This window comes from Ruditapes philippinarum, unplaced genomic scaffold, assembly GCF_026571515.1.
Source record: "Ruditapes philippinarum isolate M1 unplaced genomic scaffold, ASM2657151v2 ctg7578_1_1_1_1, whole genome shotgun sequence".
Classification (NCBI taxonomy): Eukaryota; Metazoa; Mollusca; class Bivalvia; order Venerida; family Veneridae; genus Ruditapes; species Ruditapes philippinarum.
The window spans coordinates 1-72,089 of record NW_026865536.1 but is presented as its reverse complement, the minus strand read 5'-3'; the positions used below and the strand labels follow the sequence as shown (position 1 = coordinate 72,089).

General features: G+C 32.3%; 4 protein-coding genes across 4 annotated transcripts; 3 read left to right on the top strand and 1 right to left on the bottom strand.

The window, feature by feature from the left end:
* The first annotated feature begins 29,512 nt into the window (after positions 1–29,512).
* On the top strand, positions 29,513–40,458 carry LOC132729458 (histone deacetylase complex subunit SAP30L-like). Its single transcript, XM_060715228.1, has 5 exons — positions 29,513–29,661; positions 34,431–34,608; positions 36,207–36,329; positions 36,927–37,025; positions 37,893–40,458. Exons 2-5 carry the CDS (start codon positions 34,438–34,440, stop codon positions 38,016–38,018), a joined length of 519 nt encoding a protein of 172 aa, XP_060571211.1. The 5' UTR covers positions 29,513–29,661; positions 34,431–34,437; the 3' UTR covers positions 38,019–40,458.
* Positions 40,459–41,708: 1,250 nt separating this feature from the next.
* Positions 41,709–45,135, top strand: LOC132729460 (protein adenylyltransferase SelO-like). Its single transcript, XM_060715230.1, has 3 exons — positions 41,709–42,168; positions 43,128–43,339; positions 43,829–45,135. The coding sequence occupies exons 1-3, from the start codon at positions 41,735–41,737 to the stop codon at positions 44,929–44,931; spliced, it is 1,749 nt and encodes a 582-aa protein (XP_060571213.1). The 5' UTR covers positions 41,709–41,734; the 3' UTR covers positions 44,932–45,135.
* A 2,166-nt stretch (positions 45,136–47,301) lies between these two features.
* LOC132729459 (eukaryotic translation initiation factor 3 subunit F-like) lies at positions 47,302–63,173 on the bottom strand. The gene is made up of 8 exons (XM_060715229.1): positions 63,017–63,173; positions 56,819–56,889; positions 56,014–56,093; positions 53,122–53,259; positions 52,085–52,176; positions 51,024–51,160; positions 50,097–50,210; positions 47,302–47,614 (listed from the first exon to the last, which is right to left on the bottom strand). Exons 1-8 carry the CDS (start codon positions 63,123–63,125, stop codon positions 47,534–47,536), a joined length of 822 nt encoding a protein of 273 aa, XP_060571212.1. The 5' UTR covers positions 63,126–63,173; the 3' UTR covers positions 47,302–47,533.
* A 132-nt stretch (positions 63,174–63,305) lies between these two features.
* Positions 63,306–72,082, top strand: LOC132729461 (nuclear factor related to kappa-B-binding protein-like; the record flags this gene model as incomplete). Its single annotated transcript, XM_060715231.1, has 8 exons — positions 63,306–63,446; positions 66,928–67,049; positions 67,503–67,580; positions 68,143–68,198; positions 69,157–69,224; positions 70,122–70,249; positions 71,452–71,570; positions 72,049–72,082. Coding segments are annotated over exons 2-8 (591 nt in total), but the record flags the coding sequence as incomplete, so codon positions are not given.
* Between the last annotated feature and the right edge of the window lie 7 nt (positions 72,083–72,089).

Sequence of the window (72,089 nt, the reverse complement as noted above, 5' to 3'; positions counted from 1 at the left end):
TCTAAAGTTATTTTTTAAACATCCCTGTTATCAAAATATAACATTTTTAAAATCCTTCCATGATTGAAGAAGTTTGAGTAAAAATTACCAATTTCTCAAAAAAAAGTCTAAGTTCAAAAGGGGCATAATTCTGGAAATAGTCTTGCTAGAGTATTGAACACTCACAAATGTTGAGTGACAATAAAAAACATTTATATGAAGTTTGAAGTAGATACATTCAGAAAAAGAAGTTATTAAAAAAAACAATGTTTTTTTCATGAAAATTTTAAGTTCAAGGGAGGTAATTCTGATAAATTTTGTACTAGAGTTGTAAACCTTGTCACATATGATGTGGTTGATGACAAGCAACTTATATTTAAAGTTTGAAGAAAATACCTTAAGAAATAAAGAACTTATAGTGAAAAAACTTAAAAACTAGAATAACAAATCTTGAAATTCAGTCTATTTGTTGCCATAGCAACCAGAATTTTCAACATAGGAAGATAAGAAAAGGATGTGCATAATTTCCATACTGCCATCTACCCATATGTCAAGTTTCATAAACATATTTTCAGTACTTTTGTGTTATCACTGGATCCAGGTTATGTGTAAAATTTGCCATATTTTCAGTCTACTTGTTGCCATAGCAACCAGAATTTTCAACATAGAGAGAAAAGAAAAAGACGTGCATAATCTCCATACTGCCATCTATCCATATATCAAGTTTCATAAAAATATTTTCAGTACTTTTTGCGTTATCGCGGGATCCAGTTTATGTGTAAAATTTGTCATATTTTCAGTCTATTTGTTGCCATAGCAACCAGAATTTTCAACATAGGAAGAAAAGAAAAAGACGTGCATAATCTCCATACTGCCATCTATCCATATATCAAGTTTCATAAAAATATTTTCAGTACTTTTTGCGTTATTGCGGGATCCAGTTTATGTGTAAAATTTGTCATATTTTCAGTCTATTTGTTGCCATAGCAACCAGAATTTTCAACATAGGAAGAAAAGAAAAAGACGTGCATAATCTCCATACTGCCATCTATCCATATATCAAGTTTCATTAAAATATTTTCAGTACTTTTTGCGTTATCGCGGGATCCAGTTTTGTGGACGGACGGACTGACGGACGGACAGACGGACGGACGGACAGACGGACGGAGGGTAAACCTAAAGTCCCCTCCGGTAAACCGGTAGGGGACTAATAAATAATACCTGTTTTAACACCCAAAGGGCCAAAATAATTAAGTCCAATTATTATCAAGTAGCCAGTACACTTCAAACAACCTCTACACAACTCGGCATCAATTACACAGTTTACATGTATATACAGGTATCAAGTGACGTAGCGTCTACTGCCAAATATGGTAAGCATGATGCAATCCATGTGTGTTAACAAATTGATGTGTGAAGTACATAATGACCTGAGCAAACCGGATTAAGATTTGTGTCAGATTTTTTTTACTGCTTATGGAATGCCAAAGAAAGATTTTTAAGGCAGCATTTTTTTTTCACCTTTCTATGGCTACATAAATTCTCCGTGAAAATGTTGATAGACATTTCATTTAAAGAGAAAAAACTTTGACTGTTAAAAGTATGATATTTATTTTAAGGATTTTGAATGCATCAAATTCAAGTTTATTTGTACAAAAATGATTCAATATAAATCTAATACAAAAATAATAAAGTTTCCTTTTAAAAGGAAAGGCTTGCTCAGTTGTGCCTTCATCCCAACCCTTTAAAATTGTTTTTTTTTGTTTCAATTTATTATCACAATTTTTTTGAATTATGGTTTTTGTATATCATAAAGGGTTTATTTAGTTTTTTTTTGTAAAAACGTATATTTTTTGTCAAAACGATTTTAAATCTATTCTCTATTGTATAAAACTAATAAAGAAAATAATCAATTGTAAAAATACTAACGTGGAGATCTATCTATCATACTGAAGGGAAACAAGTGTGCACATTTCATTTCCACTTTTTTCGCAGAGAAATCATTCGGCAGTTGCTAATTTCATTTATATAGCAGCTTTATAGACAAGTAAATGCACTAAAATACTTTGTTACGTGGTACCAATTAATAAGCATGTATCAACTTTGTTACACGATCACAGATACGATGCGCTATCTGTAGATCAGCACGTGGTAAGGTTAATGATATGCATGGGCTGTCTTTAGATTACCTCACCAAGACGTTGAATTGCGTTCATTAGATCTAAATATAACTCGATCATGCACTAGTATTCTATGTGATTTTGGTAAGCAGGACCACCCTTTGGAGACGGAATACTACTACAGTAACCATTCTCTATTGTATAAAACTAATACAGACAAAAAACAATTATAAAAGAAACTAACTTTTGCGTCTTGAAAAGGAATTGAAACCGAACAAATTCGTTTATAATTTATTACGGTTTAAACCGATAAATCAAGTAAAAATAGAAAACAAACTGGGATTACCGAAGTAACTAAAATAGCTTAGATTTCCGTAATATTACTTCGTCTGATTCCGCAGTATGACGGAATCGCCCGAATTGTCACGATTTCAATCGGAACTACATCGGCTATTATCATTAATCCGAAGAGTGACGGAAAGGGCCGAAAAGTTGCGATTGGCACGATTGCAGCTGGTTTCCCGTTCAATCATGCACTAACAAATGTAAACAGGAAACCACCTAACCGGAACAACTTTTCCAAAACAGATGGCTGAATGCAATATTGCAACAAGAGCTGTCGGTAGGACAGCACGCTCGACTATTCTAAGTGCTTGATAGTAAAAGAGCCTTGATAATGTTAAATTTTTTAAGTTCACAAAAGGGCTAATTTTTTTTATAAATTCTTGTTATAGGCCTTAGAGAGAGTCTAATTAAACAGTATTGGCTGGACTATTCAGAAGGTAATGTCACAAGGGTGTTTTATCGAGTATAATAATACTAATTACCTATGAATACATAAATTTGACAGAAAAGGTACAAAGGCTTGTTATTAAGATGTTTTATCAAGTAAATCACTGCTTTATTACTATGAATGCATAAAATTGTCCCAAAAAAGGCACAAACCCTTCAGTAGTTATTGAGATAACAGCTTACAAGCAAAACTTTACCATGAATTTCTAAGTTGAAAAAGGGGAGAAAAATCAGCCTAAATGCAAGATAGAATTATGGATCTTTGTCAGTGACCCTAAATGCATATGTGAAGTTTTAAATAAATATCTTTAATAGTTATTGAGATATGTAAAACTTGCATGTAAACATTAACCAAGAGACTTAAAGTAGAAAAGGGGATATGAATCAGCCTTAATGCAGGATAGAGTTATGGAACTTGGTCAGTGACATACAATTATGACCCTCCAATTATGACCCTAAGTGCATGTGTAAAGTTTCCAGTAACTACCTTTGAAGACCTTTAACCTTTAACCAAAATTTCTAAGTTTCAAATTGGCAAATTTGACTTTACAAAAAAACTTTAACCAAAATTTCTAAGTTCCAAAGGGGCAAAATTCTGTCAATATTGTAGGCAGAGTTATCCAACTTGTCAATCTGATGTACCTTGTTACTGTAAATAAGTATTGTAAGTTTCAATTGAATATCTCAAGCAATAATTGAGATATTTGACTTTACAAAAAACTTTAACCAAAATTTCTAAGTTAAAAAGGGGCATAATTCTGTCAATATTGAGATATTTGACTTTACAAAAAAAATTTAACCAAAATTTCTAAGTTCCAAAGGGGCAAAATTCTGTCAATATTGTAGGCAGAGTTATCCAACTTGTCAATCTGATGTACCTTGTTACTATAAATAAGTATTGTAAGTTTCAATTGAATATCTCAAGCAAAAATTGAGATATTTGATTTTACAAAAAAAATTTAACCAAAATTTCTAAGTTCCAAAGGGGCAAAATTCTGTCAATATTGTAGGCAGAGTTATCCAACTTGTCAATCTGATGTACCTTGTTACTATAAATAAGTATTGTAAGTTTCAATTGAATATCTCAAGCAATATTTGAGATATTTGACTTTACAAAAAACTTTAACCAAAATTTCTAAGTTAAAAAGGGGCATAATTCTGTCAATATTGTAGGCAGAGTTATCCAACTTGTCAATCTGATGTACCTTGTTACTATAAATAAGTATTGTAAGTTTCAATTGAATATCTCAAGCAATAATTGAGATATTTGACTTTACAAAAAACTTTAACCAAAATTGCTAAGTTAAAAAGGGGCATCATTCTGTCAACATTGTGGGCAGAGTTATCAAACTTGTCAATCTGATGTACCTTGTTACTATAAATAAGTATTGTAAGTTTCAATTGAATATCTCAAGTAATAATTGAGATATTTGACTTTACAAAAAACTTTAACCAACGCAGACGCCGACGCGGACGCTGACGCCGACGCCGGGGCGACTACAATAGCTCTCATATTCTTCGAATAGTCGAGCTAAAAATGCAATTTTACATGACACACATGCAATTAATTATATTTGTTTTACACGGATTATTATTTTAATTTACATCAAATATTTTTAAGTACCTATGTTTCTTTGCAATTGATTACATATTATTCCTTCACACAGTTATGTATGTTAGGTCACAATGGTATAAAGATGGTATTTTAATTTTCTTTAAGACTGTATTAAGAGACTCCCTGTCATATGTGACCTTTTTGAAGGTCCCTTGGAAAGTCACATATGACAGTCTCTATATACTGTATATTGCTGAAAGAATCAACAATGTCATGTACTATGAAAAAGTATGTGATTTCGGATGTACCACATTTCAAATACATGTTTCACAATGTAGTTATTTATTTTTGTTTAAAACTTGAAAATATCAAATGATGTTGTAGAAATGCTCATTTTTGTGTCGCCTCTACGGAGTAGTGGCGAAATATAGGGATCACTTCTCCGTCGTCTGTCTGTCCGTCCGTCTGTCTGTCTGTCTGTCCGTCCGTCACAAAACTTGTCCGGACTACTGCTCATAAACTACTGGTGCAATTTCATCCAAACTTTACAGGAATGATCAGTACCAAGTCTAGTTGTGCATATTGTCAGCATTTTCCGGTTCAATGATTTTTGTCAGAGTTATGGCCCTTTAATAATTTTTAATTTTAAAGTTTGTCCGGACTACTTCTCTTATACCACTAATGCAATTTCAATGAAACTTTACAGGATTGATCTGTAGCTCAAGTCCTTGCGCATATTGCACGGGTTTTCCGGTTGAATGATTTTTGGCCGAGTTATGGCCCTTTGACAAAAAGGTGTTTTTTTCTGTCATTGCCAGATACACAAAAGCTTGTTCGGACTACTCTTCATAAACTACTGGTGCAATTTTATCCAAACTTTACAGGAATGATCAGTACCAAGTCTAGTTGTGCACTGTCCGTCTGTCTGTCTGTCACAAAATTTGTCCCAACATGAAATTGGCCATCATGAGGCGACACATGTGATTACTGATCGCTCTTGTCATAATAAAATGGGGGAAATTAAATTATATGTTTGCAGCGTTTTAAGATTAAGACTGGTTTGTGCTTGCTTAAAAATCCCCCTACTTTTGGTCCAAATCCCCTGCTTTTTAAAACCAAATCCCTCTATCTGGGTGGCTGGAAATATGGCATGTATGTTAGTTGTATAAGAGGAGTAGTCCGTACAAATTGTAAAAAATAATAATTATTAAAGGGCCATAATTCTGAAAAATATCATTGAACATCATATGCCAATATTATGCACAACTATACTTGGTAACAGGGTCTTTCAAATATTTCTATTTTAAAGACCCTGTTGGTAATGATCATTCCTGTAAAGTTTGGATGAAATTGCACCGGAGTAGTCCAGACAAGCTTCTATGTAGCTGGCAACAGAAAAGAACAAAAGCCGTGTGGGGGCAACATTCAACTTTTTTTACTTTTTCTAAATGCAAACAAATAAACGGTTCAAGCAGATCTTAAGATAGAAAATTAAAATAAAAAAATTACCTTGAATCTCAAAAGTTCTATCCCTAATTGTATGTTATTCATTTTGGGAAGTTTAACCAATTTCTGTTGCTGATAAGGTAAGGCCTAAAATATCAAACAAGAGGGCCAAGATGGCCCTAGATCGCTCATCTCACCCATCGAACACATCCGAACAATTACATGCATTCTTACCAAGTTTCATGACAGGTGAGTCGAAAATGTTAACAAGGATTATCCATATTTGAGCAGTCTGACCTAGTTTTTTCCCGAGGTGACCCATATTCGAACTTGACCTAGAAATCATCAAAACAAACTTTCAGACTAATTTCCAGGATACTTGGATCAAAACAGTAGCCACTAAAGTGTTAACAAGATTTTTCTATTTTTAGCTCCTGTGACCCAGTTTTTCATCTGAGATGACCCGTGTCGAACTCATCCGCACAATTACCTACACAAGCATCCTGACCAAGTTTGATGATAATTGAGTCAAAAATGTGACCACTAGAATGTTAACAAGGTTTTTCCATATTTGGGCAGTGTGACCTAGTTTTTGACCCCAGGTGACCCATATTCGAACTTGACCTAGAAATCATCAAAACAATCTTTCAGACCAATTTCCAGTATATTTGGATCAAAAATGTTGCCACTATAGTGTTAAAGACATTTTCGGAAGTTTTCATATATGGACATATAGGCAAAATTAAAACTGTTCAATAGAATTTTTTTAAACTTGGCATGTTGTTAGAAAATGATAACAGAAACATTTTAAGTGAAAAAAAAAATTGCGGTCACCATTCTCATTTTTTGAGTTATCTGCCCTTGAATTTGACTTTTTTGTTAAAACAAATTTAGAGTGGGTAGTTTTTATTTTAACCTGTGCATATTTTTTTTAAAAAATGGCCCATTTTTTAAGAATTTAAAGTACCTTTAGGATAAATTGATGCCGCCTGGTGGCCATTGTCATTTGTGACTTAGTCATTAGTACAATAATGTTAGATCACTTAACAATTGTATCAGCAAAGCAAATTTAACCAAGGACTTTACTTGACAATTAATTTAATTTATTAATTTATTTAACAGTTTGTAATATTTGAATGTGTACCCTTTGATTTTGATTCAACAGTTTGAAATATCATTTTTGTATTGAAATGAAATATAACATACCATCATGATCAAAGGAACTGTGTAAAATAATGAAAGTAACTATACTAATGTATCACTATCAAACTTTAGTAAATACTCTGTTTTGTTCTTTTCTTACAAGATCAAAATCATATGAATTGAACAAATAATTTGTAAGTGTGGGGTTATGTCCACTATAAAATTAAAGGTGTGGGGTTTTGATGTGTGAGGGTTTGTCCACTCTATGTGTATGTTAGTGTTCATCCGTGCTGTTCTACAGAAATTAGAATCTTCGACGGGAGCGATAGCGACAGGAGAATGTTTCTAATTTCTGTAGAACAGCACAGATGAATACTAACATATTTAGTGTCAAACTTAATTTGGCCTCATGATTATCCACTTTATTACGTCACTACGCGGTTCTATGAAGTACTATGAAAAATAGATAGCGACTATGAACGGAATTCGATATAGTATCGACTTTTGTACTTCTATGAAAATTAACGCACATAATTTTTAAGAAATACAGCGTTTTCATTGGATGACAAATAAAGTTGGACACTAAAAAATCTTGAGGTCTGGCCCGGCTTTCACTAACGTTCTCAAAGTAAAAATCTCAGCTCAAATCTGAGATTTTTCTCAAATCAGAAATTGAGATTGAGATTTTTCTCAGTTTGGCTTTCACTAAAAAATATTGAGAAAAATCTCAACTTAAGATTTGAGATTTTTCTCAGATATATTGAGACAAGGTTTGGCTGTCTCAGATTATGTCTCAGTGAAGCTAAATTATTATTCTCAGGGGTATTTTTACTTTTTGCATGGTTATTTTGATAAATAAACATAATTTGACCTTTTTGGCAATTAAATTCCTATAATTTTTATATATTTAGTAATATATTGACTGATTATTGTGGCTGACATCATGCGCTCTAATTCATGACGTCATGAAATTATGACGTCACAATAATCATACTAAAAATGATTTTGTTTTCTTTTGATGTACATTCATTCTTGATAACTCATTTTCATAAGCATTCAAATATTCACACATTTGCAATTGTTTTTGTTTTTTTTGTCATTGTTTCTTGTTGTTGTTCTTTTTAAATAAAACAAAAAAATATAGATCTTCTTAATGTTATAAATATACAAAACATTTCCCTGTTGCGTCATCTTACATCAAAACAGCAACTATATTAATATATATACATGATATACTACGTAACAAAAAGGAACACTCTATGTTTTAGTCATAGAAGCCCATCAACAATGTACATTAAGATAGCCGCTTATGTCTTGAGAAAAAAAAAACAACAGTCTCAGTTGAGAAAATTCTCAAATGTTGAAAAAAAGTTTAGTGAAAGCCAACTTGAGATTTTTCTCAGGTGAGTAAGAATCTCAGTCAATATTGAGACAATCTTAAATTGAGATATATCTCAGTTTGAGAACGTTAGTGAAAGCCGGGCCTGGTGTTTTGACATGTGGGGGTTTGTCCTACGTTTGATGTGTGGGGGTTTGTCCACTCTATAAAATTTTCAGGTCTGGTGTTTTGATGTGTGGGGATTTGTTCACTCTATAAAATCTTGAGGTCTGGTATTTTGATGTGTGGGGGTTTGTCCACTCTATAAAATCTTGAGGTCTGGTATTTTGATGTGTGGGGGTTTGTCCACTCTATAAAATCTTGAGGTCTGGTGTTTTGATGTGTGGGGGTTTGTCCACTCTATAAAATTTTAAGGTCTGGGGTTTTGATATATTTTGAGGTCTGGTGTTTTGACGTGTGGGGGTTTGTCCACTCTATAAAATCTTGAGGTCTGGTGTTTTGATGTGTGGGGGTTTGTTCACTATAAAATTTTAAGGTCTGGTGTTTAGATGTGTGGGGGTTTGTTCACTCTATAAATGTTGAGGTCTGGTGTTTTGGCGTGTGGGGTTTTGTCCTACATTCATAATATACGTGTCAATGAAAATAACCTACCTATGCACGGCACTTCCACAACAACAACAAAATGCACGAATTTCAGATACTTGTGACATCCGTAGAAACTGTAAATAAAGAGGTTATAAATACATTGTCAAGATATGAAACTGTAGATAAAGAGGTTATAAATACTTTGTCAAGATATTAAAGATATAGAGTGATATTCAGATTTTTATTTGGATTAGTCTTTTACCGCCATTTTGTATGTATTTCTTTTATGACTCTATACAGCCAAACGTTAATGAAATCATAACGAATGAACTACAAATGAATTGCTGCCAAAAGTTAATCAAAAACATACCTTATTACAAATATTTAATCCATAAACAATTTGATGAACAAACAGAAAAAGTAATATCAACGCACTTAGAACCCCTCCAAATTAAAACGAGCACAGCCAAGCGTAGCAGTGCCTCAACCAATGAAAAACAAGAATTTAAAAAAACATCAATTCAGAATGAGACAGAATCAGATTCCGAAGTAATATATAATAACTTCTTCCGTTTGAAATACAAATTAGAAGGAAATTATTTTCCTTAAGGTAATGGTGTCATCGTCAAGCTATTTAGTAAAGCGTGACATGAGTGCACGATATTTTCGTGCAGTATATCGGACTGGCAGTGTAGTCATTTTTTCATTTTCAAGTTGAGCTGACTTGAATCTAAGATTGACTGATATAATGAATTTGGTGATCGACCAAAAGTTGATCTTGTTAATGGTCAAGATAATAAAATCTACAAAAAGATTGTCCTATTACTACTTAAAATAAATTGAACGTTACAGGTACACGGGGGAGGAACTGTTACACGAAGGATGGAGTTCTTATGATAACTTGTCAAGGAGTTCTTGTGATAACTGTCACGGAGTCCGTCGGAAAACTATTGTATATACTGCAAAAACACACGTAAAAATGGTAATTTTCGTCTTTAAAAGTGAGTTTTAGGCGCTAAAGAAAAATTCAATTATTAAGCTTGCCTAACATTGTATAATGTGTAAAAATCAAATTCATAGGCCATTTTTCATCGCCTCTTGTTTAAAATCTGGTAGTTTTGAGTAAAATTTTCAAATTATTTGCCAATTCGCAAATATTGGCCTGTTTATTTCGAGTCTTCATCCTTGCCATACATAATTACCTAATTATCATGCAAAAGTGCAAACATAAAGCCCCGACTTACCCATTTATACCTGATTTTTCAAATGTCCCGGAGTTCTTGTGATAACTCAAAATATGTCCTGGAGTCCTTATGATAACTTTAGTACTGCCAATGTGTTTCTTGTACTAAATTACGGCACGTTTTAGAGTGTTTTTTTTATTATTCAATAAGGTTGTTAATCATTATGAAATGTAGTACGCTCATTTTTTGCACTATAATGAGGATATATAATGTTCTTTTTAAGTATATTTTAGTTAAAGAGATATTACTGAGATATCCTATCCCCGTTTCTTTTTTACGTTTTTTTTTTGCTGACGCAGATTTCGTAGACTGAAAAAAGATTGATGTAGAGCATTGACTTTCATGATAAAATGCGCTCAAGTATGGTGTCTTTATGTATATATTTCTGCCGATGTTTGATGGGTATTTCCCCTTTGTAATCTTAGTGGAGGAAACTGTAATTGATAACAAAAATATATTTTAGTCAAACTTATTTCGCTCGAACCCAGAGGGACCGAGAGATCGGTAGTTATAGAACCAACCGCAGTTGATGAGTTTTTTTATCATATTGTCGTACTTTTTGGAAACATAGGTTTGAAGAAATTATCCTGGTTTTATACATGTACTTGTTTATTATGGTATAAAATATGATACAAATTACTTAGCCCTTACGTAAACGATGCACAACTATATATTATCTGCTTAAGAAATATGGTTGAGAACAACGTGTTAGTTTGGGACATTATTGTTTTGTGGTTTAGGCCATGATACTGTCGCTGTTTCAATCTTTACTGTAGATGATAGCCTATCACCTGTTTATCCTTAGCAGACACTCAAGACCAACATTTTATCCATATTTTTTGTGCAAAGGATGAGCGTATTATAGATTTTAGATTTTATTCAAGTAAATTCCAGAAGGTCATAGACCCATGAGGACAATATATTTACAAGTAATCAACATATTAACATAAAATGAATACATGCATAAAGAAATCAGCAGTTAAGTACATGATGAATATTTAACATTATTATCTGCTTCAATACATCCGAAGTAAATGTTAGCATACAAATATTTTATTTCTATATAAAGCAATGCACATTATTATAAATTTTCTTAATACAATATATAACATGTGATAATTTTATATATTCACTAGCACAAATAGAATAGTAGCAAAATGTGTGATCGTCGTATCTAAGTATAATTTCGGTAACTACTACTAGATGAGCTTGTCAAAATATAATAATTAAGGAGTCTCTATAAAATCAATCCATAGATCCTAGTTACCTCTATCTTGACGTTCGAAAGTATCAAGATAAAATGTGAAAGATCCATAGAAAACATATTACAAAGTATACTCAATATCAAAATTTAAAATGATTTATGTGAAGGAAAATGAAGTCTTGTTACAAAAACGAAACACAAGACTTCTGATAGCAAATATGATGATCGTTAAATACAAAAAACGGTTTGATAGTTAATTAATAAACCTTTGTATGTGAGATTCAAATAATAATAACAATGATTTAATGCATGATACAATTCATGTCTGAATATTAAAAAGTATGCTTGTTCTTATTTCGAAAGCTTTATTGACAAAAATACTCAGATTTCTTATTATTTTCAAGTTCTCAGAATTAAATAGTTCTGTTAATTTTAACATATTTGGACGTCGCCAATAATAACAAGATATATACTTCTTTCGTATGAGATTATACATTGCACATTCTAAAACAAAATGATATTCATCTTCTATGACATTGCAATTATAACATATTCTTTCATTCAAAGGAGTGCATGTAGGTTTCGTCCATCTTCCCATTTCTATATTCAATCTATGAGACGATACCCTTAATTTTGAAAATACATATGCGATACTTTCTAATGTTAATTAAGCTTAAGTATGGCTGTAGTTGAAAATTTGAAATGCACCTATAAAAAATAGCTCTACTAGAAATTTGAAGTCTACTATCCCAATTCTGTAAAAATTGATCTTTAATTCTTTGCTGCACTAGAATTCAAAAATACGTTTTGTGTTTCCAACAGTTTGAAAAAAGCCATGCATCATAAAAAACAAGATTACTAAGTAAATTTCTTACAAGAGAACACCAGTTTTTGTGATTAGGATTATTGTCTATATCTTCTTTTAACATAAGGTACACTTTTCTAACATATTTATTATCATTTAGATTCACAATTTTTAACCAGAATTTAATTATGTTGAAATATCTTATATTTTGAAAAGAAAGCCTACCCAGTTCACCATAAATGAAATCGTTTTGAGTCGTTTTCTTAACCCATTACTTCATATACACGCCTTTTTGTTAAAAAAAGTGACCAGTTTTTCGGCGCGGCCCCCCAACCAAAAGATACATCAGGGGGTTGCCAGAAGGGGGATGTGCCCCCTTCTGTTTCGGGGGTTTGAAGGGGGGCGGAGTCCCCCTCATCGCCAAGAAAATTTTGGACTTGTGAGAGGCTATAAATGACCCCAGATTGATCATAAGGTAACGTGTAACCAACGCTGAAAAGCATTTGACTCTATCTCAATCCATTGAGAAGTTGCAGCACTTTGAAATCAATTATGATGGAAAAAATCAACGCAAAATAGTGATTTTTGGCAATTTTGAGATGTCCCCTCGTTGCCATGGTAACAGAAAATTTAAGCCTGAGCATGTTGTTGCAAGGGCAATGGTCCAGTCAACATTTGTGCCAAGTTTAATTAGTGTTGTATCAGTTTTTATAGTATTATAGCAATTTGAACTTGTAACGGGAGACTTTTCAATGAAACAGCCATTTTTCACAAAATGCTCATGAAGTAATGGGTTAACACCTAACATATTTTTACAGAACTGCATGTGCAACCTTTCAATAGATTTCCCAGGTATAAAACCCCAAACCTCGGAACTATAATTAAGAATAGGAGAAACAAGTTTGTCAAAAAGTTCTAACCTATGTTTAACAGATATATCTGTAAATTTAAATAAATACTTATTCATTCTAAATATTGCCTTTGTGGCCTGTCCAGCAAGCGTACTTTGAGCTTCAGAGAAAGAACCACCGGTTGTAAAAACAATACCCAAGTAAGTGAACTTACTAACAATTTCAACAGGATTACCATTATAACTAAACGAAATATTACTTTGTAAACGGCCACCTTTGCGGAAAATCATGACTTTAGTTTTTTCTGAATTAACAACAAGTTTCCACTTGCAACAATATTCGTATAATGTATCTAAACTATTTTGTAATTCAATACAACTATTTGCAAATATAACAATATCATCTGCATATAAGATTAAAAACATTTTAAACACGGAACGTCGATGCCTTCAAAACCTTTATCAATAAATATATCTTCTAAATCATTAAGAAACATTGCGAAAAGAAAGGGAGACAAACACTCGCCTTGTCGTACACCTAACATACATTGAAATTGCTCACTTATTTGGTTATAATACTTAACTCTAGATTTAACAGCTGAATACATAGATATAATGATGTTTAACATGTTTCCACGAATACCTAACTTAATCATTTTCAACCATAAATTATCTCTGACAACATAATCAAAGGCTTTACTAAAATCAATAAATGCACAAAAAAGTTGTTTCCCGTTATTTAACATATGACTAATAAGACCATGAAGTACAAAAATATTATCTGTAGTACCCATTTTTGACCTAAACCCCGATTGCGCCTCAACATAAACACCATATTTTCCGCCCATTCTGTTAACCTATTATTCAATATCCGCGTAAATAATTTCCCTTGGGTACTTAACAGTGTTATTCCTCTATAATTGCTTTCATCGTTTATATTGCCTTTTTTGTGTAATGGGACAACATTACCCCCATGACCAACTTTCAGGAAAATACCCCGAAGTAAATATTTTATTAAATAACGACAATAAGAAAGGTAATAATATATGTTTGCCATGTATAAAGAATTCATTAATATATTTATCTGGTCCACTACTTTTATTTGATTGAAGTTGATTAATTGCTTTTAAAATACAACCCTCCTGTATTTGGCCATTTAATTCTTGAAACATTATCTTAAATTCATTTTGCTCATATCTTTCAATAAAAAACAGTACATCTTCATCAGGTTGGAAAAAATGATCATCGGGGTTATTAACTGATTCAAAATATTTCTTAAAAACATCAACAGGTATATTCGATTGTCTTACGCCAGCACATTTTTTCAACATATTCCAATATAACTTAACATTATTATGTTTGGCCTTGTTTAATTTTTCAGTCTCTCTTTTTGTCATATTCGAGTTTTACATTTTCTAACACAAGCCTTATATTGAGATCTGCCTGCGACCATAGCTTTCCGGTTAAAATCTGACTTGTCCTTTCTAAAGAAAATTAACAAATTTGTAAAAATTTAATCTTTTTTCATAACATTCTTCAGTATACCATTTACAACAAAAATTACTGTTCACACCAAAAACAGAACCAGATTCGCATTTTTACCTCTTTCTTAACAAAGGGAGATGCAACCTCAGAAATAATATTCGAAAATTCATCGATACATAAATTTATCTCATTTGCCGAGACAGAAGTATTTACATGTTCATTAAAACTGTGTAATTTTTTGACATAATATCAGCGGATGATAATCGTTTTAATATAATCTTCTTTTTTGTCACAATGCCACACATATTTAAAATTATCGCTTGCGGGTGACTCATTATTTACAATATGTACATCATTTAAAGCACTAGTGTCGAAGAATGCAAGTGAAAAATCAATAAGGCAATGATCAGATAAAATATTGGGTTCTAAGATCTCAAACTTATCAATACAATGGAACAAATTTTGTGTAGATAAAACATAATCCACAACACTCGATCCCCTACTACCTACAAATGTGTAACTACCAACATTTCTATCAGCTCCAAAACGACCATTTAATATACGGAGACCTGTTTGTTTACATATATCGAGAAGAAATAAACCATTGTCATTCATATGGCCTTTATCCTTAGAAAAACGTTTAATCTCTAAGTCTGCAACATAGTCATCCGGTAAAACGTGCATGTGTAAAAAATTATCATCTTGTACAAAATCCGGGTAGTCTGATGTACGGGCATTCATGTCTCCGCAGACAAGTAAATTTAAATCATTTTCATACTTAGAATATAAAGTTGTAATAAAGTCAATTAATCGATCAAATGTATGCGTTTCAATCATTGACTGTCGACTGCTATTTTCAGGTACAACGTAACAAAGACAAATAAATAAGTCATTTTGTAAAAATAATTTTTGAGCGTTGATTTTGATACAAATGATATCATCCTTACTTTGAAATACTAAAGTGTCATTTGTAACAAATTGATTTCTAATATATATAATAATACCTCCTGACGCTCTTTTGCTATTTTTCTTAATTTCATTTCTATTTAATACAAAATGTTCAAAATTCTCTACACACAAGTCCGATTGCTCGGATGTCCAGGTTTCTGTGAATAAAACAATATCATGATTAAGAAAAATGTCTTTTAAATCTTTTGAATTCAGTTTATCAGTTCGTCTTGTTTTCAGACCTTGAACATTTAACAATGCTAATCGTAACGAGACCTTCTGGTTTGTTTCCTATACAGAAGAATTATCGCTGTTTGCACGAGAAACCCGCTCATCTGTCGATTGACCTTGTTTCGGTTGTAGTGAGTCATTCCTATTTATAGCATCTGGTAAAACCCGATCTTTTTTCCGTGTAACACTTACACTTTGTCGCCTATATGGTATAGCGGAACTTGACCGCTTTTCTGACCTTGTGTTTGCACGTGCATTTCGAGACCGTCCACGCAACGGTGAACACTGTTCTTTCACTGCAGTATTATCGTTCAATATTTGTTTACATGCCGTATTTTCTGTGCAATCTACTACAGTTTTTAAATGGGTATTTTCAGACAAGTCGTGATATGGAATTTTGTTCATATTTAAAACTGTGTGTAGCAACGCTATATGTCGCAACGCCGCTATATGTCGCAACTAACGCTAAATGTCGCAACGCTGACGCTATATGTCGCAATCAACGCTATATGTCGCAATCGCCTACTGCTAAATGTCGCAACGTTGCCGCTATATGTCGCACAAAAATCGATTGCCGCTAAATGGCGCAACCCCTTGACGCTAAATGTCGCACTTGGTAGGAAAGTAACAGATGGAACTGAAACAAAAAGTAAGTGTTAAAACATTTAAAGTTTATACCATTTACACATGAAAACATATCCTAGTAAGCAAACTAAAGTTGTATTTCGCGGTCTATGGCAAAAACCTTGTATGGCCATAGTAAAAGGGATGGATTTGGTTCTCAACCACGGCCCAGGTGTGAGATCAAACTTTCTCTTTGAGGATGTCTTTCTCACAAAAATGCATCAACAAAAACATATGGATATACATGTATATTTGTTATATTATTTGACATAACTGAGCAAACCGCTTGTTAATGCTAAGGGGGAACTATATCTTAATATATATTTTATATTATACCTGTTCATAACCTGACTAGATAGGCTTTACTACATGTAAGTATTAAATAATACCCAATTGATCTGTTGATCGATATTCGTAACTATGCGGTGTATTGATTTAGGTTTATGACAGAATTGTTATACTTTCATAACTTTTTATATTTATCTCAATATTTCTTTGGGAACATTAATGAATCAATATACTATGGAATTGCCAAATGTTGACTGCCTACTGCTTACTGTCAACTGCTTACTGTCAACTGCTTACGGCTTACTACTTATTATTCACTGCTTATAGCATTAAAATAAAAATGGACGACCTATTACAACTATATTGGTCAAAAAATTATTCAGTTCTGATAATAGTGAACTGCCTGTGAATAATGATTTGCTTACGTTACGATCCCTTGTTGAAAATATTCGACGTCGAGGGCATAGAAACATTCGGAATTCATTTATTTTTAATGATTTACCACTTCTTGTTCAGGTTAAAATTATACGATACTGTTTGAATGACAATCCTGCATCAAGATACGTCCTTAATCGGTGTCATCTAAGCAATGTTGTTAGTCTGTGTGATGCACAAATGCCGCGCATTTACATTTCTCCGGATATGATGAGTAATGTGCCGAATGTTGTTAGTGTAAGGAGACTGCTTATGTTAGTGGCCTAATTCTCGAAATAAGACGTATAATTAGAGAATCTCTTTGGGCAAATTCCTGGTTACACCTTCGCCTTTGCGTTGATGTCATATGTTGGTTTGAAATTGTAGATATATGGTATAGAAGGCCATGATCGCTTGTAGGTCATGTAATAATGTTTAAAATATATGAGATAGGTGAAAGCTGAAACTGATATAACATTGGATTTCATTTTATTTAAATATCACAATTAGTACTAAGAATTTGTTTTCGTCGTTGTATTTCGTTTATATTTGAAAGTTTGCTTTCCAAAAGTTTTGTTTTATTTCTTTGATTACAAATGGGAGATTTGTACATAATTTTTATCATAACATTTACATTAAGTTTATAATTTACTATTCTTAAAATGATAACACACAAACTGCACTAAAACTCTAGTGCCATATCATGTTTTATGTAGTTTTACGGTTACACTAGTCGTTTATGAATATTATTGTTCACTTAATCATTACAATATCAATTAGCATTATTTGATTTCAATATACTTGTTTTTGTTGGAAAATATGGATTAAAATGATTTGCACAAACTTGAGTTTATTTTTTTTTATTTGACTGGTTCAAAGTCGTTTATGCGGTGATTTTCTCCGCATTAAATAAATACTTTTTATGCGGCACAAAGGTACCCTGTCACCGCATAAAAACAATTAAAATGTTTAAGACTTTTTTGTATTAGTGACGGGGTGTTTTTGACGTTAAAAAATAAAATAAATATAAAAAAACATTTATCTCCTGCTAAGGTTATGTAAATGTGCAACGTGTTTATGTGTCAATCAAAATTGAATCGGCGTATGACATATTTTTTTACCATTTATTGGACTGACGGACATTTATGATCATTCGTAATACGCAAGTTTGCTCGGTTCTGTACTAAATTTTTATAATGTCGTGAAATTGATTTCGCTAAATCGTGAAAATTTGCCGCCGCATTTGTCGGAACAGGCGCGCAAGTTTTAGAGGCATATCTAACCAGTAACTCGATTTTGTAAATGAAAGAAAATTATAAAATAAGATTCTTTTACTTTAATGTGTTAGAACCGTTCTACGGTAGTCTACAATGGAATCCCTGTTTAAGGGATAAATTATAATCGAAAGTTGTTGAAATATTAATACTTTGTTTGGCTTGAAAATATATAAACTCAGGTTCAACCTCTTTATGTGGCAAAAAGGCACTGTTGCGCCGCATAAAAGCAATTTTCGCTTTATGCATTGCGCCTAGCCGCATAAACGTGTTCACTACTATTATGAGAGGAAAATCACCGCATCAATGACTTTGAACCCGTTTATGCGGCAGGGCTTCTATGCGGCGTCACAGTGCCCTTTTTCGGCTGCGAAGCATCCAAGTCTTATATGATTTTATATAACACACATGATTTACTGCGGCACTACACGATTTATTTTGCGAGTTCCCAATAAAAACACAAGTAAATAAAAAATGTCTCGTACATAATTTTAACACTTTTGGGCACATTTTAAATTTCTCGCATTGTTGCAAAACATTTTTATTTTTCATTTTTGTCAAATGAAAAGAAAGTATTTTCTCATGTCCGTAAACATCTAATGGACTGGACGATTTCAGATCTCGTGTATAGGGGGTAGGTAATCGAGACTAAATATCATGGAACTAGACAATAAAGCTCAGGAAATGATGACGCATAGAATCTTGTTACCTGACCTGTCTGGATCTAAAGGGGCACTGTTTTGTATTGCACAAACACGCAAAATGTGTTGCATTCTCATGATACAAAATGTATATCTGAAACTATCCATCTATTTTTTTGCCTTAAAACTAGAAAACAAGTTCGTTATGAAGAAATGTATATTTTTTATATTTCGCATTAAAGTTTTTGATCAGACCCGTCAAATAAACCGTGATAAGGAAATATTTTACTATTATAATTATACTAAAGTAGCGATTCCCCTTTAACCCAGTAAAATGTTAAGATCAGATTGTAATTTATAACTTCGTGGTGTAACATAGTAATACATTTTTTTTTTTTTTTTACATGCTGTTAAGCAATTTGGTAAAACTCAACAGCTGCCTTTTAAATAACAGTTTTTCATGCCTTTCCATCAAACGTGTGTGCTTTTCATTGGTCAGAAAACTGTTTGTGGTGCTAAGGACAATGCTTCAAATAGACCGAAGGTGCGGAATTCCTGGGTTACATACAAGTTGTTTGAAATTTGTTCAAATTCGCATAATAAATGATAAAGTTATGGAGCGGACAAGAATTTGACCTTCAAGTGTGACCTTGACATTGACGCGGTAGGGACCTTGATGCTGCATGGGACACACTATCAAATGCCGGTGAACATTTGTGTGAAGTTTGATCAAATTAGCATCATAAATGAAAAAGTTATGGAGCGGACACGAATTTAACCTTTGACCTTCAAGTGTCCCGCTACCAACTATTTTGATGTTTGTTGTCCGTTCCACTGTATTAAATAGTAATACGACACATCACGCAGTAACGATATGAATTCACGCGGCTTATATTTAGTTTCATTTTGTTACCGATATAACCTCTGTTAATGCGATATATGTATTTGTGAAAGGTAGTTTTGTTACAAATATAAATGGAAACCAATCGGCCAATGTGCCTGATCTGATTTGACTTTTCCACCAAGTGCGACATTTAGCGTCAAGTGGGGCGACATTTAGCGGCAATCGATTTTTGTGAGACATATAGCGACAACGTTGCGACATTTAGCGGTAGGCGATTGCGACATATAGCGTTGATTGCGACATATAGCGTCAGCGTTGCGACATTTAGCGTTAGTTGCGACATATAGCGGCGTTGCGACATATAGCGTTGCTACACTGTGTTTGTGTCGTTATCTGGATGAAAAGAATTCGAAGATTCATGATCATGGGAATTGTTTTTCTCTGACTGTTTGACGTGACATGTTCGGATCTGTTCTGAAACGATTTGATCATTAGGAGGCTTATTGGTGTCACTTGAGGAGAAGTTTTTCATAGGTTGCTGCGTAAAGGTGGTCACACTTTGTTGAATGTGTGAAGTAGACTGATCAGACTTTTGCATAACTTTTTGACAGGGCGAATGTGCATACATGTAATTGGCATTTGTAGTTCCTGGATTCAAAGTTAAGGGAGGGAACTCAGTGTTTTGTGCAGGGATGAGATTGAGACTTTGTGGCGGAGCAACATTGAAGGTATTGTTTGCATCGATTGTTGGAGGCGGGACACTAAAGTTTTGATTAGTACTGTGACTATCAGCTCCATTTAAGACGGCACTGTAACTAGGCGCTTGGTGAACATATGATGGGATAGGCTCATTACCCGGTAAGTTATTTACACTTGATAAACCGTGTCCATGTATGCTATTGAACTGACTTAGTGTATTGCCATTACTATTTGAGTTTATTTGGACATCCATGGGTATTTGAGGTCGAGTGCTTTGACTTTGCTGCGAGTGGTTGTCATTCGTATTGGTGCCCAGTGTATCCGGATGTTGCAATCTATTTGTTCTCATGTAAATGTTCCATTCTGGGAGTCCATCCTCTATCACTCTACCATCCGATATTAATTTTGCCGGGTAAATTATCTTCACTTTTGAGGTTGGATTTCTGGTTTTAAGCTGTTTTAAACGTGGCCAGAGACGGGATCGGGCCTCTTGTATCTCACGGGGAAAATCATAGTCTACTGAGAATTTCAAACCTTTTAACATGGTGACTTTACTCATTATGAGTTCTACATCTTGAAAGTCTGAAAAATTCACTATTATTGGTCTATTTTGAAACTGTTTGTGTAAAACTCGTTGACCTAGCCTGTGTGCTCTAGCTATAGACACATCCCTTGGGCTTATATCGAGACGATTTTGTAGGAAGTCCGTTATGATCATCGAGCAATTTTCGTCTCTATTTTCTATGAAACCTCTGAAAATCAGATTGTTTCTCCTGGATCTCGCTTCTAAATCAATTGACTTATATGCCAGGGATTTTAGAAATTCAGTTTGTGAATTTGAAATATTAACGATTTGACCCATCTTATCGTTCAGGTTGGCAAGGTTCCGTTGAAAATCTTGCATCCCTCGTCTACAGTTAACTTGTTCACATCTAATGGACCTTAGTTCATCAAACATATATCCAAGCTTATTGTCAACAGAGCTGTGCATAAAGTCAGTTCGTGAAATATCAGGCGTCTGCATATTATTTTCTTTTTCTTGCAGAATTTCATATCTGTTTCTAACACTGACACTAACCCTTGATCAAAATACGTATTCATGATTGCTTGACTCGCGTTGCATAAAAATGTTCACTATGTCTATGTCACAACAACGGTATATTATAATATGATATAATAGATATATTCACTATATCGCTTACTGTATAGGCATTAATCTATTTACCGTATTGTAAAAGTTATAGCTGATATCAACAGATTTTCAAACAAAGAGATATATGTGTTTTCATAAAAGTCACAGTTTGTAGTTTATTTAATCACCTTTGATCCTGTATCAAATATCCTTTATAATAATTATTCCATTTTACACAAATCATAATCCATATTTTGTATAAATAGCACTTTTATTTCACGAATTTGATAAAAATATATCTGATTATATTTCATAAGTATTGACAACCTTATTGTATAATTAAAAAGGGTAAAACGTGCCGTAATTTAGCACAAGAAACACATTGGCTGTAACAAAAGTTATCATAAGAACTCCAGGACATATTTTTGAGTTATCACAAGAACTCCGGGATGTTTGAAAAATCGGGTAAAAATTTGTTAGCCGGGGCTTTATGTTTGCACTGTTGCATTATAATTTGGTAATTATGTATTGCAAGGATGAAGATTTGAAATAAACCGGTCAATACTTGCGAATTGGCAAATAATTTGGAAATTTTACTCAAAACTACCAGTTTTTAAGCAAGAGGCGATGAAAATGGACTATGAATTAGTTCTTGACACATAATACAAAACGTAAGACAAGCTTAATCATTAAAGTTTAATATAGCACCTAAAACTCACTTTTTAAAGATGTAAATTACCATTTTTGGTAACCATTACAAAATATTGCATATCGAGAAGTACAGCATATATATAATCTTCATGAATACTATCTGATTGGTTGATTATGTCGTGTGCTAGTAACCTGTGGCCACGACAGAGTATTTCGTAAGCAAGACTTAATTATCTCGTGGCCACGACTTAGTAACCCGTGGCCACGACAGAGTATCTCGTGCGCAAGACTTAGTTATCTCGTGCGCACGACTAAGTAACCCGTGGCCAAGACAAAATATCACGTGCGCACGACTTAATTATCTCGTGACCACGAATTAGTAACCCGTGACCACGACAGAGTATCTCGTGCGCAAGACTTAATTATCTTATAGTTATATTCCTGGTCAAATTCATCAAAAAAGATTGTCAAATTAACGCCTTATTGTTATCAAATGCATTATTTAACTAGTATTGACAAAGTTTTCCAACTTAGAAACGCTCTCCGTAACATTTCTGACCATTCTAAAAAAATGCATTTTCTTATTTGACTGGGTTAGTCAAATAAGATTTATATTTTGGCGGGAAGCCCTTCGATTATTTCCGTAAATGTTCGGATCTGAGTCACGTGATATGATTTACCAAACCAAAATAATGGCGGACAACACGAAAGGTGTCAATCTCCTACGCAGTGATCTCCCCTTATCAGTACAGTGATCTCTGCCATCACAAACATTGAAATATCCAAATTTGGATATTTATATTTTTTAGCTTTTTAATTTATTTTTCATTATTTTGTGTACTGTTGATAATTTTTTGTTAAAATATAACGGACGTAGGTACAAAAAGTTAAAAATAAAACAGAAAGAGAAAAATGACGTTAGATTTTCTATGTAACGGTCGATATTTACATTTGAATTTCGACGTTACGTCATGTGACGTTCATCATCATGTGACGTCTGTGAAGGCAGTGATTACAATTCTGCCAAGGGAGGTAATCAGTGTGAGGAGTTTGGAAAGGTGTGTCACGTATACGAGAAATAAATTTTGAGATTGGAAAAGGAAAAAGCGAAAAGTGGGAAGAAACTGTGATTTAAATCAATCAAGGATATACTCCGGTAGTGATTCAAAGCGATGAAAAGTTCTAAAAAGGGTAATTAAAACCAAAAGCGACCGTGAAGTTGTTATCTGATTGACAGGTGAGGTGAGGGTGCATAGAAAAACCGGAAAGCACCGGATAGCACCGAAATACCGGAAAGCACTCAAATTTCTCATAAAAACATATGAAAACGTTAATTAATCGGTTTGAAAGTGTTACCAATCGATTTATTAGATTAAAATCTTTCAGAAAAATCATTTTTTAAAATATATATTGATAATTATTACGAATATTTCGGAAAATAGATATATCGAGTGCTTTCCGGTCCTGTTAAGATACATGTACATTACCGGATAGCAATATTGTTTATCAAACTTATACATGAAAACTTTATTTTATTGGTTTGAAAGTGTTACCAATCGATTTATTAGATCAAAACCTTACAGACAAGTCATTTTTATAAAAATATATTGATAATTTTTACGATTATTTAGGAAAATAGATATATCGTGTGCTTTCCGGTCCTGCTAAGGTACATGTACATTACCGGATAGCAATATTGAATATCAAAGTAATACATGAAAAACTTTATTTTATTGGTTTGAAAGTGTAACCAATCGATTTATTAGATCAAAATCTTTCAGACAACATGTTTTTATAAATATATAATGATAATTATTACGAGTATTTAGGAAAAACTGATATATCGAGTGCTTTCCGGTCCTGCTAAGATACATGTACCCGGATAGCAATATTTTTTATCCAATTAATACATGAAAACTTTATTTTATTGGTTTGAAAGTGTTACCAATCTATTTAGTACTGTATATCATGAAGATTTTATAAATATTTTTATGTTTCATTACGCGATTTTCAAAGTTGTTACAAAGTTGTATTGATTGCTTTCCGGTAATGCTAAAATACATATACTTTACCGAATAGCACTCGAATATTTATATAAATCACACTAATCCTTCATATTAATTATGTGAAAGTGTTATAAATTGATTAATTAAGTTGAACTTATTTCAATTAAAAAATATTATGATTAGTTACAATTTTTCAATCTTGCTCATTAGTTCAATGTATCATATTTCTATATTTTATAGGTTGTGTGAAGGACAGAAAGAGGCTGTGTAAAAAGTACCAATAAGTTATTCAAAGCATCGAACCATATTTGTTATTATTATATTTTATATCATGTAAAATAAAGAAAAACTTATAAATTTTCGTTCAGTTGTGTCTTTATTTTTACCATACTATGTGTACCGAAAAGCAATGTGGTCATCAGTGTAGGACAGTAGTTGTTGTATTGTTTATCACACGTGCTAATCCTTGCTGATTAAAGACCTTGTATATTGTAGCACAAAAAGGTGATGATTTAATCCAACACTTTCAAACCAATAAAATAAAGTTTTCATGTATTAATTGGATAAAAAATATTGCTATCCGGTAATGTACATGTATCTTAGCAGGACCGGAAAGCACTCGATATATCAGTTTTCCTAAATACTCGTAATAATTATCATTATATATTTATAAAAACATGTTGTCTGAAAGATTTTGATCTAATAAATCGATTGGTTACACTTTCAAACCAATAAAATAAAGTTTTCATGTATTACTTTGATATTCAATATTGCTATCCGGTAATGTACATGTACCTTAGCAGGACCGGAAAGCACACGATATATCTATTTTCCTAAATAATCGTAAAAATTATCAATATATTTTTATAAAAATGACTTGTCTGTAAGGTTTTGATCTAATAAATCGATTGGTAACACTTTCAAACCAATAAAATAAAGTTTTCATGTATAAGTTTGATAAACAATATTGCTATCCGGTAATGTACATGTATCTTAACAGGACCGGAAAGCACTCGATATATCTATTTTCCGAAATATTCGTAATAATTATCAATATATATTTTAAAAAATGATTTTTCTGAAAGATTTTAATCGAATAAATCGATTGGTAACACTTTCAAACCGATTAATAAACGTTTTCATATGTTTTTATGAGAAATTTGAGTGCTTTCCGGTATTTCGGTGCTATCCGGTGCTTTCCGGTTTTTCCATGCATATAAATTGAAAATGTTAAGTATATGTACCGAATAGCACTCGAATTTTCCCTAAAAAAAACGTACAACCTTCATTGTATTGAATTGAAAACGTTACCAAGAGATTTATTAGGAAGAAATCTCTCAGACATTATTTTTTTATAAATAATATTACTAATAAAAAAAGTTTAAAATAGATATTAAAATAGATATATCGAATGCTTTCCGGTTCTGCACATTCCATTATTGCTTTCCGGTCCTGTGAAGTAATAGTAATACATCACCGAAAAGCACTGGTCCTCTTACCTCAGACAAACAGATGGTATATAAATATTTATAATGTATGTACCTTGTCTAATATATTAATATATTTCTTTGTTGTAGGCTATATGGAAGACAAGAGGATTCAAAATAGCAGAAAGAGAAGAACAATAATAGTTTCAGTGATGTTTTTTTTTTTTTTTTTTACACAGTGCAATGAATAAAAATAAACGAAACTAATTACTAAGAACAAAGTAAACAGATATAAAACAGAACTTAGCAAACATATATACATACATAATTGAAAAATAAGTATGATATTGAAATCAATCAAGCTACACTTCACGCCTCGTTTAATACACGGGCACACGCTGATTGAACGGACACACGCTGATTTAATTATCACATTTAAAGAGGTGTTAATAATACACAACAACTTGATGTATTTAACTGATTGATTATTTGAGGTATTATATATGATATTGAAAAGTCATTTAAACTTATAATTTAATTGTATTTACAATCAGTGATGTTTAAAAAACAAAATCAACAAATATCTATCTCATTATTATTTACATATAAAACTACAAAATATATATACATAGGCAGACCCCTAGATTTTTTTTATGTAATATTAATATCAATGCATATTATATTATGGTAAATCCATTTCAGTTCGAGTATGGGCTAGACTATAGCCTGATGAGCATAAATGACATCTTAAGACACACTAGAACCTACTATTGCGGTCGTGATATAAATTTTATATAATATACATTGATATTGATACTTAATATTTATGTTCAACATATTTTTTCCAACATAAATTTTCAGGCAATGTGAAGAAGAAAAAAATGTTTGCAATGTACGTATGAAAAATTTGCAATTCCAGATAGAAAATATCAATACATAATATATTGTTGTTGTAGTATATAAAGTTCGGTTGGGCTTAAAATGACATTTAAAGACACATCTCGAACTTACTTATGCGGGTAATCAATTAAAATTTTGTCATATGTGTGCATGTAAAGGACAGCAATTTTCTAATTATCTTAATTTAATGTCAATGTGTACAAATTGATTAAATCATCACCTTTTTTGTGCTACAATATACAAGGTCAATCAGCAAGGATTAGCACGTGTGATAAACAATACAACAACTACTGTCCTCCACTGATGTTGCTTTTCGGTACACATAGTATGGTAAAAATAAAGACATAACTGAACGAAAATTTATAAGTTTTTCTTTATTTTACATGATATAAAAATATAATAATAAAAAATATGGTTCGATGCTTTGAATAACTTTTTGGTACTTTTTTACACAGCCTCTTTCTGTCCTTCACACAACCTAAAATATTAGAAATATGGTATGAGCAAGATTGAAAAATCGTGTAACTAATTCATAATATTTTTAATTGAAATAAGTTCAACTTAATTAATCAATTTATAACACTTTCACATAATTAATATGAAGGATTAGTGTGGATTTATATAAATATTCGAGTGCTATTCGGTAAAGTATATGTACTTTAGCATTACCGGAAAGCAATCAATACAACTTTGTAACAACTTTGAAAATCGCGTAATGAAACATAAAATATTTATAAAAACGTCATGATATATAGATCTTCAACTACTAAATAGATTGGTAACACTTTCAAACCAATAAAATAAAGTTTTCATGTATTAATTGGCGTAAACAATATTGCTATCCGGTAATGTACATGTTTCTTAGCAGGACCGGAAAGCACTCGATATATCAGTTTTTCCTAAATACTCGTAATAATTATCATTATATATTTATAAAAACATGTTGTCTGAAAGATTTTGATCTAATAAATCGATTGGTAACACTTTAAACCAATAAAATAAAGTTTTCATGTATTACTTTGATATTCAATATTGCTATCCGGTAATGTACATGTACCTTAGCAGGACCGGAAAGCACACGATATATCTATTTTCCTAAATAATCGTAAAAATTATCAATATATTTTTTATAAAAATGACTTGTCTGTAAGATTTTGATCTAATAAATCGATTTGGTAACACTTTCAAACCAATAAAATAAAGTTTTCATGTATAACTTTGATAAACAATATTGCTATGCGGTAATGTACATGTATCTTAACAGGACCGGAAAGCACTCGATATATCTATTTTCCGAAATATTCGTAATAATTATCAATATATATTTTAGAAAATGATTTTTCTGAAAGATTTTAATCTAATAAATCGATTGGTAACACTTTCAAACCGATTAATTAACGTTTTCATATGTTTTTATGAGAAATTTGAGTGCTTTCCGGTATTTCGGTGCTATCCGGTGCTTTCCGGTTTTTCTATGCACCGCAGTATTCATTAAATAACATAATATTAATCCTTAAATAACATGTATTTGTGTATAATAACATTTTATTTTTAAACAGCCCTTCATTTCTGGCCATTTTACCCATTTTGAAATTGATCAAAACAGTTCAGTTCTGTTGATCACCTAATTTGCATAATATTTCCTCATGTAGTATAGAAGAACCGCCATTTTTACACACTGTCGATATCAAAAAGACAAAGAAAATTCCTTTTCAGTCGTTTAATTCAACAACAAAACAGTTTCAAATGCTATAAAACTAACCAGTGTCATGTCCGTTTCACATGCCACTATATAGTATACTGTTTATATAGCCTCCTATACAAAAGCAACAGGGAATAGGGAAAATCCGCCATGAAAATTCAGCAAGAAAGAACGACCTCAAAGTTCACTTCAAGATGTCTGATTTACGAGTCATGAATGAAAGTCCCATTAAAAATCATCTGTGCACGATCTTATTGCAAAATATATTCATGATTTTCATATTTGAGGTAGATTTTTTGAAGTTGTCGCAACCACTATATTATCAGTATGATACATAGGGTTTGTATAGAGACTATTGCTTCTACATTGAAACACATAGCCAGGCGTTTCACTATGGCGGTCTATGGGAGATCGACGACAAAGAAGACAACTTTTCAGTGCTCGCGATTTCGGTCTAAAAATATGTGATTTACTTTTTTAAATACATAAATGATTTGAAAATGAATGTAAGTTTATCAATATGGTAAAAAATAACTTACACTCTGTTTTAATAACGAATAAATCACAGACGCTCACAACGCAATTTTTCATAAAATTTATAAGCATAAATGGCCGCCCGGCTATCAAAATCTATGCAGCTACCGGCTTGAGAAAAATTAATATTGCATTATGAAAAACATTATAATCAATAAAAGAAAGTCAACAAAGATGAAGAAAAATGATTTTTCTAATGCTCAACGATAACTTATGAACTAACATTTCTTTTTCAAACAAGAAAACAATAATTTTCTTACCTCGGTTAACAGCTAAACTTGATAAGCTTTGCAATGAAGGCCCACGCTACGTTACGAGCTGTATTGCAGAATATGGGGAAATAAGCCATTCTGATTGGTCAGTAGTGTAAATTTTACCGGTGCGCGATCCAATGAAGTTTGAGAATAATAAATGACGTCAATGCATAATAATTAGGAATGCTCACGCAGCTTGCACTCACATGTGATGAAGTCAATAGAGCGCGAAATATCAATTACATGATTTTTTTCAAACTTTTCAGATATTGCTCAGTTCAATAATGTTTTAAATCCACTAATAAGTTTAATATTAAACATGTTGAATATTTTTTTAAATTTTGAATTAATGTGTTTGTAACCTATTCAGATTTTTTAAGAAGGCGGAGCGTATTTGATTATACGCAAACTTGACCTTTGACCCTTTTCGCCATTTTGATTTCTATCCAACGAGAAAAGGAAAGTGAGAAAACTTTAAATCGGAAAACAAGCTCTGATTTTAAGTCCGGCCATCGTGAGGACATCCTGGTATCTAGATCTAATGTGTGAGTACCAAGTCAGCTCTACATCGTAACGTATTTATAGGTTTAATTCCTTCTTGCGCGAGAAACCTATTCATTGTTTTGGTTACCTCCATTTTGAGAAATGTGGGTGGGGAGTAGGTAGTCTTGTGAGTAAAATATTTAGCAACAAAATGTATAATAAAAGTAGGCTTGAATGTCGTGCATTCTTGAAGAATATGTTTTGTACTTTTACAATAATGATTACTAGTAATTGTCACTTTCTTCTGAACGTATATGATGCATTTATGCTGTTTAAGGCTAGATGGTATTTTTTTATTTTCACAGAGTGTCTGTGTCCCATTAGTTCCTCCCCCGTCTGTTTTATCCCCTATTTTGGGGGTGAACTGTGTGCGTTGATGCAGACTGTCACTGTACCTCCAAATTTTATACTGATGATCAATAGATTTATATAGTGTAACTCTAAGATTCATTTATAATTATTTAGAAAAAGCAGATAACCGCATGTTCAATACAAGTGTAAGTCCTGAGTATATCAGACATTATGGGCTTGTAAAGGTTTGTGATGCTTGGCAAGAAGTTGAAATAATTCAACGCACCTTCATATTTATAGGATAAGATACAATTTAATTTTTTAGCTCACCAGAACTGAAGGTTCATGTTGAGCTTTTAGTATCAAAGGGGATACTCTGGCGTCCGTCATACGCCGTCATGCATCAACAATCATCTCTGAAAGTGATAGACAGATTTACCTCAAATTTGGTCTGTAGCATCCATGTGACAGTCACACTTAAATTTGCTCATGAAATTTCAATTGGCCCCTTTTAGGGGTCAACATAGCTAAAATTAGAAAAAAACCTTTGAACATCATCTTCTATTTGATGGATAGTCACCAAACTTTGTCTGTAGCATTCTTAAGTAGTCTTTTATCAAGTTTAAAACATTTAATTTAATTAATATTATGTGTTTTTTTATGTGTAAATTATTGCATATATATCTGATATTAAATTTGTACCTGAACACTTTTGTGACAAACTAGAACATATTTTAAAGCACTTTATTCTCTGTTTAAACAAATGAATGGAGTTGATTAATTTACCTTTATGATAATTACAGGTGTTTATCAATTGATCACAACAATGTAACTTCAGTCTCTTGCAATGAAGGTGTTGATTGGATTAAAATACCTGAAAAAGGTATAGAAACCTTTCTTAACAGAAAAACACATCAACTTCATTTTTAAAGAACAATTTTTATTCAGCATCAAATAAATACACATTCATAGTAAGAGGTGCCCGGTTTAACCAGTATACCGGTAAACCTAGGTCCGAGACATCTGGGGTACGTACCGCGGTACAGACCTGGAAAACCGGTACTTTAAGCTCTAATTTAAAGCCATTACAGATCCATAAAATGTACTAAATGAAATCATTTTCTGTTGTACATGTCAATATTTCTTTGAATTAACTTTTTTGCAAACAACTTTCGCCAACTGTTATCATTCCCCAATAGTTCTTAGCGAAAATTGAATGCTTTATCGATTACCGCATGTAAGCCAGAATTGTCGACTTGCATGATCTCAGTTGAAGAAGCAAAAAAAATGTTGACTTACTTTTACTTGTCCAAAAATCGCTTATTTGATAGGAAAACTAATCGTAAAGATTGATCATTCATTAGGGCATTCCATGCATAAAATTAGGGTGTTACCATTTTAAGTATTTATATAAATAGAGACCAACCAGGCTAGGGATTTTCCTTACGTCACGCACTTACTGCATGCACATGGCAATTAACTTATTATAGAAAGGCGCAGAAACTGGATTAAAAGTAATGTTTGTTCAACTAATGAATATTAATTAAGCAGTAACATGGTCAGCTGTTTTCTATGTGATAATTTTAATTTGCTTTTGGGGTACATGTTTGTTTTGGTTTCTGACACGGATTAAATACTTAGGTCTTGCAATTAGCAACTGGGACTCTGTTATAACCGACAAAAAATATTTGTCATCGGCTAACGTGCATGTGATCTATTATTTCATTAATCAATAAGCAACAAAAACATTTTATTTTTCCATTTTAACTATGCAATTTATATAACAGTTGTTAAATGTTGAAAGAGACCAATATGAAATAAATAAAAAAACAAGAACTGATCCATGACCCAATTAATTGATGATTGTCAACATGCGTAGCATATTTGATGTTTTTGAATTTTGTCGAAAGTACCTGATTGAAAAAAAGTTAAATGATGCTTTGATTAATCTGTATTTTATAGATCTGCTTAAATTTAATATTTGAAATTCTATACCAGCCTACCTTGATACTGATTTTAGGGATAAAAATTTTACCTATAGTGTACAATGAAAATCCATGATATACCGCGGTTTATACCGTGGATTTTAGGAAAAACTCGTGGTATTTTATTTCTGGCGGTACCAAACTTTTACTGAATTATAGCCCTTTATGAACTTGTGACTCTTAATGTTCAGTTGTCATGCATTGTGAATGAAATATTCCTCTTTGTGATTTATTACATTATTCAAGTTCTTGTTTTATGAGTAAGTTGATGAACTGAGCAAACTGGCAGCTCTGTTTTTAGTCCCCTACCGGTTTAACCGGAGGGTACTTTAGGTTTACCCTCCGTCCGTCTGTCCGTCCGTCTGTCTGTCCGTCTGTCAGTCTGTCTGTCAGTCCGTCCGTCCACAAAACTGGATCCCGCGATAACGCAAAAAGTACTGAAAATATTTTTATGAAACTTGATATATGGATAGATGGCAGTATGGAGATTATGCACGTCTTTTTTTTTTCTTTCTATGTTGAAAATTCTGGTTGCTATGGCAACAAATAGTCTGAAAATATGGCAAATTTAACACATAAACTGGATCCAGTGATAACTCAAAAAGTACTGAAAATATTTTTATGAAACTTGAAATATGGGTAGATGGTAGTCTGGAGATTATGCACATCTTTTTCTTTTCTTCCTATGTTGAAAATTCTGGTTGCTATGGCAACAAATAGCCTGAATTTCAAGATTTCTGATTTAAATTTTTCAGCTTTTTCACTATAAGTTCTTTATTTCTTAAGGTGTTTACTTCAAACTTTAAATATAAGTTTCTGGCCATCAACCACATCATATGTGACAAGGTTTACAACACTAGCACAAAAATTATCATTATTACCTCCCTTGAACTTAGAATTTTTATGAAAAAAAATGTTGTCTTTTTTAAATAACTTCTTTATTTCCTAATGTATCTACTTCAAACTTCATATATATGTTTCGTATTATCACTCAACATTTTTGAGAAGGTTAAATACTCTAGCAAGACTATTTCCAGAATTATCCCCCCTTGTACTTAGATTTTTTTTGAGAAATTGGTATTTTTCACTCCAACTTCTTTATTCCTTATAGGATTAACTTTAAAATCCCACATCATAATTATATGTCAAGGTTGTCTAAACATAATTTCCTTACTAGGCAGGGAAACTTAACACATTACTGTGATATAGACAAACTTAGAACGCAAAAGATTTAAGTTCATTCATGTCATTCATCCTCTGGTAAAATTGAATGGCCAATGGTCCATCAAAATGTTGCTGGGGTTCTAACCGGTAGGGGACTTATGGATTGCTTGCAATACTATGATAATTGCTTGTTTTTTTTAGCTGACCTGTCACAAAGTGACATGGTGAGCTTTTGTGATCACTTTTAATCGGGCATCCGTCCGCTCGTTGTCCGTAAACTTTTACTTTAAACAACATCTCCTCATAAATCGCTAAGCCAATTTCATCCAAACTTCGCAGGAATGGTCTTTTGGTGGTCACCTTAAAAATTGTTCAAAGAATTTAATTCCATGCAGAACATGCAGAACTCTGGTTGCCATGGCAACCGAAAGGAAAAAACTTAAAATATCTTCTTTTAAAAAGCCAAAGAGATGGAGCTTAGATATTTGGCATGAAACATCTTCTAGTGAGTGTCTATCAAGTTTGTTCGAATAAAAGCCCGGGGGTCAAAATTTGCCCCACCCCAGGGGGTCATTGCTTTTCCTTATATGTATAAAGTAAAAACTTAAAAAATCTAACTAGTATTTTATAAAAACGAAAGAACTAGAGCTTAGATATTTGGCATGAAACATTGTCTACCAAGTTTGTTCAAATAAAAGCCATGGGGTCAAAATTGGCCCCACCCAGGGGGGTCATTGATTTTCCTTTTATGTATATAGAAAAACTTAAAAAATCTTCTTTTAAAAAACCGAAAGAGCTAGAGCTTAAATATTGGACCAAGTTTGTTCAAATAAAAGCCCTTGGAACTAAATTGACCCGCCCCGGTGGTATAGATTTTCCTTACATCTCTATAGTAAAAACTTAAAAAATCTTTTAAAAATCCATAACCCATAGAGCTAAAGCTTAGATATTAAGCATGAAACCTCATCTAGTGAGTGTCTACCAAATTTTTTCAAATAAAAGCCCCAGTGTTAAATTGGCCTGGCCCCAGGGGTCTGATTTTCCTTATATGTCTATAGTAAAAACTTAATAAATCTTCTTTTAAAAACCCCTAAAGAGCTTGAGCTTAGATATGTATCATGAAACATCTTCTAATGGGTGTCTACGAAGTTGGTTATAAAAAAGCCCCTGGGTTAAAATTGGCCCCGTCCCAGGGGCCTATATACAGGTGAGCGATTTCAGGGCCATCATGGCCCTCTTGTTTAATGACTAAGCCAATGAAAGATTGTCTTATGAGTAAGTCAGTGTTAAAGGACAAATTAAATCAGAGTACTGTTCTGTATATTTTCTAGGTTTGCTATGAATGGGTTCAGTACAGAGGAAGAAACAAGAGGTACTGGACATAACCAAATCTGTTGTTTAATAGACGGGGCTCATCGCTGTTCAAGACCTGCTGGCAACGCAAGCTATAGCAAACGTATCCAAAAGACTGTTCAACAGCGCCGATTACGTCTCATTCGAGACGATAGTGTAGGTTCAATTATGTCAAAAAAGGATTTTCTTTATATTGTTAAAAATTATAGGCATGGCAGGGTTCTCACTAGGACTTTCAAAATAGGAGTCCAGGGACTCCCAAGCCAGAAAAAGTAGGAGTCCCACATCACATAGAAAATATGATGGTGTCAGTCTGTCTAATTGTTACTGACCATTGACCATTATGAGATGATGCTCAGTGTGCAGCAACAAGCTTGTTAATCAAAATCACCTTTAAAGGTTAAATGTTTGAAAGACTACATTTTGTGTCCACCCTGTAACTTAATGTCTATGAATAACTTTGTACATATGATCACAACTATGGTTTAATGTGCGGAGTGCAACATCCAGGTTGCTACCCACTTTGTCAAGGTCACACATACAGGTTAAATGTTAAAAGATTCACATCATGTCTGCTCCATAAATTTTCACTTTTCGGAAGAATTATTAATTACTTGGCATATATGATCCCCACCAACTTGAACCAAGACATGATGTTTGAAAAACATCCAGGTTGCTACCCTAAAGGTCAAGGTGACATATAAGGTCAGATGTTCTAGTGCATGTTTCTGTTACTACACTAAAGTTTTTAAGATAACTTGGCACAATTGGTCACTTTTATGACAGAGCAAAACAACAGGCGACTATCTCCAAGGTCAAGGTCACACTCATAGATAAGATGTTTAAAGGTCCATATTTCATGTCCACTCTATATTAGTAAAGTTTTAAAGTAACTTTGATCAAATGACCACCACCATGACACCATATGCAGAGGGCAAAATCCATGTTGTTACACCCAAGGTCCAAGGACAGATATAGAGGTCAAGTGCTCTGACATGATACAATAATCTTAAAATGTACAGGGCACACAGCCAGTGGTAACTCCCTAATGCAAGGTTAGTCAAAGGTTAAAAAATCCACATTCATGTCCACTACTGTAGGGTATATACTGTATTATATAAATATATGTAGCTGTACTTCAGACTTCCTTGTTTTAATTTTTAATGGAAATTGATAAGAAAACTGTACCTAAATTGATAAGAAAACTGTAACTGAAATTGTGTGGTTTATAAGAAAAGAAACAATTGCACGAAGTAAAGGTTTGATAAAAGGTGATAATATATTTTCTATAATAGCTCACTTTGTAATAATCATAGCTTTTTCTTACCGTCTTTTAAGGTTAATTATGCACAGCAGTGTTGAAATCTAGGTACAACTTCTGGCTCTTGGTACAAAATTTTAAACTTTTATTCCATACTGGCTGTAATTATAAAAAGGTTCCATCTTGAAAGATTTTTAAAGAGGTCACTGTGTTGACATTTGTTTTTGTGTAGAGCCCTTCATCAGCCAGGCTGTCATCATATTTATAAAGTTTGAAGTTTATACTTTACTAGAGATGCTTGCATTTTAAATTGTTAATTTTCCATAATATTGATATACATGAACATTGTATACCAAATTAATGTAACAGGCAAAAGAATTTAATATAATTTTAGATTTATAAAAATGTGTCCTCAGCACAATGTTTGGAAACATGTCTAGTTTACACTGTGACTCGCCTAACCTCTATTTAATACTCAGTTTTCCTATTTCAGGTAAATCACATTTATATTTGTGATTTTCATAAAAACATGATACAAAATGCGAGAATGAAGCGGAAGAGACGTGACAGTGACGATGGCGATGGATCACTCGATGCTGATGAAGACATTCCTGAAGTAAGTAGCACGGAACTCTGTATTATTGACGTACTTAAAATTTCCTGTATGTCTGCATTCAATTTCATTTATGAATTAATTAATTTAATATTTTGTGCAAAGCAAACCAATCTGGACTAATCATGGATTTTTTTAATTAAATGAGGTCAAAGATTTTTAACTTCAACATTTGCATGACCGCACATGACAAATTACTAAGAGTATGTCGGTAATAATGTTGCATCGTTTATACAGAGTTAAGAGTGTACAAAATATAAAAAAAAACATTATTGGAGGCTCAGAGTTATACAACACATATTCTTCACAAGAGTGTACTGTTATGGTTCAATCATGGGTAATGTAAATCTTAATGAACGGGCAAGACTACTATTATGGTAGCTATACTTTAGGCATCTTTTTTAGCTTTGACTTACAAAATGTCTAAATTTCTGAGCAAATCCACAAGGAGCTTTCTTCACCTTGTAGAAATTTTAAAGTAGTAATCAGCTGTAAGGATTTGTAATAAATTATGCAAAGTGAATTTATATAAAATATTTGGTTCGACAAAACATACAGTACCATGTAAATCTAATATTTATCTTCTATTTCTTGTTTCAGATTGACTTTTTCCAAATGCCTGTGAACACATTACGACGTTATAAGAGACACTATAAATTGCCTGCTAGACCAGGCATGAATAAAGCACAACTCTCAGATGTAGGTATTATTTATGATAACTGTCTAAATGATTTGAGCCGCGTCATGACAAAACCAACATAATGCTTTTGCGACAGCATGGATCCAGACCAGCCTGCGCATCCGCGCAGTCTGATCAGGATCCATGCTGTTCGCTTTCAAACCCTATAGCAAGTAGAGAAACTGATAGCGAACAGCATGGATCCTGATCAGACTGCGCAGATGCGCAGGCTGGTCTGGATCCATGCTGGTCGCAAACGCACTATGTTGGTTTTGTCGTGATGCGGCTCATTTACCTATACTGATATCATATAACAAAAATTTAGGAACAATGGCCAAGTGGTTGCAATGTCATACTGACACTAAAATTTAATATTGTTGTATATATCAGACTGGTGTTTCTGTTAGTTTTACCCATGCCGGAAATTTAATCTGGCATGGGGATGCCAGATTAGTTGCGTGCTATACAACAGCATGCATAGGATGATGTAATTTCGCCATTCTGAATGACACTGTAATTCCATGTGCTCTTGTAAAAAAATAGCTCCGGGTGTAATGACATCAATTTCATGAAAATTTTCCCTATTAAGGTAAAGAATTAAAAATTTGATGGTATATGGTAGAATATGCAAGAAAAAATATCTTACATATGTTTGTGGTTCGGATCTGAATATCAGTCCCTTGGGACCCGCCCCCTCGGAACGGACATTCTGATCTGAAACGCACATATTGATATATGACAGATATTATTATTCTGCCTTTCAATCTGTATGACTATAAAGCAAGAAAGTCTGAGTCTTGGTTACAGAGATCGTCGTTTATTAAGACTGACCCGTTCTGTTGAAGTTTGTTTCAATTAATATGAAATTTTATTTATCTGTTTTTCAGACAGTTGCCAGACATTTTAAATCCATCCCAGTTGTTGAAAAGGAGGCGTTAACCTATTTCATTTATATGGCTAAAAACTTTAAAAGCAGATTTGATCAAAAACATAACATGGATGTATCAAACTGAAAACCCAACATAGTGAATCAAACTTTTATACTAGGATTAAAATGGAAAACTATGACAAAAGTATACATGGACTTTAAGAAACAAGTGGAAGAGACAACTGATGTGTTGGATTGCATTGTTACAATTTTTCAATAATAATGATAATGATTCATAGAAAGTGCATTGTTACATAGACAGGTCATATACTTTTAAGACATGGAAGTTAATGAAGAAAATGAAATGCTATTGTACCTGGATGCCAGCAGGAAAAATAAAGTTACTATGATATTAGTATATAATAATGTAAAAGAAACAAGAGAAAATGAAGATAGTCATTCACATCAATTATAACTTGATCATAGATCAGAATTTGATACACAATAAGTGACACAAAAAGACCTGTCATGATAGTTTTCTAGCGACTTGGTGCTGTTCTGTAATGAATAATGCCATATTTTCTGCTAAATACATTTACTGTGTTTCATGCAAACATGTACCTAGGTATAATAATGAGTGGTATGAATGTTAAGAAAAGAATAATTTAGTTGAATATTCATAAACAGCTATTATTAGAATAAGGATTAGATATTATATTAAGGTCTTTATATTGTGTTGTATGTTTAAAATATGAAAACTTTAATATGGAAATTAATTTCATTAGTATGGAGGTAAAAAACTGTAAAAGTTTTATTATGAAATATTTATGATTTTTCAAAATACACCAATAGGATATTAATTGTTATAATAATTAATATTAAAAGAAACTTATGTGAATTTAAGAAATTATAATAACATTCAAGAGTTTTTTGATAATGGTTGGAGAATAGAGGCTTGGGTCCTGAAGTTTTGTTTTTAGAACATCAAGTTACCATTATGGCATATCTTTGAAGTTTTGTTAATTCAAATAAGATTTTAGGGAACTCTAGACACAAACACAAATTGTTAAAGTTTTAAAAGATAAAATTGTAAAATGGATACATAAGAAAATGTGTAGTTTATCCATGTGTAGAACATATTTGTATATGTAATATGTAGTTAAGGTAAGGTAATCAAACAACATGTTATTCCAGTTCCAAGGATTTAGTCTTTACAATCTTTGACTGTTTCATATTTGTGACCACAGATGTGTATAGCTGCACATGAAAGAGGTCAATAATAATTGTAGTAATAGACCTTTAAGGTCTTTAAAAATACATTACACAGAAAAAAAATTTGTAGTAAAAATGGGATGATTATCAATGTGCATTTGCTTTACATTTAAGGTTGATGCATGAATGTGTTTTAGAATTAACTGCAAGTCAGTTTATTCTTTGTGTGATTATTGTTTTAGACTTTCATTTATACATTTTTATCTATCTAAAAATATTTGTAATAAATTCAATATAAGGGTCTCCACTGTGTTTTCTTTTCAACATGGCAGCACTGGATATATTTTTTTTTCGAGATTTTTATACGATCTTACCATTTGATGTAGGTCTTTACCAATAACTTGTGTGCAAAATTTTGTATCTTTCCCATTTCCCAAAATATTCACTTTTATTGTACAAAATGACCTATTTAAATGAAAAATGTTTACTTTTTACTCAAATAAGGCTAAAAATTGCACCTAATACTGATTTCGAAATTCCAATTTAATCCCAAGTGTTTTTATTATCTTTTCATATTTTTCAGTTTTAAGTGCCACAGTTAGAATTTCAAAATATCTCACAAATATCAAACTTAAGAAGATTTAAGATTTTAAGAAAATTAAAAAGATTCAAGAAATGATTTACATGTTATGTGCGATTAACAATCGATTTTGCAGTATTTATCACACCAGTATACTGTGTGACTAATGTAAGGGCTATTTTTGCATACCCTGACCTCTTTTTACTAGGATTGTAAGTGCTAATTGGTACACAAAAATACTTTTTTTATTCACTACACAATATTTTACTTTTAATAACATTTTCAAATGTTTTTATGAAAATAAACATGAATGTGGAGGTAAGCTGCTTTAAGACCTAGAATTAAATGGTATACAGGCTATGGACTATGCAACTGTCTGTAGTAGGTTCAAATCCCTAAAGGGATACTGAATTATTTTCTATGAGGAAGCCATTATGCTCCTTTCCAGTAGGTAAGTGGTTCTACCCAGGTGCCTGCTTGAGTGTTACTTAGTAAATGGAGAGGAAGTTGGGCACTTCCTCAACCAGTAAGTATTTAAAACTCTGCATTTGATTTCAAGTTTGCCAGTGTGACTTCAATTAATACACACAAAAACAAAAAAAGGAAAGAGAATTTACTCAAAATTTTAATATTTGTTTTGGATTGAAATATGTAATGAATACATGTATTAATATTTTTATTTGATATGCTCTGTAGAATACATACCTTAAGATCTGCTAAATTATTGTTCATGTGTAAATCAAATCATGTGTATATATTGTACATAACACAAAGCAATAAAATGTTAAAGCCACCATTTGTTTGTCTTAAAATGATATGTTTTGTGTACTTTCCAAAAATATTTTCATGAAACATTTATGCCGAGATTGCAGACTTAAAAGTCATTTCCCCTCCACCTGCCCATGCAAAAAAATAATGCACAGCAGATGCATATTTGACAACAGTGTTTATGTTTCTATAAACCCACTTACCATTCACTACATCATTTTATCATACGATATTTTTGTAATAACTTAAGAAATTTGATTTTAATTAGTTTGTTGAAAAAATGATTTGAAATATGATAATAATAAACAATGTAAAGAGTACAGTCAAGTACCGTATAATGTACTTAATAGTCTATACATAAATGAAATCAGGGCAGTTTTTTATATACCACATTATTTTACTACTTCCCAATGGCAGGTGATATATTCACAATATATTTGTAGAATCCCTACTGTATTTTTCTAAAACAAAAAAAGCCATAAAAATGAAATTCATTACCTATAATTATACACATTGGCTAATTATGAATAAACTAGGGCTGTCTGTGTCAGAGTGGTTAAGGTTGTTGACTTAAAACCACTTGCCTCTTACTGCTGTGGGTTCGAATCCTGTCCATGTAGCTAATATCAGTGGTTCAACTCAAGTGCCTGTTTGTACCTGAAATAATGCGTGGATGGGCAACTGAGGTCTTCCTCCACCAGTAAAGCTGGAAAGTTGCTGTATGATCTCTACTGTGTTGGTGCAACAATAAACCCAACCCCATGACACTCCTACCCAATATTAACAAAGCAATGTTAAAGCAACTAACAAGTGTGAACAAATGCAGCCCAGCAAAACTAGTTGACACTGTTTGACCTGGCTCTACATGTATATAGCTTCATACTGCTATTTTCTTTTCATTTGATATACCAGTAAATGTTTATTAAAACTAAACAGTTCTGAATTCAAAGCAGGCAAGTTTGTGTTGAAAACTTAATTAATGACATATTTCATGTTGTCAACTGCAGTGCTGTGATAAGGATGTTACATTAGTCTCAATATAACATTTGTGATTCATTAATAATATTATTACATGTAGTTACAGCAGAATTAAATTTTAATGCATTTTCAAGTTTCAGTTTTTATTCAACAAAGGAATGTGAAATATAACAAACTATTGAACAGAAAAGTAAAATAGAATGTTATCATGATCTATAAATAGATTGTACATGTTTGTTTACAAATTTGAAGGTTGAAGATTCACAAGTAAGGGAAGTAACTCAAGTAAGGGAAGTAACTCTAATGGATTTCCTGTTGTAAACATGGCACTTGTACCATTTATATTTATTCTATTGTATCATGTGAAGCCTGCCATGACTGGACTGGTTAATGCTACATCTATGAAATATATCTATCAAAGGAATATTTTAAGATTTCCTAACACTGATAAATGTTATTCAGATGGACATTGGTATTTATTTCAAAATTTCAATGAATGGAGTTTTGCATGTCAACAGATGTTAATTTCCACATTTCCTATTGATAAAGAAAAGAGGAATTATGTGCGTGAAGTTGAAAATGCAGTATTTTCAGTAGTTTATCCAACCCCACTAAAGAATCCAAGACTTGCTGCTGTAAATGATGATGTTTTAACAACTATTCTGAATGTAGATCCTGCTGTAAAAGATAGTAAAGCATTTCTGCAGTTTGTGAGTGGAAACAATGTACTGCCAGGCAGCAAACCTCTAGCACATAGGTATATGATACATAACCTAACTATCATTATACAGGCCGCACAGCTAAATTTGTAAGGCTAGTAATCTCGACATTGTGGGTTCGTCCAGGGCTGACAGAAATTATACTTGGACAATTTTTGGAATTAAGACCTTAAATCAAGACCCATGTATGAGTGCATAATAACATGTATTATAGGCTTAATGAGGGTCCATCCACCCTTTCAGGCACTAAGAGTACAGACGCAGTGTATAATTGTTTAAACAGTCTTTGCAGGCTAATTTTTAAAGAAGAAATCCAGGCATCTTTCTGTATCTTGCACTATCTTCCAAAAATCTAAAATGACGAACACTTCTGGCGCACTCGCCCCTATGGACAAACAGTTTAGAGTATATATAAACTCAAATACAGATATGAGCCTAATTGTATCAGCTTTTAATTTGATATACCTATGTGGTATGGAAGCCAAAGCTATAATGGTTTAAGTGTAAAATTGACAGATTACTTTGAGCTATTGAATTATAACAGCTTTGTGTTAATTCAGCTTTTAAACCCCAAAAAACCAACAGACTTTGTCAGCTTGAGCTCTGTAATTCAATCATACCAGTATAAAGCTACCAGTTGTATTAGATTGTTTGTAAATAATCTATTGACACAATTCAGGGCATACTAACCACAATATTTTGACTAGAAGTCATAATTAACCAGAGTTTTTATCAGTTTTTAATGTTCAATTATGACATCAATTAAGTAAGTCACTTTAAGATAGTATCACTGAGTAATTTACTAGATAAGTATTATAATAACTATTATAATGCTTACATTCTTTATTCACAGTGGCTTCTGCACATTATTATTATTTGGAAATAGAAAGATATTGTTTACTTTTCTTAAAAAAACATAAATGTAGACATCTATGCTATTTACTATATAACTTAAGTCTGAAAAATAAACTTATACATGTACTTGTATATACCGTAGATATGGGGGTCACCAGTTTGGTTATTGGGCTGAACAGTTAGGAGATGGTCGTGCAGTGATGTTGGGCGAGTTTGTTAATCACAATGGTGAGAGATGGGAGCTTCAGTTAAAAGGTTCAGGGCTAACACCATATTCAAGAAGAGGAGATGGAAAAGCAGTGATTCGGTCATCAGTGAGGGAATTCCTGTGCAGTGAAGCAATGTATGCCCTAGGTGGGGTACACTTTTAATTTATTAAAAAAATATTAAGAATGTATATTATTAAAAAAAAATAACACATACATGTAAGTCATTGTTTCATTTTACAGAGGTGTTTATTAAACTATGATTGCAAAATCTCCGAGAGAATAAAAGTAAATTAATATAATCAAGATCATTTAGATCATGATTCCATGTTTAAGGTTAAATACAATGAGATATAAATAATTTGTTTTATAGATCAGATCTGTACTCTGACATGGCATTTTGTAATATAGGCTTCATTTATAAATGTGTAACTGTTATTTTAAATTTTCCAAGTCCCTCTCTATAATATAGGTCTGTACAATGCTTTTTGAATTATTGTATTTGCTCATTAACTCAATCTGGCAAGCTTACATTGCCCTGTAATATAAAATATTCATTTGTAAAAGAATCATGGTGTACTCCTTCTCATCTAAATAATTGAAATATTACGAGGACGTCACATGTATTATATTTTAGGTATTCCTACAAGTCGTGCGGCCAGCATTGTTGTTAGTGATGACCCAGTGACTCGTGATCAGTTTTACAATGGAAATTTTAAGACAGAGCGTGCTGCTGTGGTACTGAGACTTGCCAAATCTTGGTTCAGGATCGGATCTTTAGAAATTCTCACCATCAGCAATGAAATCAGTTTATTACGATCTTTAGTTGATTTCATTATCAAAAATTATTTTCCTAATATTGATTTAAATGATACAGGAAAATATTTGGCATTTTTTCAAGAAGTTGTTGAGCAAACAGCATTTATGATAGCATTATGGCAAAGTGTGGGGTTTACACATGGGGTTTGCAACACAGATAATTTTAGTATACTATCTATTACAATAGATTATGGCCCTTTTGGGTTTGTAGAAGGGTATGACCCAAAGTTTGTTCCTAACACGTCAGATGACGATGGTCGGTATAGTTATGAAAAACAACCAGATGTCGGAAAATTTAATCTTAATAAATTACGGCTTGCTTTATTACCTCTGTTGAATAAAAAACAGGCAAAAGAAGCAGTTATGATTCTAAATGGTTATGCAGACGTATATAAATTCAATTTTATGAAACTATTCTATTCTAAATTAGGCTTTAAAAGTATTACAAGTTTTAATGAAGATGATGAGCAATTTATTGCAATACTTCTTAAAATAATGGAAGACACAAAAGCTGACTTTACTATGACATTCAGAGAGCTCTCTGAAATTTCACTTGAAACTCTCTCAGACCTTATAAAACAAGATAACATTCCAGAAAAATGGTGGGCATTGAATGTTCTAAGTAATCATGACTGGTTTAGTAAGTGGTTAAAAATCTATATTAATAAACTCAAAGAAGAGAATATCAGTGAATCTGCAAGGCAAAATATAATGCTCAAAGTGAATCCTAGGTATATTCTCAGGAATTGGATAGCTCAAACTGCCATAGAGAAAACAGAGCAGAATAAGTTTGATGAATTAAAGTTTGTGTTGGAAGTTTTAAAGAAACCTTATACATACAATGAAAGGGCAGAAGAAAAGGGGTTTGCATCCCCTCCCCCAACCTGGGCCAGAAAACTTAGAGTTAGCTGTTCATCTTGAAACAGCTGGGCAAGTGTTGCAAGTTTACCTTGCCATTAGCTGCCAGTAAGTTTTTATTTTTACAAATGTGTATGGGCGTGTGTATGTGTGAATAAAGTTATAGAATATGTGTATAGTTTGAATTGGCTTATAGGCCCAACATGACTACTGTGATGTTATTTGTATTTATAACACAGTGTTGCTCTAATAAAATTGACTTACTTACTCATGTTATTTATATATACAGTAAAAAATCTTTATGAATCAGGGCCTTGTTAGGTAGCTTCTGCTTCGGCATTGCTTTCTTGGGCATGCACCTATTCCACTCATCCGGTATGTTATTTAACATGAAAGCTAGTTTTTCGTTTTAAATATTTTTCAATGAAAATCTGACATTTATAAACAATAAATCAAAAGATTAATATCTAGCTAGTATTTCATAATCTTTAGCAAATTGATGCATTCGATTTTGAATCACATCTCTTTAGCAGAAAGTTGAATTCAAACATACTGCATGTTATGTAGAACTGATAATCTGTCATTATGCACAGACAGTAGCCAAATTCAGTTTGATGGAATTCCAAAATGATAGCTATGTTTATGAAAATGATGTTGTAAAGAATGGCATTAAAGAGGTCTTTCAGTGTACAATTGATGACCTCATAATGGTGGTGGTTTTTGTACTTTATTCTGCGGATAACAACAGCAAGTCACTATGAATTTACCAGAGCACTGTTCAACAGCCACATCATGGACCTTTCCGGTTTTTGGTAGCGGAACATTTAGCCACACCTTTTCCATTCATTGCGAGGTCAACTGCTCACAAACAGTATCACAAACAACCATGTGTTCTTTTGTGCAAACCAGGTCAACCAGTGACTATGTATTATCTCAATGTAGCAATTGGATAACAAATTAGCCAATTTACATAAAACTGTAAACACTGGAAAGGTTCATTCCTAGGCAGGCTGTCAAGCAGTTTACCAGTACTATTTGCCTTCACTTTTGCAAGAACTGTTATTACTTCTGTATATGCCAGAGCAAATATCAGTTTGAATGACAGTTGAAAAGATTTCATTATCAATCAAAACAAAACTAAACCTCACTGTCTAGGAATCAAGCACAGGTTGCTTGATTCACAGTTTAACACCCTACCAGTTTTGCTAACCAGACGGTGCCTTTACCATTTGAAGTTATTTAAAATCTTGTATATGAAAAAAAATTTGTTTCATTACAACAATCGTACTATGATAATTAACAATTAGTATGCAATGTTACTTTATTTATGTTCTGTCTATTACATGTATTATGAAACTTGTTAAACAATGACCACGATGAAATCTAGTTAAAACCTGGATATTGAAATTATTAAAACAAGTAGTTCTTGTTGAAATTTAGCAAAATCATATTTTAAATGGTTTACATATAAGGGAAAACTTGAAAAGCTTGGCTGTGCTATACATTTGTATTTTTAAAGCATCTATTCTCTTCTTGCTGTTTTTTTTAAGTAGAGGTGGTTTTTGTTCCAGTCATCTCAAATTTGTATATTTCACATAATATTTGATCTATACATAGATTTAATATTAACATGTCATATATTTTTGCTAATAAGAACTCCTTTGCATGTCTTTATACCCGTATTTCTGTAGATGATCCTTACAAGATGTTGCAACTACCTGGTTTTACATTTCTTCTAAGTTAGTAAAATGTACTCGCGTTAAAGGGTACAGTATAAAGACATATTTTTTTACACCTTGGTCCTTTGTAAATATACCAAAGTAAGATGCCTGTATATTTTTGACAACGCAAAAGGTGGGGGTGGGCAATACACACCAGGGTACAAATTAATTCCATCAAAGACAAAAGAGACGTCTACCATTCATGAATGTTTACGAAACTGGTTTTATTTTATTTGCCTAAGAAAATGTTTATTGCAATGAAATCCTTTATTTAAAGTATTTTTGAATAAATATTATGCAAAAAAAACCCCATTATGCCAGTGATTTTTCTCACTTAATTGGGAAGGGGCCTTAGCCTCTTGATTTTGGGTAAAATAATCGCTAAAATTGCTTATTTGGGAAGAAAAAAGCAGGTTTAAGTTCATTTTTTTTTTGGAAAACTGCATGATTTTAAAGAAAATTTCAATTGGAAAGAGGCCCTTTTTCGGAGTCTGTTATTATTTTAAGCAGGAAAATCACTGGATGTCCACACACGCAGAGAATCTACTTATGCTATGCAGCCAATTGTATTTTGTCCCAAATATTTTAGACACATTCACCTTATGTCAATACAGGATGTGTGCTACTGACTTGACAACACTGGTTAAGTCATCATAACTACAGAGCAATTATACGAGTAATCGAAGCCAATTATAAAAGCACAAACAAATCATATATTTTGAATTTTTTAATTTCAATCTATGATTCCATGAGCCTGCATTTGAATTTAAATAGTCTATAATGAATCTGTGTGTCAGAGTTCTCCATATATCTTTTTCCATTTTAGCACTTAATTAAAAGTCAATAAATAAACAAAGTATTGAACTATCCCAACAGAAAGGCAATAGCTCTATATTTCGCTTCCAAAATGGTATTCGTTTTCAACACTAAATACGTTACAGAAATTACAAAGTGATGCTTAGTTTCTCGTTGAGTGCAAGCTGGGTACGTGTGAGATTGGCTAGATATGTTACCATCAACAAATCCTGGAAAATAAAATCAGTTGCAAATTTAAGACAAATCTTAAACAAGATCCCATTATAAATAATGTCTTTGCATTTACCTATAACTAAAAATCAGAATCAGTGATACCATATATCTACAATAACCTTTTCATACATTAATAATGATTCTGTAACATTTCTCCCAATTATAAATAATTAGTAAACAAATCTACTTACGCTGTGGTTATATCTGATGAAACAAAGCCTCAATAGTTTAATATCAAGAACATTTATAGAATAATAATTTACATTTTATTGAAGAAATGTTATGAGGTTACATCCCTGAACCTTTTACTTACTCTTAAATATCTATAATAATAGAACTAATATTAACAAAATATAAAATATTTTTTCTCAGTGATCAATATGAACCAGACATTTAAAGGAAAAGCACTTGTTCATTCAATTTTTCTCTTGTCTCAAATCTGCCCAGTTTAAATGATGTAAACAAGAGGGCCATGATGGCCCTAGATCGCTCACCTGACTTATCAAACTCATCCAAACAATTACCTAGACAAGCATTCTGACCAAGTCTCATGACAGGTGAGTCAAAAAATGTGACCACTACAGTGTTAACAAGGATTATCCATATTTGAGCAGTGCGACCTAGTTTTTTTACCCAGGTGACACATATTCAAAGTTGACCTAGAAATCATCAAAACAAACTTTTAGACCAATTTCCAGGATACTTGGATCAAAACAGTAGCAACTAGAGTGTTAACAAGATTTTTCTATTTTTAGCTCCGGTGACCTAGTTCCACATGCGATTTCGAACTCATCCAAGCAATTACCTAGACAAGCATCCTGACCAAGTTTGATGATAATTGAGTCGAAAATGTGACCACTAGAATGTTAACAAGGTTTTTCCATATTTGGGCGGTGTGACCTAGTTTTTCATCCAAGATGACCCATCAGGGCTTTTTTTCACAGTTTGGGGAAGCAGCCCAGCCCTTAATTTTGGGGAAAAAATACAAGGTATATTTGCAAAAGGGGAAGAAAAAACTTGATGTAAATTCAATTTTTGGGGAAAACTGCATGATTTTAAAGAAATTTTCTTTGGGGAAGCAGCCCTATACCGGCCCCTGTTATAGAAGGTAAAAAGGCCCTGCCCATGTTCGAACTTGACTTAGAAATCATCAAAACAAATTTTCAGACCAATTAACAGAATATTTGGATCACAACAGTAGCCACTAGAGTGTTAACAAGATTTTTCTATTTTAAGCTCCTGTGACCTACTTTTTCATCCGAGATGACCCATGTTCAATTTATTCCCAGCAATGACCTAGACAAGTTTCCTGACCAAGTTTGGTGACAATTGAGTCAAAATTGTGACCACTAGAGTGTTAACAAGGTTTTTCTATTTTTAGCTCCTGTGATCTAGTTTTTCATCCGAGATGACCCATGTTCGAACTCATCCTAGCTATCACCAAAACAAGCATCTTGATCAAGTTTGATGATTGATGCAAAAATGTGACCGCTAGAGTGTTAACAAGGTTTTTCTATTTTTAGCTCCGGTGACCTACTTTTTCATCCGAGATGACCCATGTTTGAACTCATCTCAGCTTTCACCTAGACAAGCATCTTGACCAAGTTTGATGGTGACTGATGCAAAAATGTGACTGCTAGAGTGTTAACAAGGTTTTTCTATTTTTAGCTCCGGTGACCTACTTTTTCATCCGAGATGACCCATGTTCGAACTCATCCGAGCTATCACCTAGACAAGCATCTTGACCAAGTTTGATGATGATTGATGCAAAAATGTGACCGCTAGAGTGTTAACAAGGTTTTTCTATTTTTAGCTCCGGTGACCTACTTTTTAATCCAAGATGACCCATGTTCAAACTCATCCGAGCTATTAACTAGATAAGCATCCTGACCAAGTTTGATGATGATTGATGCAAAAATGTGACCGCTAGAGTGTTAACAAGGTTTTTCTATTTTTAGCTCCGGTGACCTACTTTTTCATCCGAGATGACCCATGTTCGAACTCATCTGAGCTATCACCTAGACAAGCATCATGACCAAGTTTGATGATGATTGATGCAAAAATGTGACCGCTAGCGTGTTAACAAGGTTTTTCTATTTTTAGCTCCGGTGACCTACTTTTTCATCCGAGATGACCCATGTTCGAACTCATCCGAGCTATCACCTAGACAAACATCCTGACCAAGTTTGATGATGATTGAGGCAAAAATGTGACCTCTAGAGTGTTAACAAGGTTTTTCTATTTTTAGCTCTTGTGACCTAGTTTCTCATCCGAGATGACCAATGTTATAACTCATCCAAGCTATCAACTAGATAAGCATCCTGACCAAGTTTGATGATGATTGAGGCAAAAATGTGACTGCTAGAGTGTTAACAACCAAATGTGAACGGACGACGGACAATCATCGATCCTAAAAGCTCACCCTGAGCATGCTCAGGTGAGCTAAAAAATACAGGTACTGGAACAAGAAACATTTACCTTCATATTAGAGTTAAGCATTTCTTCAAAGTCTTCTGGCTCAATCTGAGGGACCTTCATCACTAGATCCATTAAAAATCTACCAATAACATTATCAGCTGGTATTCTATTGGCCTGAAATGTCAGAAAAAAATGCTTATCTATCAATGTACCTAGAAGTACTTTAGAAATTCTTATAGTTAATACTCAAATAGTAAAAGTAAGCAAAGACATTTTATCATGCAAGTTCTTGTTACAATCTTTTACAGTTTTACCTTGTATCATTAGACTAGTTAGTTTAACCATCAAGCTCGATAGCAAGTCATTCACTCTGCTATCACAGCCTAGATTTTTCGATTTCTTGATTAAACAGTAAAATCCACAAAGGGCTTTTCTCAACAGGGAAGTGCATGCTAAGTGCAAATTACATGTTACTGGTATAATGTTATCTTTGTTAAATAAAAAAACAAAATGTTTCTTTCAATGCTGTTTGATAACAGTACATGTATTTCAAAGCAAGGAAGAAATATATAATAGAAGACATAAATGAAACATGCATCTTACTAGTATAATGATATCAGAGTATGTCCTTGAAAGATTCTAACCAAACAACACACTTTTTAAAAGAAATTGTGTCCTAATAAAGTGCAGAATGTTGATTTGTTTGATTGGGATTTATGTCACACCAACACAGGTCATATGGCTATGTTCCAGCTTTACTGGTGGAGGAAGACCTTGGGTGTATTATTTCAGGCACAAACGGGCACCTGAGTAGAACCACCAAGGTTCTGTAAGCTAGCTGGATAGGTTTCACACAGGAAAGAAGAATCCAAAGTCCCTGTTGGGATTCGAGCCCACCGTGGTGAGGGGCAAGTGGTTTGAAGTCAACAACCTTCACCACTTGGCTAAAGATGCCCAAAGTGTAGAATTTAAGCAAATATGTCTTACCAGAACATCTTCAACATATTCCAGAACCATGGCGAGTTTTTGTTGTAACATTCCTGTGGCTCTTTCTACATGTGTCAGATCTTTAACTAGGTTGGCACTTCGTTTAGGATTAAATTTACCACCCTGTATGACATCAACTGTAAAAGTAAACACTTGTTCATTGGTAATATCCTTATTGATAATTGACCAAACCAATAAAAGCAGCAATTTTCATATACATTGTATGTGAAACAAACTATAGTGGTCATCATCTGGAATTCAAAATTTCATGAAATGTTTTTCAACCTTCATCATTTTTTGTTTCTGAAATTGATATTCCAAAAAAAATTGATTATCACTTTCTAACTTAGTTACACTTTATCAGATTTAATAAGTATTGTAAAGTACCAAACAGTTAACAAATCTTTGTAAAAACTATTTATAAATAACAAACAAAATACTTTCATGTAGTACACATAACAGGTTCATCATTTGGCAAATTACCCAAACCATGTTTTGCTTCTGTCACCTTTTGACAATTATTAAAGTTATCAAAAATTTAGTATTTTATATCGAAGTCAATACTATTTGTTTATATATTGCTATTTTAATAGCCTTTCTATAAAAGGAAAATTTCATTTGTTTCTGAGACAAAATGTGCCTATAAGGAAAAAGATTTCCAAGGAATGTTGAAGAGAAATGCATTGAGCAGCAAAGTAATTTTCCCCATGTCATAATTTGGTTTATTGACGCCATGTAACTAGACATGTAAATATTCCCTTTTCATGTTTTGCATATATTTTGTGATAATGCACTTACCTGTCCTGTTTGTTCAATTGAGGAATAAAATGAAACATTTTAGAAATTGTGATAATTTGTGAAATATGACAATTCACAAATCAACTTGTTAGGAACCACTCAACATACATTTACAACTACTGAAGCATTGCAAAAACCTCAATAAAGAAGATAGAAACATTACATAGAAACTAAAATAAAACTAAATAGGTGCAGGCATGTTATGATTTAATTAAAATTAATTTGCATTACATTTGGACCTTTCAAAAGGGAAAATATATTACCTCCAACTTTCTCTGGTTCATAGCTGGTTATTTCTACTTGAACTGGGGCAAACATTGTACCTACAGTCTTCCCTGGAGTGCCAATCTGAGTACTGAAATATACAACCATACCACTGAGATTTTTTTGCCATGACATGACTGGAAATATTGAATTGTTCAGATATTTATACCATTAGATGTAGGACTGGGCCAATAGCTCGAGTTTAATTTTATAGCTAATTCCTTCACCCTATTTTTCCAAAATGTTCAGTTTTATCGTGAATAATGACCCAAAAAATGAATTTGGTAAGAATCACACAAAAAATTGATATTAATTTAATTCCGAGTATATTTTTCATCTTTTTCCGATTTTTCCATTTTACAAGCGTTAAACTTATTCAATGTAAGAATTTCATATTTTGTTTTAAGACTTTCAGACATCAACAGTGCTCAGTGGTCATCCGATTTTTCCATTTTACAAGCGTTAAACTTATTCAATGTAAGAATTTCATATTTTGTTTTAAGACTTTCAGACATCAACAGTGCTCAGTGGTCATCCGATTTTTCCATTTTACAAGCGTTAAACTTATTCAATGTAAGAATTTCATATTTTGTTTTAAGACTTTCAGACATCAACAGTGCTCAGTGGTCATACCACATAGTGTATATCATTATTATAAATTATCACATACAGCATTATGGCCTCAATTCAGAGAAAAAAAATTGCTTCAAATATTTCATTTCTTCAATTCTAACCAAATAAAGTTCATTCTAAGCAACTGTTCCCTACTCTTACGTCTTACCCAATCATTATTTTTTGTAGGATGTAAAGAATTTCTTAACTTTCTGGAAATGTGTCAAAGTTTGTAAAAAGCAAACAACTTTTTATAATGCTAAATTTCAACTGTTTTCATTTCTTCATAATGACATGTATATAATTCTAAATTAATATATTTTCATTTCTTTATAATTTCAGAACTATGGCAATTTTAAGGAAAATGTAAAACCCTGTGTAGATATAATATCAAGTCGAAAGTATATATTAATATGACACCTACCTAACAAAAGCCTTAATGCCCATTTTATTTCCTCTAAGAGTAGTATCTACAGTCAGATGGACAGGGTTTTTAGCTTCCCTAGAGTAATATTCATGGATTAACAGGGAATGTTCTGATACATCAGCACCTGTAGAATACCTGTAAATAATGTTGTAAATCATGTCTCAGTTATCAATGTATGATAGAATAACTACACACTGAAGGAGATAGAGGAAGATAAAAAATTATCATTTTTAAAATATTTAAACAAATATAGATTTCTCCTGTCTATAACAATTATGTATATACGAGGGGTTATCCAAAAATTCGTGGACTTTCTTTGTTGCGTAAAATATATTTTAGATATTAATTTGAAATTCTTACACTGCTTAGAAGAATTAATAACAAATAAACACAGAAAAAAATCATGTGAGTAGCTTCTTACATTACAACAATATTTAATTTTACATAAACACATGCCGGCGACAGCGGCTCACTCCAAAAATTTATTGACGTCAACGTCATAATATTAATGTACAACTTGTGCTTCAACGTTACGCAGTCAATGACGGTTACTGCTTCTCAAAGTAATGTCCATCACTAAATTTCTTATGCCACTTTAACACTAATGATAGTTTAAAATTTCTTTTCTCTGTTCGTCTGCTGATTTTTGTGCCCCCACGTTAGTGGCGGGCATTTAGATTTACCCTTGTCCGTCCGTCCTTCCGTCCGTCCGTTCACTTTTGTGTCGCACGTAACTCAAAAAGTATTTGACATAGAGTCATGAAACTTTACAGGAATGTTGATCAGCATGTGTAATTGTGCCCCTGGGTATTTTGGTCGGGATATTTATAGTATTTTCAGAGTTATTGCCCTTGACTTAGTAAAATTTTGCAATTTTCAACTTGTGTCGCATGTAACTCCAAAAGTATTTGACCTACAGTCATGAAACTTTACAGGAATGTTGATCAGCATGTGTAGTTGTGCACCTGGGTATTTTCGTCTGGATATTTTTAGTATTTTCAGAGTTAATGCCCTTGACTTAGTAAAATTTTGCAATTTTCAACTTGTGTCGCATGTAACTCAAAAAGTATGTGACCTAGAGTCATGAAACTTTACAGGAATGTTGATCAGCATGTGTAGTTGTGCACCTGGGTATTTTCGTGTGCATATTTTTAGTATTTTTAGAGTTATTGCCCTTGACTTAGTAAAATTTGGCAATTTTTAACTTGTGTCGCACATAACTCAAACAGTATTTGACCTAGAGTCATGAAACTTTACAGGAATGTTGATCAGCATGTGTAGTTGTGCACCTGGGTATTTTCATCTGGATATTTTTAGTATTTTCAGAGTTATTGCCCTTGACTTAGTAAAATTTGGCAATTTTCAACATGTGTCGCACATAACTCAAAAAGTATTTGACCTAGATTCATGTAACTTTACAGGAATATTGATCAGCATGTGCAGTTGTGCACCAGGCATTTTCGTCTGGATTTATTTAGTATTTTTAGAGTTATTGCCCTTCACGTAGAAATTTTTTGCAATTTTCAACTTGTGTCGCAAGTTTCTCAAAAAGGATTTGACATACTAAGTCAATAAACCTTATGGGCAGGTTGCACAGCATATTTTAGATTTGCACCTGGGGTTTGGCTTGTGGATTTATCCAGTATTTGTAGAGTTATTTCCCTTGACTTAGTAAAAAGATTGACAGAACAGTGTTGCGGTGGGGGCACCCGTGTCCTATGGACACATTTCTAGTTATCAAATGTTTTTGTAGGTGTCACTTCCAAATTACAACAAAAATTTATAATTGTTTTATGATCGCGCCATTTTCTTATTACCGCGTGTCTGTCGTTTTCCCGTTGTTAACAATAAAGGCGTCTGGCGTTTCTAGTGATATCAACAAAAATAAATGGAAATGATGTCCATTATTTAAGAAATACTTAAATGACATCATGGAAGAAACATGCGATGTTTAGCAGGTTTTCTACGTTCAATTTTTAGTTTTTTAGCAAGAAATATACGATGACTTATTGCGCTTTTCTACCGGGTGCCGTGTATGTGCTTATTTAAAAGCAATATAAAATCATTATTTATTGACACAATTAACTGTTCCTTTCAAAATGTGTTGATAATATTCTACAATGAATGCTGATGAAATTTCATTACAATACACGTTGACGTTCAAGAGATATTTAAAAAGTCCACGAATTTTTGGATAACCCCTTGCACATGTATTTTTTTCCAGCTTAACTGGTGGATCAAGACCTCAGGTGGCCCTTCATCAATGACATGATTTATAAGATGTTTTGATTGAATTTTCAAAGTAAAATTACCAAGGGGAGTGGTGGCCTAGTGGTTAAAGTGTCTGCCTCTCAACCCAAAGATCATGGGTTGGAGTCCTAATCGGGGTCACGACCATGTTTCTTCATATGACACCAGTACTGGTTGGTTCCAGGAAGCGGTCTCAAAAGTGATTAATATAAGTTCCAAGAACTTGTTTCGCAATTGAGATTAAATAAATATGTTAAAACCAAAGTGAAATTAAGTTTAACCAGACTTGAAAATGAAAATGTTTATTAAGTTTTAGTAAAAATCAATATACAGTCATGGTATTAACATAAAATCTGTCGTTTTGAACTAACAATTTTCATTTATATCAAGGTAAATGACAACTGTTTGAAAAATATTTTACCTGAATAAGGATTATAACCAGTAAACTAAATATCTAAAGAGTACATGTACAAGCTTTAAAAGCTTGAAATCTTTGACTCTTAAGTGTAATGTTGTAAGTTAAATGACAAGCAGGCAAAGCAAAGTCCAACTCTAAATCATTCACTGTAACACAGTTCTATCCAATGATAAAACTTATTCTGGTACTTAATTAACTATGAATTTCAAATAGATACTTACCATCCAACAATAACTTCAGATGGATTGACTTTCTTATGAAGTTCAAACATATTTCTTGCATACTCCAGATCTGCTGCAACCTGTAATTTAGATACATATCAATAATCAATTTGTGAAATGGACAAAATTTCACCCAAGACAAGATCCTACCATTGAAAAATGACATAGTGGACGAAAAGCCCACCCCAAAAAGCCCTTACATTAAATCAAAATAAACTTTACAATTTGCAATCAAGCCAAAATAGGACACCACAGTCTTCTATCCAAAATAACACTTCTGGTAGAAGTATGATGTAGAAAATCAGTTAATAAATATTATCATCATTGATAAGAGCTAAAGTAAAGATGATAAACCTAAGTTATTTTTTTAATATCCATTTTGTTAAAAACAACAACTCTGATTACTTATAAACAAAATTGGCCGACAAGATATTTGGAAACACTCAGAACACTTAGATGATAAGTTGGTACAAAATACCTGCATTTACTTATTATCTACAATTGTAGTCAAGGAAAGATCTGGTTTACAAACTGAAATTTTTATGCTTGTTATTAAATCAAAGAGTTTTTCGCATCATATATATCATCTTATTTCATATCATTGCTTTTTTAAACAAGGATAATTTGATTTTCAATATATATGACAACTTCCTACACCTATACTATCACTCTATGTAATGAGATTGAATTTGAAATTTAGACAGCCTTTTTTGAAAAATGGTTTTTACAATATACAAGTTTCGATATTTATTTCTCTCCATAAAATGTAAAAGAATGCTTATTTAAGACTGTGTGATAAACCTACCTCATCCTCAGATTCATTATGTGGTACAGCAAATGCATTAGTTACTTCTACAACACCTTTGTCATGTGTTCCTGTTATGGGATAGAAAAGAACACAATAGAAACACATATAAAAGCCATTGATGAAATACAAAAAAAAACAGCTGAAGTAAATGAGTTTTCAATTCTTTTTTACACATTTTAGACAAATATAATCATGAACTTATTCTAGATTATATCTGTCCTGGAAGAGAGATAAGGGGAATGCAAATGGGCTATTTTAATTTCATGTTAGGGCACTGATTTAATCATTTACCTTGTCTATAATTCTGCTAAATTTAACAAAAATTTGAGCTGTCAAAAGAGTGATAAAATACCCCCACCATCTCTTTGACAAAGGATGTAATCCAAGTCCAATTATCATTAAATTTCAAAGGTGAAAAGTAAAGAAAAATTTAAAGAAAGTCTTTTGGGCAAGAGGAATAAGAGTTATAGAGTGGACCTGAAATTGTTTGATGTTTAACTTTAAAGGTGTGACCTTGATCAGGCACAAGGGTGGCATGGGTCCTTCAAGTTGCCTTGTTGCAGTGAACTGAGCAAAGTTTACGGCGCACCAACACAATTTAGGTCAATTTAAAATCTGCCTTTGTCAGTTCTTGAACTATTACCTACACAATTTTCCATGTACAACAGTTTAAACAATTATACTCAGGGCTCTAGGAACGCTTATTTGAGCACAATTTTATGCATACTTTTTGCAAAAGGACGCTTAAAATATCCAATCGGCAGTCCCTTGTACGCATAAAATTCCAAATCCATGTATCATTGTGTCCTTCTCATATGCAATATACAGCAGCTAATGTGTAAGTTTTAAGGCGGGTTTTACGCTTGTCAAATACAATGCGTCCTCAGCCAATCAGGATGCAAGTTTTTCCAATAATCTAATTGAAGCTGAGGTCGCGTGTTGTTTATGATGTTTTGGCATGCGACAAACACGGCAAAGACAATCAGTGAAAATTGCGGTGTTGATTTTATTGACCGTTTGAAATCACTTGTGCCGATTCTTAATAATTTTCGGGAAATAAACCAACCAGATGACGGTTGTATATATTCGTCAAGATGGCGGTGTTTTTATAGAAATTTCAATTGGGCATAGACATCTTCTTATGGGAGTAAGAGTTGTTACCCTTGTCTATATATTAGTATATAGTGTAATGGGAATGGACTAAAAGTCACTTCTCACTTCCCCTCAGAGCTTGCACATCGCTGAGAAGGCACAGGGCATCGGCAGATTTACAGCTTGTCTGGTAGCAAACACAACTCAACTAAACAGAAGCCCCTTGTAGGCTGTAACAATGAGATCACTACTTCGTCAACAACTGCGGACCAGCTGCAGGTGTCCTGACTAATGCCGAGGGGAGTGGCCCTACAAAGAAGGCTGAGACGACGAGGATGGTGTGCTAGGGTGCATGAGCCCCTAGTACAGATAGACGGCTTGTAAGGCAGGTCTTTTGCTGGCACCAACAGCCCTTTTCAGGGCTACCCTTTCATATTGTCACAGGTAACTGTACATTTAGGTTCTTATTGACCGCCGTACAGTGACCTACTTTTGGCTCAAAATTCATATCTTTGGCTAATACTCCATGGAAATTGCATGGAGGTAAACTATCACCACTTTGTGCTTCAAAATTAACTCTTTAAGGGCATGACTGGTGACATGTCCGGAGTCCGTTCTCGACAGGGAAAGCTGCATTTTGTGCCCTAAAGGGCGGATGGAAACTCATTAAGCATTAACTACATACATACATAGAATTCATTTCTGACTTAGGATAAATGTTTCTACCATCAAGTACATATTTTGTGAACATTCATTGAGCCGTACCCTTTGAATTTGGTAGTCAGACTATTCTCTCCCTTACCAGTTCCTCCCCTGACGTTTCCTCCCTGATGGTTCTCTTCCTATATTAAGCAGACAGTTCCTCCCCATCTTTATTTTCATTAATACATTAATATTGAAGTATTTAGATATTTAATAATTTGGATAAGTTTATTATTAAATTATAATATTAATTGATATAAATTAGAGAACAAAATATTTTATTGGAGTATTTAGATGTTTAATACATCAGGGCTCATCCGGAAGGGCGATTCAGGCGATAACTTCGCCGTGTATATTCCAATTTCGCTCTCCCGATTGATCAAAGAGAAGTCAACATCGCCGATAAAATCTTAATTCCCAAATAGTAATTACTTAGCGATGTAAAGAGCAGAGATTGTATCCGCCCATATGACGACCGCTAATTATCATTATCCAATCAAAGCGTCGCTTTATACTACCCTTCTACCTGTAAGCAAAGCGATAGAACGCCTACTCTAAACAGTAAATAATGAGAGCATCGGCCCGAAACGGTATAATTGTGTGATAGTTTTGCGAGTTTAATACGGGATTTGGCGATAATAATAGATTATCTAAACACGTGCAATCTTCCCTAATTGATATACACGAAGCACTTCGATGGTGGGTTTTTTAACCCGAGTAAGGGCGGTGTGCAATGGATTTTTCACGGCTATCACAAAACTGTTAGTCAATTAAAAATAATCAATTTCATTAATGATCAGCGACAGGATTAAAAACTTCATCATAGTTTTGAATGATTTCAGTCTGTTAACATCAATTTTTACTGTAAAATTGTTATGTCGCTCACGTCATGGCTACAAGGCGAAATGCCGAAACCGAGCAACTTAAGAAAGTTACTGATTCTGATAGTTACACCTACGCGAAAAATTAAGAAAGCCAATTCGCAAAAATCTTGCGATTGGTATGTTTTAGATAGTGGGGGTGTTTGGCTGTAGAAATGCCAAATTTGACACAGTTTACGCATGTGGGCACGACATCCTGGCTAAACTACATATCGACATCCTGGCTAAACTACATATCGGTCGTATATCATGCATGTAACGTATATAACAACAAAATTTGTCAGGAAAGAAGTGTTCTTTTTGTTTCAATATATATATTTGTTGTAATGTCGTAAATATGACGCTCAGATTAAGATTTATCAATATTGTAAATTTTAAAAAGCATTATTTATAAAGATATTACCGAATTTAACATTTCATGAAAATAAAGGGAGGTAATTAGAAATTAATTTTCTACAATTTCTCAGTCAAATTTTTCAATAAGAAATGAATGTATGTAATTTTAGTGATCAAATATGATGTGCACAAATGTTTGCAGTACATATTTTACATATTATTTCCTGTTTGAAAATTGTTTTATAAGCATAATTATATGCATATAAATTTGACTACAACATTTAGGAATTTGAAAGAAATTTCTGTCACCAGAACAGAATAGAACAGATATTACTAATCAATATCCAACGTGACCTCATCTTCTATTAAAAGTGAGGAAAGTAAAAAATATAAAATTGATTATATCAACATATCTTTTTCTTACACATTATTATCAACAAATCTACATGAAAATATATAAACACATATTTAGAGAAAGCTTATAAATAGCTGATCAATAGATATCAAAATTAATTTTTTTATTCATATTTGCAGCTCAAAAACATTTAGATGCCATTGCCAGATCTACTATTAATTAATCTACTATTAATTAATACTACTATTAATTAATCTACTTTTAATCAATAAACTTGAGAAATATTATATGTGATGTTAATTGTGTTTATACTATAATTAAAGGATGTATAGCCATGCATGTTAATGCATACACATTGGGTTGTTTCCATTCTCCCTAATTTTCGCGGGGAAGTCACTTCTCCCTAAAATTTCCCCCCAGGATGAGCCCTGTACATAGGCATGTTTATCATTAATTGATATAGATTAGATAAAAAAAATATTTTTAGCATAGTATATTATTTAGATTTTTTTTATTAGATCTAACGTATACTTTTTAATCAGTTTAATTTACTTGATTAGGATAATCATTCGATATTTATTATTGGGTGAGGTTTTTTGTTTTTTTTTTTTTAATAAATAAGAAAAAAAATTATAAGAAAAAAAAGATTTATAAATTTTAATTGCTAAATTTCATACTTTTGTATAATGAAGAAAGGAGTTCAATACACATGTATGTTAAGTTTGCTGTCAGAGATAATTAAAGTGTTTATTAATTCATTATTCAAGAATCAAGGTGTAATCCAATGATTAAAATAACTGTGAAAAGGTGTTGATAGCGAGCTTGACGAGCTGGCCCGAGCTTTACGGTAATGTGAGTACCTGCTAAGTGATGGTTTTGAAAACTTTTGTCCAAAGTACCGAATTGGACACAACGCAACTTTTCGAATTTAAAGATAACGATAAAAACTGTGGAATTCTGACTGAAAACGGATGTGTAGAGTGGTCACCCGCGCACGTCTATGGGAACCATAATTGGACAGGGAACCAGAATAACGGAAGCTGTGTATTAAATATCGAATGACAGTTTTAAAACGGAAAATGTAAAATGAAAATTGAAGGCGCCATTTTGTTTGAAAAATCTGATAAATAAAAACAATTTTTTGTCGAATTTTGTTGTGAAAACTATCTAGAATGAAAGAAAATGGTCTAACTAAGAAAATGAATCCGAACACCAATATCTTTTATTCAGTCGTTAACGCTGCACAGACGTTTAAAGTATTGTTTACTTGACGTCACAATGTAGTGCCAAACAGCACGTGCAAAACAATCAAATCAAGTACGCTATTTTAATGTCGCAAACGTTTTAAGTTTTACATTTATTTCACTTTTAATAATCTTTATTTCGCTTAAAAAATTATAGAGTGAAATAAAATAAACAAAGTTTTATCAACGTTTTCAAAACTCGTTATTCATTTAACGACAGGGGCGGAGCCATATTTAACACAGTACGCGTGATGTCACACGCACTCGCCACAGCATTTGAAATAAAAATGAGCGATAATTTCATACTATTTAACGTTAAAAGTACATCAAGCTCGCTTTGAGGCTTTGCCTTTTTCATATTAAACAAATATTTTTATTAGTTATTTGGTAATATATATTGTTTCATGTTAATGACTACATGTTCTTTAATCAATTTTGTATAAAAGTAAATGTGAAATGTGATTGCATACCAGTTGTTGCTTATTTATTTTCTATAACATACTTGTTACCACCTTATTCGCTATTTAACAAATAGATGAATATCACTAGACCTTCACATAAATACAGGTGTATGTATATCAATCACTGTCTAATACGGGGAAGTTAAAGGCTTTGGCTTGCCCGGCTATAGACTACACGTGTATATTTAAAAGGAAACCAAATTAAAAAACAATTACAAAAATATATAGAATTCTATACCTATCAGTGAAATTTTCAGTGTCAGTTCTAGTTAGGCACCGCCATTTACAATGTAACTCAACAGTGTTTTTTTTCTTTATATAACTACTACCCTAAAACGGTACTATTCCCAATAGAAAATAGACATTAAAATTCCCAATTTCCAATGTTAAAATTCCCAAAATGGCTGTTCAAAATTTCCACAAGGAAAAGAGATTTCTCTGAAATCATTTAAATCCAACATATCCATATAAATCATCACTCAATAGTTCTACCTGAACAGCGGAAGCTGTTAGCTATCTTTATTCATAATGACTATCTTATTTGTTGCTGAAAAAATGCATAAAAAAAATTCCCAATTTAAGTCAAAATAACACATTTTTTCCCAATCAGTCTGGTACCGGCACCATTCCCAACGTAGAGAAAAAAAACACTGCTGAATGATAAAAGGCGGTGTATTCCGATAACAGAACAAATCTCAACTTTTCGGATTAATAATAATCGTCGAGTGTTCCGAGTGAAAACGGAAGTGGGTACATATAATACCGAATGACTCCTTTAAAACGGAAAACCTTTACCGACTTCCCCGTTCATAGGCTTTGCCTAATTTCATATTAATCTTAACCTTTACAATGAAGGTGAATAAAATAATCTTCAAGAAATATTATTAGATTAAGTCAAAACTAAAATGATAACTAACAAATAAAAATTGGGGGAGAACTGTCTGCATATTTAAAATTTGGGAGAGAACCGTCAGGGGAGGAAACGGTTTGGGAGAGAACCATCAGGGAGAGGAACTGGTAATAGTCTGTCATTCTTGAATTTGATTATTCTCTACATATTTTCACACGCAAATTATAATCGGTAGGTTATTCTAAAATTATGAAATTTTCTCATCATAGAATACCTAGTAATGTTCCTATTACACGCCTTGCATCTTCGTTCCGACGCTCATACGAATCAACAATGGTAAATAACACTACTGGATGAATCCGACACACGAGATTTACAGCCATTTTGGAAGTGAAAGACCGGCTAATGATATGATTGGATAAAATAAAATAAATATTGGAATAAAAATATAAGTTTCTAAATTACTTGATTAATATATTCGTGAAATTAGAGAAAGTCGGGTTGAACTAAAATATTGACTTTGGTTTCTTTAGTAGATCTATATATCGTATTTAGTATTTATTTCATTTTCGACTTCCGGTTTTACTAACTAACAACAACAACAACAACAGCGACAACAACAACAACACATTTTGTTTTTTCTTCAACATGAATTTTTGCCGTATTATTTCTTGACATTTATGTGAGGACGCCGACACAATCTGGTAATAACTGATACTGATACATGAAGCGACGTACAACAGACACTTCACCATCCCATTGACTTAGCAATAGCAGTGCAGACACTTCACCCTTCTTTTTACTGTTTATCCTGGTTGTACTATCTACCGGGAGTGTAAGCCTTATTAGGTCCACCATCATATAATACAAAAAAAATCTAATTTAAAAAAGTTATTTTCTGTAGGAGGTACCATTTCTTTGATGAAAATAACAATCATCCAAAAGAAATTTTAACTAGAGTCAGTGTACCCGGAGTCGTACACTTTTTTAAGTAAAAATAAGAAAATTATCTTATAGTTAAAAATTCTACTTATAATAGATATTATTTTGAAAATTACATCCTTTGCCCATAAAAACTGATTACCGAAACGTTTCTATCTTAAGTAGGTCATACTTCTAGGCGCACTTGATTTTAAGCAACAGGAATGGGCTAAATATGATAAACAGTGGACTCGGTTCCGCACACAAGGCCATTTTTATACTGAAAGGTTATTTTACATTTTAAACATGTTTTATAAATTATTGAACATCTCTAAGTCCAGATAAGTTATATTTCTTTGCAAATTTTTCCGGACTTCAAATAAATTTAATGCACATTCTTACTACAGTATACAAACATTTATTTCCAAGCATAGTAGCACACAGGAAACATGTAACAGCAATTAAAATATACTTTTAACTACTTGTAGGTAGTAAAGACAGACATAAAACATTATTATTGAAGGTTTTTTCATCTGTTTAGTTATGATTTGTTCGATTAAGAGTTTGGTATCATTTTAAACAAAAGAATCAAGGTGAAATGACTTGGCGTTTGGTAGTTGGGAGAAGTTAATTCATGTGCATATATTTCATAACTAACAGCAAATTTGCCATAACAAAAACATACATTTCTTTTCAAATATATATTTTATAATGATCTTAACATTAAAATAGAAATTAGCATGGTTTAGTTGCTGAATAAGTTGTTTTTATGTGTGACCTACACAGCTATGTACATGTATTTACATTTTCGTCTGCACTGTCTAGGGAGAGGCTGGGGTGCAAGATCCCAGATTATATCATATCCTGTTGAAAACATGCCAGTTCAGTGAAACAAAAATGAAAACTAAATAAATTCATTTGATTTTTTTAAGAAAAAATGAAAAATGGGAAAGTGTGCGGGACCGGGTCCTGTGCGGAACCGGGTACACTGACTCTATACATCAAAAAGATAGTTCTGTTAATAACCTCATATGAGTGGCAGCCATTTTTGTTTTTAAGTACTTAATACCAGGAATGACTTTTAAGCAATCAATAAAAAGTTAAAAACATATGTAAATGGTCCATTACTGTTAATGATACTAAAGTTCTATTCAATATTTATCAGTTATCACACAGAAAAAGGGTAATAATTTGATAAGCATTTGCACACACATTCAAAATATCATGATGGGTCCAAATTGTTAGCAATATTACTGGTTTTTATACGTAAAACACATTTATGTGAATAGGGTTATTAAAACTTTGAATTTTCTTCAAAAAATGCTATATTTTGTATGAAATTAATGTGAAAAACACTTGCATACAAAAGAAATTTTTTATGTAAGTATTGTTTGTAATATCTGGACATTCCCGGTACAAAGTACCTCCCGGTATAAAGTACCTTGAGGATAATAAAATTTGATCATTGAGACTCTTACGCCCCCATTGGTTTTGTGTTTCAGGCACAATATGAAAGTAGGCAAAGCCTATAACGGGATATTAGATAAAACATTATTTTATTTTTCGTTCAGTATTTTATGTACTTTTGACCTAAAATGTGATAAAATATCAATATATACTAAAAAAAAAAATTTTCAATGTTATATTAATATGAAATTAGGTGCTACCTATGGCGCGGAAAGCTCTTATGAATTATGATTTAAGCATAACATGTTTAGTGTACATGTTAACCAGATCGTTAATAAGTAAATGCAGGTATTTTGTACCGTAAACAGAAACGAATAAATTGGTGGTGTTCAACTTATCATCGGAAGAGGGACCACTGCGCATGCGTTGGTGTTTGGAAAAACCCGCCGCCATTTTCTGTTAATCTCTAATCACATATGTTGTTTTTAAGTTATTTTTAATGTGCTAATTTATCAAAAAGGATTTAAAAGTAATTTTTTACATTTATTATCGTTTCTTTAGTTCTTATGAATGAAATGAATGTTAATTTTCTGATTTTGTACATCATTCTTTCACCGGAAGTGTTATTAAGCATGGGTCTGCTAGCATTAGTCTGAATTATGTAGACGCTCATTTAAAGCGCTGTGATATCTATATTTAGCTGAAAAGGATTTCAAAATGGCGGCGCCCAGTTAACTAAGGATTTTTTCACAGCTCATTAGGTATAGGATATATAATTTTTTGAAATTTTCATTTACTTTTTATTTGATTTCATTTGAATTGATACGCGTCATACATGTTATCTAAGAGCGCTACAGACCTCGCGGGGCCTTTCAAATGTTTGATCATGTCATTTTGCCTTGTAAACCCTAAAGGGAAATTTCCCTGGGATAAGGGTTTTCTAAGGAGTTTTAAATTTTGTAGAATGTGGCTAGGTTTGTTTTGGGGGTAGTGTCTCGAAGACTTCTTTGCAGATTTTATAAGCATTTTCAGTAATTTTCAACAATAGTTGCTGTGGGCAACGTCCCTGAGACAAAGACTGGTTTATATATACACAGCTGCGATATAAAATATTAGATCATTTATTTGCTTTATTAAGGGAATTTTTCTCTGGAAGAGGGTTTTCTTGGGGGGGGGGGGGGGGGTATTTTATAAAATGGGGCGTTTGTTTTGAGGGAAGTGTATAAATGATTTTTATTGACAATTATATGTGTTTGCTGTGGGCAACGCCTTAATGTATATATATGGCGACATTACATTTACATGTACAATAATTTTCTTTGCATTGTAAAAGGAAGTAAAGTTTTCTAGAAAAAAAGGTTTTCCTAGGGTTGTCAGTTATTTATTAAAAGTGACTTGGTTTGTTTTTGGGGATATGTTTTAATTATATTTTCACTGACTTTATGTGGAAAAAGTGTTTTTGATAAAAAGATACACATTGAAAATATTAATTGTTTTAATGTTTTTACATTAAAACCATATTCATTAACCGTTTGATATATTCTTTACTAAATGAACTGAATTGGATTATCTTTTTTGCATTCATTTGGTTGAAAATTATATATGAAAATTCATTGTAAAATATATTAAAAATCAGATGTGCTCTTTACGAAATGAACTGAATTTGGAACTTATTATATTATTATTATCATCATCTTCATTATTATTAGTGTTATTATTATTATTATTATTATTATAGCAAATCTGTGACTTGGAAGTGATTCAGCAGAAATAATATATAATAAAATGTAGAAAGTTTATGAAAAATGAAGAAACAGTTTTAGGTTAGTATCTTAGTTGAAACATTTATAATTCCAGATCTAGTTTGAGGAATGGATTCTTTGAAATGGCAGCCGGGGCAGGTGCTGAAGATGGAGAAATTAGAGAGGTGTTTACTGGGATCAGATGAGATTCAAGTACCGGAGTGTCTGTTAGAACAAGTAAATATAATTTTCGAAATCATGTCTGCTAGAACAAATAAATGTTATTCTTAGAATAAAGATTCAGCTGTAATGGTATTGAAAAAAAGAAAGAAATTTCTGATTTACACAATAATAAATCATCTACTTTATCCTTTAGATTTGCTAACTAATTTGATAAGGTTTTTATACAAAGTGAGATGTTTGTAAAATATTTGTAGTAATAATGAATACAGAATAAAACTGGTAAGGTAATCAAAGAGTAATATGTATAGCAGATATAAATAAATAATTCCTAAAAAATAAAATTTGATAAAAGAATCAACAATTGTAATTTGACCATCTGCTAGTAGGTGTAAAAGTAAAATAACCGTAACTATACAGTTTACTCAAATTAGTATTTAAGGAGAATTCTTGCCTCTGGTCAAATTTTTACTTATGTTGGTAGTATCAATAACTGTCTTTCTATTTCAGAAACATATATTTCACAGTGTAATGAGTCAGGAAACCTGGAACAAAGTCCTTACTGAATCTCAGAGACAGCATCTCATGGTAGGTTGGCAGCATCTTAGTTTTTAATGCTTGATTATCATGCAGGTTCTTACAAATGAAGTTAATCAAATCTCATCAAGATCCACTTTCTGGAACTTACTTTTGTTTTCTGTATAAGGAAACATGGTTGTGAACCTAGAAGGGCTTGAATTTCACAATACTTGTGTTGAGAATAAGACAATTCAACCACTTAACCGCTGCACCTCTTGAGACATCTTAATAATTATGACACAGCCTATAATCAATGCTTTAATTGATCTTATTGTAATTGGTTTTTGTTCTCTTTTTTCTCTCATTTCTTAAACTTAATACATTTAATATACATGCATTCACACCCAGAGGTGGTAATGTGCTTATATATATTATACTTACAAGATAAAGGTACTGCTTCTTTTTGGATTGAAATATTTCAATATGTAGTGGTCAACCTGCTTTAAAGTTTGGCACAAGTTTACAAAACTCAAGACTATTTTCAAGTTTGATTTCCCTTGTCACTTTATTATTGCACATGTCAACATAGTTTTTTTGCACCACTTTATATTAGAAAGTCTTTTGATTTCAGACATTTTTACCAAAATTTCCAGAGAAAGAAAATGAGGAAAGGAGGGATACTCTGAGGTAATTACAGTTGTGAGAATATTAAATTATATCAAGTCTTACTACTGTAAAATCAGATGTTTATGCGAGGACAAAATTTCACAGAATTAAAATTTGGGATTGCTTAGCAAGGCTATATATTTGCTAGTTGTTACTATGTTACTGTTAAATTGATATATATAATTAAATTAATCATACATAGCAAACATTTATATTTCAGCACATTATGCCTCAGAAATCCTTTTTTTTATTAAATTCTTTAGAAATGTAAAACACATGTTTAATAATGTTGTAATAATGGATTTAGAACATGTAAGATATTTAACAGCTGAAGAAAGTAGTGCTGAATGTGCAGTAATGTGTCGTAAAGGTAGCAAAATGTAAACAAATAGTATTTTGACTTCCATACAAAATACTAATTCATTATAATTATACCAATTGCCAGCAAATCAAAAGATGCAAAGATAGTTCATTTATAAGGCAAATAAGTATTTTTTGTGGAACTTGTAACAAGACACCAAATATTTAACATTTTGAGAAATAAAAATGATAGCATTTCTGATGCATAATGTGCCTTTAATTTGTGACATAAGTGAAATGTAATCCTTTGCGAAAGATTTTAGTTTATAGCATTGTAGTTGTGAAAGGATAGAAAAAATATTTTTTCTGTGTAATAATTTGAATATAGGTTATTAAATATACCTGAAATATTTTTAAAATAAGAAAGAAACCATATTACCAGTAGTTATAGAAAGATTATCAGAAATGAGCATAGGCTTGTATAATTTGTATTTACTTTAGATTTCATGTTTATATTTAATTACAAAGGATATTAAATGTTAATAGTATTGTTATTAAATATAAGTAACTACAATACTTGAATTTATACATGTATATGTAAAATAAGTAAATAGTCGATAATTACAGCAATAGTATCAAATTTATTCAGTATCCTCTGATGTCATCATTTTTTTTTCAGGAAACTTTTTAATGGAGACAACTTTAAATTTGGTAACCCATTACAAAAGTTTCAGTATCATCTTAAAGGTAAGTAAATCAAATCATTAACATGTCAGAATGATTTTCAGGAGTTATTCAGCTGTGAACAAAAAAAAAGACACAAGTTGTTGTATCGTTTTACTACCTAGTGTAATTACCTAAGTTGAATGTTTTTGGGCTATCAGTAGCCTTAATGGTCACTGATTTGAATCTCTGCTGACTCATGAACAGTTTAAGACTGCCAGGGACTTTGGAGTCTTTCATGTGAGGAAGTTGTTCAGACAGCTCAATGAAGGTTGATGGTTCTACTCAGATGCAGTTTTGTAATGTAGTTATTTAGCAGGTTAAGTGCCTCACCATGCCTGAAATTATGCACAGAGTGGAATTTAACATATTCTTTTACCTGTTAAGCTGAAGTGCTCATATGACTGTTGTAATGCGTGTACAGTATGAAGCTGAATCATAACATAAAAATATAATTTAACTATTGATAAACAAGTTTAGATAAATGTTTAAGCATACTTGGTAAGGTATTTCATTTCTTACATATAATAAATGTATTAAGGACTTTACCTGCTTTGAATTTTGTCAGTTATTAACATGAGGTGTTTATAAAGATACACAGGAAAATCACACAAAAATTCAGCATGCCGCAGTCGGGACTTGAACCACGGGTTACTAGATTGCCAATCCTTTATGCTAACCACTACACCACATATGCCATAAAGAACAAAATGCAACAATTTTAGATAGTCTATGCTGTATGGTCATTGAATATAAGTCTGATTCTATTTTTAGATTTGGAAAATCCAATTCAGCCAGTGAATATGATACTACACCCATTGAATATGAATTTATGATTTGTTCTGTTAATTACTGTTTGAACCTATGATATTGCAGCTATTTTAGATCATATTCATAAAATATGATATGTTTATATTACAGATGGAAGCTATTCCCCAGATATTGCTAAATACACTAGTATGATTAGGAGGATGAAGCATCAGGAGTATAGGAACAAACAGAAAAGATATTATCACAATCTGCTCAAAGAAATATTGCTTTCTAGACAGGTTCTTAATTTGCTTATTATCTCAGATTCAATGTTGATTGATATATCCCTACTCTGACCCTTTATTTGAATGACAATAAATTTAACCACAAACATTGACATGCACTCTTTTGATAATAAAGAGGTTGTGGTGAAATTCTTATTGTTTCCACTAATCTGATAATTAGAATTAGACAGGTTAGGGATCTATGCATATATGTTATAAGAAAATTGTGAGCTTGAATCAGTCAGTAGTGTATATTCCATTTTAGTTGTAACTGACATTATTATCATATATGACAATTTAATTGAAAAATAAATCCTAGGGGCTTATTTGATTTTGGTAAGATCTTTAACAATGTTTCCTTACACCACTAATAAGTACAGTAAGCATAGCATATATGTGTAAACACAGGTTCAAATGACAATTGTGTGAACAGTTACATGATTTATATTTCAGTCAAAAAGTAGATAACTAAGTAAGAATCATCATTAATATACAAAATATATAATAGTTAACAAATTTGTCACTGCTGTTAATATCTCAGCTAAAGATAAATCTCTGAGACTTGGGTGATACTTTGTTTGATACATGTACCTTGGCTGAACATCCTCTTTGATCGAATATGTTGAACCAATTTATTATGTGATTTAATATGTTTGTAAAGATTTTCTCTGAATGTTGGTGTAAAAGTGTTATAGTGCTGAAATGATGTAAGGGCACCTGGAATCTTCTTCCACCAGTTATGAAAGCTGTAAACTCTTCTTATTGTCTTTCCTGAGTAGATGTTTCTACAACACATCAAAATAAAAACTCCGAGGAAATATTAAACATTTGATATGCATCATAATGTAACACATTATTTTATGGTTTTATATCATAAATATGATGCTCAAATTGAGATTTTGTAAGTTCCAAAAAGCATTATTTATAAAGATATTACCGAATTTAACATAACATATGAATAAAGGGAGGTAATAAAAAACTTATTTTCTATAAAGTCTAAGTCATTTTTTTCAATAAGAAATTAATGCATATATTTTAATAATTACATTTTATATGTACAAATATTTGCAGTACATATTTTACATATTCTTCGATGTTTGGAAATTGTTTTATAAGCACAATTGTATAAAATTTCACTGAAGTATGGTATACAACCTCAATTACAACATTCAGGATCTTTAAACACTTGATATTAACAGTTTTTAAAATGTTTACAGAGAGTGTTTGATCAGCTGGCAGAGCTACCACCGGATGAACCAATCAAGTTTGAATATGAGCCTCCAAAACAAGTCAAAGAAAATCCAATTAAGCTGAGGGTACAGAGGAAATACAAAAGGTCACTTTAACATTTGAAATATGTATTTTTATTTTTTTTTACACTTGGTGGGGCTATTAAGGGAAAATTTCCTGAGTGTATGATAATTTTTACACAGTAATTATGTAGGGTTTTAACATTTACATGTGTTTTGCTTGCATAACAAAAATCCAAAGTTCTGTTTACAAAACTAGTCTCTGTAACATAGATTATTTATAATGCATCTTAAAAATTCAGTTTTATCAATAAAGAAATTTTATGCTATGCAAGTTTCAAAACTCACTATTTTGATGAAATTTGTTCATATTTAAAGTTATGATGGAAAAATGTGTAAAATAAGCATGCAAAATTTTCTCATTTCAGCTTCATTTTGCATAAGCTTAAGCTTTTATATACATTTTTTTTTTCAAACATATGACAATAGGACATATTTTCCTGAGTAGGCAAAAGATAGTTAGTTGATTTTTGATTAATTGAATATTTGTGTATGTTTTTTTAGGTACTTTGGGAAAAGTGAGGAAGAATCGGAGCAGGCGATAA

Coding starts and splice junctions, on each gene's coding strand:
- LOC132729458 (XM_060715228.1), top strand. CDS start 34,438: ATGAATGGGTTCAGTACAGAGGAAGAAACAAGAGGTACTGGACATAAC. Junction 34,609..36,206: donor GTCTCATTCGAGACGATAGT/GTAGGTTCAATT, acceptor TTCCTATTTCAG/GTAAATCACATTTATATTTG. Junction 37,026..37,892: donor ATAAAGCACAACTCTCAGAT/GTAGGTATTATT, acceptor TCTGTTTTTCAG/ACAGTTGCCAGACATTTTAA.
- LOC132729460 (XM_060715230.1), top strand. CDS start 41,735: ATGGCACTTGTACCATTTATATTTATTCTATTGTATCATGTGAAGCCT. Junction 42,169..43,127: donor AGCAAACCTCTAGCACATAG/GTATATGATACA, acceptor TATATACCGTAG/ATATGGGGGTCACCAGTTTG. Junction 43,340..43,828: donor TGAAGCAATGTATGCCCTAG/GTGGGGTACACT, acceptor ATTATATTTTAG/GTATTCCTACAAGTCGTGCG.
- LOC132729459 (XM_060715229.1), bottom strand. CDS start 63,125: ATGGCTGTAAATCTCGTGTGTCGGATTCATCCAGTAGTGTTATTTACC. Junction 51,161..52,084: donor TGAACCAGAGAAAGTTGGAG/GTAATATATTTT, acceptor TTACTTTTACAG/TTGATGTCATACAGGGTGGT. Junction 47,615..50,096: donor TGCTTAACTCTAATATGAAG/GTAAATGTTTCT, acceptor TTTATTTTCCAG/GATTTGTTGATGGTAACATA.